This window comes from Apteryx mantelli, chromosome 7 (genome assembly GCF_036417845.1).
Source record: "Apteryx mantelli isolate bAptMan1 chromosome 7, bAptMan1.hap1, whole genome shotgun sequence".
Classification (NCBI taxonomy): domain Eukaryota; kingdom Metazoa; phylum Chordata; class Aves; order Apterygiformes; family Apterygidae; genus Apteryx; species Apteryx mantelli.
Window position 1 is genome coordinate 34269075 of NC_089984.1, and position 71716 is coordinate 34340790.

Sequence of the window (71716 nt, forward strand, 5' to 3'; positions counted from 1 at the left end):
ACAGCTACAGCCTCAAAGGACGGCTAGCTGGTATATGCTCACAGATCCTGCAATCACCCCTCCAGATACATCCCGGGACAACAAGCTGCGTGTTGTGTGCAACTCAAATTGCACACAACCAGGAAAATCTCCTTATCAGCCACTCATCCTACAAATGGGTTTACTGTAGCCTTTCAGAATGACAGTAAGTGTTCTTCCATCTCAGATGCCTTCCCATCACTTCACATTTCCTTTACAGACATGGCATACAGCAGGACTGCATCACACAGGTAAGGCAGAGTAAAAACTAACCTTAAAAAAAATGACAAACACAAACTGATGTGAAACAGAAATGCAGCAGTCCAGAGATTAAGAACTTAGGCAGAAAGGCTGGCTGCCTGGTATTGGCATTTGTCAAATCATTTTCAGTTAAAAGTGCATTTCATTTTCAACAAAATCATTCTAATTTTGTCCAAAAATACAACTGTCATTCCAGGCCACTACCATTAACTGACATTGATATGTTGAAACAACCAGTATCATTAAGTAAGAGGGAACAAAATCATGCCCAGAAACATCCTGCATCACTCTTATATTGAGGTTGGGATTCCCTACTACTCCCTGGGGACTAAAAACCACACATAGCTGCCTCAGACACACTTTGGTTGGAGACAACCTTGTTCAGGTATGTAAATCTGAGGAAATGACAAACCGGAAAAAGAATTAGAGTATTACATTAGGCAAGAGCTGTGAGCAGAAGTACGGTGTCAAATCTCCTCCTCTGAAGAGAGGGAGCTGTGAAAGGGCTGTCCCTTCAGCCTTTCCCAGGCCTCTTTCATAAAGTCTGAATACCAAGTGGATTTCCCTTGAGAGCTGATGGTGACCGGGAACACGTGCTCATAGGCTTCGAGCACACTGCTGTTCTTTTCATTTCCCAGTGCATCTCAACAGAAAATGAAATGATGCCCCTCTTTGCCATGCAATTAGTAAGTCCAGCATTTAGCCCAATCCCCTGGAGAAAACTAGAAATTAGGGTCTGTTGTTCACTGGTGGACTGTGGAATTTTCAAGCATTATTTTATATGTTGATTCTCTCCTACCGATCAACAAGTATGCAGTAAAAAAATTTACTTAGGGTTAGCACATTACTACTGACCTTGAACTGTTGGAGAACAAAGACAAAGTTTCCCATTTAGCTGTTTAACTTCTAGCATAATAGACCTGACACCCAAAGAACTACAGATTAAAGCAATGACTGCAAGGAAGAGGAAAAGAAAAGAAGTGAGTATAATGATTTCCCCTCCAATTTATCATAGAATAAACGGAGAACTGCTGATCATTACTAATATTACTGGAGCTGAATTAAATGGTTCGTCACCACAGACCAAGCATATTTATGGAAAGACTAACCATGGACATGTCCCTGGAAAGCCCTCTGGCTTGTAACTGAGTAGATAAACATGTATTGCTTGCTGAATATCAGCTGTCTGATATTCAGTTAATGATCTTGTGTTGATGGAAAATTAAGGGCTTTAGTGGCAGCTGGAAACTATGGAGAAAAGATCCTAATTTTTCATTCATTATTTACTCATGAAACTTAACCACCTGAAGGCAATGTGAGAAAGGACTTTTACACAGGAGGACTGCCAGGTGCAGGCTTCTCTTTGCTGTAGAGCAGAAAAATATTTTCTTCCATAAAACCAAACCAAAAATCCCTATGAAAAGCATTTCCTTGAATGATAGTGGGCAGTCACCTAAAACAACACAAACTTCTGCAAATAAGACATCAATGACAACTAAAGACAGCCAGGGACAACTTCCTTCATCCTCTCCTCTTGTGGAGCAAAACTCCTTTACAGAAATAAACAGTTTACTAAAGCATTGTAAAATATTTATTAAAAGCCTTTTCTTTCTGACAATGTTTTGTTAAAAGGCCGAAGTTCCACCCATTTCTTAGGATTAAGAAACTTGCAGTTTTGCAGGAGAGCACTTTCCAATTTAAAGTTCTAATTGCAGAAATAGTGTTTTTAAAAATGAAAAGCTCCTCCCTTTTTCAAAACTGTGGGACTTTTCAAGAAAGCGGAAAGAAAATCAATTCCCCATTTTCCTCAAGTTTCTGAAAAAAATCGGAATTTACTAATGGAGGAAAAACAATAGTAACAAGGACTGAATTTTTTTTGCCCCACTGCTCATTGGGAAAAATCCTGTTTTTCATGCCCAGCATTAGTGAGAGCATCTATCAAAGCTCAGCACCTGAGGTTCCAGGAGTGACTGCTTTCCCAAGGAAGGGATGCATCCTTCACAGGTACAGGTTTTGTTTCTATCACTCCAGCACCTGAAGATTCCAGGGAGGTGGAGAGGAGACCTCATTAAAGTGGCCATTAACTAACACTGATAAGCAGAGATAGTTTGAGTCCTACACAAACATGTGAGTCACAGTTGACAGCAGAAAAACGTGTCCCAGAAAAGCCCAGGAGAACCAGTGCAGAAGGACTCCTTTCCTGCTCCACTCTGGAAATCCAACAACTGGATCACATATTCATTTAGATTCAGAGCTCTGCTCTCTGAGTGAATTGCCTTTTCAAGCTATTGGATATTCTGCATGGAGATGCCTTTTGCCTCTGTGTCATACAGTGTTTGGCACCAAGTAATCTTTGCTGAGCCTCTGGAGTGTTCTAACTTGCCCTACAGTATTGAAACAAGTAACATAATGAGGTACATAACACAAATTGCAAAGAGGATGGTTGCAACACTAGCCACAATAGCAGTTTTCAGTATTCATTAATAGTACTACAATACCTCAGCTGCATTCTAGCTCAGAGACGAACATTCCTGTTTATAAAGATTCACACACTTTCTTCACAAGCTAGTGAGAAAATATAAATTTTCCTTTAGACAGCTAACAATAAGGGCCGAACCTGCATAGTTTTAGAAACTCTATAATCTTTGAGAGCTGTATATATCCTGAAATACCTATAGTCTTTGACAAAGGGATTGAATATTAACAATAATAAACTAGGAAGCATCTCTTTACTGATTAAAAAAATATGCACTAGGGGAATAATCACCAATTGCAACACTTTCATTTCTGTATCCCAGAGTATGAGAGAGAAGTGCTGTGCATTACATTCATTCTTTACTTTCCCAGCTAAGAAAGACTAAGGAGCAAAATTCTGATAAAGCCAAGCTAACTTGTCCTTACTTTGCTCTTTTAATTCATTCCTGCTGACACTTTGTAAGAATACCACTATGTAGAATATTTTCCAGCTTTGCTATCTGGTCAACAAACCCAAACATAGGGATATTCCAGTCAGAAGCCAATAAACCAGGAACCTAGAAATGGTGATTTGTGTCAGAAAATAGAGGGCAAAAGTTATTCTGTAGTGCAGCACTGAATTGTTCTACAGTCTTCACTAACCACAACTGTAATTGGCTTCTGCTTTTCATCTCACAGATAGGTTGGCTTTGTTGGTCCCCTGCAGGTTTCAGTTGTTTTTGCATTTTATATTATGATAAGCAAGTCCCGAGAGAAATGCTAGGCTATTATCTAACACAGTTGCTGTACAGTTGAAAGATTTAAAAATCTGGCATAAATCACAAAATCCATGATTTAGTGTTTTACAGGGCAGATTCACACCTAGAGTAATTCCATTGACCTAAATATTTCCCCAGCTCTCCTGTTAAGTTCCTAAAGAGTTTAGAGCAACCCAAAACATGAAGATTGGACCCAGAGAGAGACTTCTATACCTGGGATACTACTGGATTTGGTCCATAAAGATTAGAATAGTCCTCAAAACGTAATTCTAGAGACTGGTTTTGAATTTCAGACAAAAAGCAGGAATATTCAGATTAAATTCTGCCCCATCTCTAATCTCATTTTACATGCAAACAAACTATGTCTGGATTTCACTGAAATAAGACAAGAAATATGTATTCATTCTGGAAGATTCACAACGCCAGTTACATGAATCATGTGGTGTGTTTTCCATACTTAACTCGATGGTTTATGTTACAAATATTTAGAAAATATAATTTGAAAATAATGAATAGTCAGGCACTGATTAAATTAAGATATTTCTGCCTTAAGGTTTTTTTTTTCTTTTTGCCAAGATGAATATACAAACAGAAGCCAGTTAGGCTTTTGAGAGTTGAATAAATATTTTCATTGTCTTCTAGAACAGTTTTTAGACCTTGAGGCTAAAATGAGGTCAGCTTATAAGTGAAAAGCCACATAGTTTAAAAAGGAAGCAATGGTGATGTTTTGGCACTAAAAGTCCATAGAAAACATCAGTGAAGCCAGACTTTTTTTCCAAGTTACTTGTAAGGTTGATTTTAACAGCCTTTTGACACTGATGATATCATAACTGAAGTTCAATGTTAACTAACAGAATAAGGTCTATTGAGTATATAGGGAAGTACCCAGCCAATGAATGCATTTTAGAAGCATGTAAATTATAAGTTTCTATGGATATGGGGTAAAAGTGCAAGGTAAGAAAGGGGGAGGACTTCCTGATTTATCCCCATTTTTTATCTGAAACTAGATGGTTCAAAACCTACTTTTCTCAGGAACATGTGATGCTGGATGTTAGCAATGATCAGATGTCTGCAGCTGCTGACATAAAACACCCAAAGCGCACTGTATCTATTCTTGCAATGGCCAAACTCTCCTTCTCCCTCCTCTCTAGCCTAAAAGCTGCCTTTATACTTCAGTGTGCAGTTCTGGCACATCATCTCCAAAACATGCTGGCAATTTGCAGGTTAGTATTGGCCTACTGAAGTGTCCGTTTCATAGGAGATGCTATTACATGCTGAAATAGTGTTGCCAAATCATTGATAGCTTCAAAGTATAAGTGAGCACACATACAACTATTACACACGATGGGTTCTATTTTCAGGGAAGACTTAGCGGAAGAAAGCATTTCACTGCTATCAGTCTGGGCATTTCATAACAAATCCCAGAGATCCAATAAAATGTTATAAGTATCTCAATATCCTTCTCTATTGGGCAAACAATCCTTACTCTCCATAACTCCACCTACAATACAGTGGGATGGCACTTTGTCCAAGAGCAATTCTGTCGGTAAAAGCTGTCCCATAGACTCTCCTCCTCTTCTCTACTCACAAAAGTAAAAGTGCCAGTCAACCACATAGACAGATAGACCAATAAAGTTTAAAAGGAAACTCGGTGACTCACTTCTCCGGCAGCATTCTCATGCCTTCAGAATACTGAGCAACAAACGTCAGCAATATTTTTAGTTGCTGGGCAAGTGAAATTGTTCACACCACCTCATCCCCTCTGGCAGGGCTGAGGTTCACTGCTGTTATCCTTGGATAGGATACAGCAAGAGGAGTTCACTCCAAAGCAGAAAAAGATGAGAAAAAGGCTTGGGGGCTTCTCAAGCCTAAAGGCACAGACTTTCTCTTTGCTGATTTACACAGACTGATTGTAAACACCCTGCAATTGTATTTAGTGGTTTAGGCAGTCAGATCTACTGAGCAGCTTTATTTCCTATGCAATATGCTGTCTTTTTCATAACAGCTTCACTTTTTCCTCTCCTTTTGATAATAGGGAATACAAGCACTTTCATGTTTTGAAATCAAGTACAAGTGGATGTCCTCCCCCCTGCCATGGTTCCAGGAGGATTTCCACATAGCACCTGTAGAGCTCTAGGAAAAGCTATAGTTACAGCTTTTCCCAGATTTTTAACCTATTTGTAATTGTCTTAATTTCTTCCTATCAAAACATTGCTGTTCTTTATATTACTGGAACACCTAGATCAAAGACCAAAATTCCAATGATTTTGGCCTGATGTTCACACTGGAAGGGACCATTTTGAAACTGAAGAGCTTGCAGGATAGGTAGAGGATGCAACAGATGAGTATGATAAAGAAACAGAGGATAAACAAAAGGTAACAATATAGGATCACGTGTTACCTTGGCAACTTTTCCACAATCGGCAATAGATTTTTATTTTTTTTTCCATAACGCATCTCAGGATATTCTTTTATTCAGCAGTTCAAAGAAGCAGAACAAGTTTTGCCCATACATAGCCTCTGATTAAAAAAAATTTGCCTTGGGAAAAGAACGTCATTGAGAAATTAAACCCAAAAAAGTAATTGGGCAAACAAAAAATGTTGCAAGATCACAGCTAAGCATGCTTCCATAGACACCTGTTGTGCTGTTTGCACTGACCTTGCGACTGTTTAGCAAGACCTGCATATTACTCCCTGCAGCCTGACTGGAAGCCCAAGGCAGACACGAACAAGAACGGCTGCAGCACATCACCTGCTCTTAGATATTCTTTACACAAGTCTAGAAAGGCTCGTTAAAACACTCCAGAAAGATCTCCCAGAATGTGGAGCCAAAGCCTACATTTAGTTGAAGAATAACAATCTCAAACTACAGACAACTGTTCAAGGTTCAGACCATGCAAACTGGGAAAGAGTCAAGAGAGGGACTGTTCTTCTCCCCAAGTAGAAATCCATATAACTGGCAGTCACTTAACTGCATTGTCCTAAGATGACTGGCCCCAGCAATCACAAGGTACCCTTCTTATGAACAAGTTATTTACTTTTGACGCTCAATTTTAAATTTTATTTTAACTTTGGGCACTAGACCTTTATTAGAAGAGTTTCAACTGCTGAGAAGCACATGTAAAACTCTTTAATCTAAAGGTGGCTTCATTCAGGAAACCTTTCCAAATCAGTCATTTAACGGGAAAAATCCATCTCAGACTGAAATTCTGCAGTTTGCTATAGATATTACAAGCCATACTTGAGGTGATCTTGTAATCTCATAAAACACACACAACCAACAGACTAGCTGGTAGGCAGTGTCCCATTAAAGCAGTGTTTTCTTGTTGGTAAGCTTGTGAGTAGGCTGGGTAAATCACTAAGTTGAATGCACTGCATAAGAACAAGTTATTATTATGAGAGGGTGTAGCTGTCACAGTATAAGAGATAGGTGAGTAAGCAAATTGAGCAGCAAAGAGAAAGACAGAAGCTAACGACAATGCTAAGGAGATTACAGAAACAACCACGGATACTCTACTGAAAGAGGTGAGTGACTGAAGAGAAAAAAACTAAATCAAAAGATTGTTGCTTGCTTTGTCCGCTTCCTGGGCAAAGATGCTAAGCTGTTAACAAATCCCTGCTACCACAGAGAACTAGGATTTTCATGGTATCATTGATCTCTTCTGCTCTCTCCTGAGACACAGTTCATGGTTTTTGGTCTTTTATAGTAAGCTCATTAAAAGGTGCTTAGAGAATTTTATGTTTTTAAGTGCAGAATATCTCCTCTAGAATATCTAGTTCCAGGTGCCATTCTTGACTAACAGCTACAGTATGATCACTTGCTTTGTGTATTTGGAATCTTTGGGGCTAAGGAGAATAAAAGGTAGGAATCCTATGTTCCTAACTCTGGTTAGAACTCTATTTTATACCTGGAAATCTCTGTGTTGGGGAGAGCAGGAGTAAACACTAGGTGAATGGCCGCTAGGAAGTGTGAAAAAATTTGAAGTATGTGGACTAGATAAGTTGGCATATAGAAGGTTAAGGAAGATAAAGAATGAATTTATACTGGCATGTATTTTTGAAGAGCATACGGACTAACTGCAAGACTGGTGGAAAGCAAATAGCACTGCAGCCTACAAGAGGGGGATCACAACAACACTGATGCTATTTTTTTCTAAATAATGAAGAAGTATTACAGAATATAAACCACACCACTGACTACATAGAACTAAGTGAAGTCATGGACTATATTGCCCAGATACACCTCCCAAGACAAATGTCATAGCTTTTTTTTTTAATAAACATGGATTGCAAAACTAAGAGATAAAGGGAATGCAAATGAGATGAAATCTAGCTGGGTGTTACAGAAGTGTTTCCTAACGTGTCTTCTTGCAAGAACCCAATCTGAAAAAAAAAAATCATTTAAAAGCATTTGTGCACCAGTTTGGGATAAAATGCAATAGAAAGAAGGTAAAGAAAGATTCACTGTTTCCAGCACAGGGTAGAATCTCAGGAGTCCTGGGTTCTCTTGGGAGGCTGAGACCAAATACCTTCTGTGTTAGCTCCTGCTCTTACCATTGAACATGGAACTACCTCTCCATACATTTCTGCAGCAAGCTGGAATCTGGATGTATTACCTTAGTATGAAATAATTAGTGATATTACCTACACCAAAGGTATTACAATATGTGGGTGTTTGCAATGAAGCATGGTATGTGACTGGGTATCAGGAGGAAGTCTGATAATCACCTGCACTCCACACCATGGGCTGAACCTAAATAAGCCTGGGATCTCAGCATCCAGAAAAAGACAGCAAAGGGCGTTACCACAGTCCACATCTCTTTTGTATAGCACACACAGAGTATGGAGCAGATACTCTTTACTACAGTCAAGCCTCTTTTAGTCTTTACAGACTGACTGAACAGATTAACACTGTCACATGTTCCTCTTATTAGAATTATCTGCTAAAATACTCAGCAGTGTAATTAATGATCTGTTTCTCACTGGTGATGCTGATCTGAAATTCACAGCATGAAATTCATGCTCTTGCAATCAGAGGTGCAGATTACATTGTATGGTGCAGCTGTGAGCCCTGCTTGGATGCCATGACTGTCACAAGGAAGGTTTCATGTTGGCTGTTAGCAGTTATGAACAGAGATGTGCTGCTGCAGTAATATTTTCTAGCATTTGCCTTCCTATTTAATACTTCTGCTACCAGGAGGCATCTTTCTTGGACTGCTGCAGAGTGAGTCAAAGTGCTGTGATTACAGTCATAGCAAACCCATTTAAAGCTACACAGACTGTCAGAGAAGCAAAGCTCAAGGTACAGTCAGTCTTGGGACAAATCATACTACGGCAGGCATTATGTTTAAGAGGTTAAGAAAGCAGCAGGCTGTGTCCCAAACAAGAGGCAACACACCAGGAGCTCCAAGGGCTTTCAAGTTACCTTTGCCCCATGGAGAGTGCTGCTCTTCTAGTGACCTTGAAGACAGTAATACCCCATGGTACAGAGCTGAATTTTGGCTGTGTAGACCGCAGCCTAGATGAAATAGCTGCCTGAGACTAACGGACAGTTTAGGCAATGTGAACTAGTGCCTGAAGTGCCACTCCAGGATGCACAAGGCTGTGTCTGCTATTGACCAACTAAAGTACTTCTCAGATTTGCATCAGCTGTGGCAAATCATTTTACAAAAAAATTCAAACCCAGCTGGGAAGTGCCAAGACATTATGCTTCAGCATTTCAGAGATGAAATAATGCAATTCCATTCAAGAATGGAATGAAAATTGTCCTCTTGCTTATTGAGGTTTAGAAGTTCCTCAAAGCAAAATACAGAGCTCAGTCAGCTTTCTGAAACTGCTACAGACAAAGAAGAAAACCCCTTCTCGGCCAGCTCTAACACTGACCTCTTCTAGAAAGCACTTTGGAGGAAATAATACTCTAAACAGGACTCAGCTCCTTTTAAGAGGAAATGATAGAGCTGACTGCAAAGAGCTGTTAGCAGCAAGTGCTGAGGACTGAAGAGCTCTGTACAGCTGAAGACCACTATTTGCCTGGATTTGCTGTTAAGTGCTTTCCCTACTGTCACTTATTGTAATTAACAAATGAGCCCCCTTCTCTCCCACTTCCTAACAGAAAATACCAACTTCCCAGCGCAAGCCATATGCTTCCAGATTTGCCACAGGCACATAGCAATTCACAAAGGCAGGCCCCACCACAAGCGAATGAGAAGTCACAGGAGCACTGTGTTAACCCTACGTTAACTAGCACTAACAACTTACAGAGAAGCAGCAATTCCCCTCTGCATCTCCCAGCTTGTTGGCACAAAGTTCTACCTCATTTTAGGAACTACTGGCAAGAGCACTGGGGTGTAACTAGCAAAGATGGACAGTGGAACTTTGTGGTGAATTTAGAGCTAGTGAAGCTGTTTCCAGTGGAAATTTCCTCTTCCCTTCCCTTCTCCCAGGTTCACAAACTGCAGTCCCAGTTAAAATCTCAGCCTACACCAAAAGAATATGCACTGTGAAGAAAACAGATTTACTCCAAGAAGATTTTACTTCGTTGCACTGAAATATGACAGTAATTAACATTTGGAGGTGGAATATCCACAGACCAGAGCATTTCACCTGAACTTCTAACACATTCAAATAAAACTGAAAAGCTTCTGAGAGGAAAGATTGCTCCCCTTCTGTCTCATATTTTTAAATACAATTCAGTCTCCCTACTATTCTTATTAAAGAGTCTTTTCTTATCAGTCCGGAAACAAGGTAAGGAACTTAGCTCACAACACCTTGTTTAATTTCATTTCTTTTCTATGTGTAAAGTTTACTATAAAATCAGAAAGCCTGACATAAAAAAGCAATCTTAATTTGGCCCATGATGTTTTAAGCATTTAAATACAGCTGGAATTTTAATGTCCACCTATGGAAATTGGACATAATTTCTTTTGGCAACTCTAAAAAATTTTGCAGTTGGTAATATTACCACAATATATTACCACAATTAGCATAACCAAAAGCCAGGATAAAGTTACCTAAGGATGATGGGTCCAAATTGACTTTACCGACAGCAATCTGCGTAGCGGAGCCCAGCCTTTGGGAACTATGCTCGTGGGAAGCATTCCAAGGCGCTTGAAATGGCACAGCAAGCTCAAAGGTGTCTAGCCCATTAACCAGGCATTAGCAATAAAAACAGCGTGAAGAGCTATTGCAGCACTGTAATGGATGGGACAATCCTTCCTCAGTATTGAAGTGTGTATTGAGACCCACACTGCTGTCAGCAGGTGGTACACCTGCACCTGAGACATTGCACTTTCCTCTTATTCCTCTTTTCATTCTGCTGGCTCCAGCTTTCTTGCCTGTCACCAGATTTTAATTAAATAACACTATTAACCAAAGCCTCATTCTCCAGAGCATGTCACAGTTTAATTGTTTCACTGACAACTTCAGTTTGGAGTTAATATTGCACGTCAAGTCAGGTCAGATTTTTGTGTACTGTTTATCATACTTCAGTTGGAAAGAGAACAAATAGATATATGGGATGCAGCATAACACCGTAATTGAGAGAAGAGGCAAGTACCACTGACAGTGAAGTGTGGGATTACCTCAGTGTTACTGTTCTTCATTCCTCTCCATCTAAGCCAGAAGTTGCATCAGGTATAATAAAGACAGGGTAGAAATTCTCCTCTAGAACATAAAATCCTGGCAGGTGATGGGGAAAAATGGAAAGAATACTAATGGGGGGGGGCTTTCCCCTCAAAAACCCTTGTGCTTTGGGTTCTCCAGTCAGAACTGAATGAACACATGCAGTCTGGGGAAGCAAGGAACATGTTCCCCTGCTGAGCTCTCTCCATCAGGCACAACATGCACTCACATTTCATGCAAGATGATGGGTGGTTTATCTGCTATGAAACCAAAAGCAACCAGAGCAGGTGAAGAAGTGCCAGATCCTCCATCCCAGCAACCTCCGTAATCATCTTCAGACATCATCAGAAGGCCTAGGCAAAGCAGTAGATGGCACTCAGTGCCCTCCATGGTACATTCTGCTTATTTGGTACTCTCACCACCTCCTTTTTTTTAAGCTAAATTTGCAGCACCGCCTATCCTTTATCGGACTTCAAGAGCAAATCCAGCATTATTTACTAGTTCAGTGACTGAGTCTCAGTTTATCTTGTTCCACATGAAACACCCCACATGCTTTGAAACAGAAGATGTAAGCCAAATAATACGTCTGTGTGCTTGCCCTGAGTAGGCAGCTGAAAACAAAATATGGGCACCTGCTCTAAATATGGTCTGAAATCTTCTAAGATAAGATTGTAGCATAAGCAGTAGGTCCCCTCCAAACTGATTGGGGCTGGGACACAGAACTTGAAGTGACTCAGCAGTAGGTCAATAGTCATCCCAGTGGACTGCTTTGTAAGACTGGGAGTGTTATTAATCAAAGGTAAGGAGTTGATTGACAAGCACCATAGAAGGTGTAGAATTTTTTGTAATGCATTTTTTTTAAATTACTTTATCAGAATCATAGCAAAATGAGCTGAAAGTTTAGGTCCTCTAATTCACCCTCCTGCCAAGCCAGAAACAACTATACCCCAAATCAATATTCACTTCTGCCACCATCCTACCCCACCACAAGAAATCTGTTCTTGTAATATATTTGTTGCAGAGTCCTCTCTGTCCCTAGAAACTTAATTCTAAAAAACATGTTAGCTTAAAACACAGGAGAAGCCCCATTGAATAGAATTGAAATAATTCAAGTAAAGGGCCTGTACTTAAGTGGTCACCATAAGTCTGTTTAGACATTTTTCAAGCCTTTCTCCAGGTTCAAGTGCCTTATGGGAATTATACTTGCTGTATATAAACAACCAAAAAGCATCATATTTATCCTTTCTGCAAGTCTACTGCAATGACTGCAGTGTAAATGTCACAGACATCCATTAAAGCCTGGAGAGGTCTCATACATCATACAATGATTAATCAGGTAGACAAAGTCATTTACTCACCTCATTCCAAACCTTTACTAAATATGACCCAGAGGTTATAACTTAGTCAGCCACAGGAAGCATTAATTCCCTGAATTTGAATATCACTCCCTTTTTCTTGATGTATTTCCCTGGGCTGTAACGTATGACTACCTATTTTTATTCAAGCAAATCGTTTTTTTTTTTAAGATGAGTAGCTTCAGTTGGCACAAAACTGAATTTGACTACTCTTCATCTGCACAACTCCATTACAACAGCAAAGTCTGAAAAGCTGCACTGAAACTTTCTAAATCACAGTTGCTAAATTTCTGAACCTACGTTTATGCACCAAAATAGAAGTGTCTTCATCAGTAATAAGCACCTACAACAAGAAAGGCTTAAAATTTAAATCCACATTTTAAAGTAACTTTATCTTTTGTGATCTTGCACTAGAAAGATCTCACAGGCTTTTTGAAAATTAGCCCCAGTGATTAGTTTCCACAGATTCCTAAGGAAATGCATACAATGACTTTGGAAATTAAAGGCCATCCCAGTACTCCTCAAATAGCAGGATTCCTTTTCCACAATCTCTTGAAATTCTTGTGTCTAACAAAGTCCACAGAATTAAATCACAGAAGTATCAGACATCGCATCTCATAACAGGCTGAATTTTGAACTTCTTATATGCAGTCTGGTCTTTAACTGGGACAAAACTGACTTTGTCAAGATTTGAGCTTAAGAACAGATGGAAAGAAAGATTTTAGAGTATCAGAAGCATTTTGTATTGTTCCAATAACAATGCATAAGCAGAATATCTGCTGTATATCAAGGCTGGTTGTTACAGCCCAGCTCTGTATTGTTTTATGTCATCTCATCAACATCAATGATATTATCTCCAGCTTAAAATGGAAAAAGCTCCTGTAATATAGAGTTCCTAAAATAGAGATGGACACCAAATCAAATCAAAGCTCCCCAGAATTCTAAAAAAAAGAGCTGAACTCCAAGGCTTATCCTTTGCATTAAGCTACAGAGAACAGAAAAGGTCCAAGATACAACACGAAGGACTGTAATATATCCTAGCTAACATAATTGTATTTGCTCCTCTGCTATTAAAAACAAAGTATCTTCCCCAAAAAATCACTGCTGGCTCTCTTGTTTGGCTAAATTACTCACAGGTGACATTGATAGATCAAATCTTCATGATTATCTATATTATAGATGGAATTTGGTTGTTTCTATGAAAGTTTAACCAGCTAAACAAATTACAGCACTGATAACACTTAAAAGCATTCTGAATGGTCTTTAAACTTTCCTCATCTAAATATTACACATCAGATACTGCTCCTTTGGAACATCAGCTCTTTCTCTTTTATTAGTCATAGATCCAAAGTCTAAAGGTACTAAGAAAGTTGTGTTGTTTTTTTTTTCCTCCACTTCCAGTTTGAATGATCAATAGTCAAAGTCTCTGTTCGTGAACTGCTATGCCTGCTTCTCTTGCCCATATTTTGTTCTGGCAATAGGGAAGGTTAAATACTACAGATTGTTCAGGTAAACACTTTTCAGTAGACAGAATAAGAAAACCAAACTATAAAAGCTACTGAACATATGAAACAGAAGTTTCAGTTCTTGGATCTTGTGTCAGAATTGGATTTGATAGTCTGGAGAAGCTGATGCAGAAGCCAAGCCCTGCATAAACAAAGCAAAACACAGTGTTAAGCTTCAAAATATCAGCACACCCTCAGCTCTGGTAGGCAGTTCTTATTTTCATTAGGATTTAAATACCATGAAATCTTCACTAACTGCTACAAGCTGGATCTGAGCTCATCTGTATCCACGGCATCTGCCCACTTCAGGTTTCAGCAGCCTCCACTACATCGTTAACCTTTAGAAGACAACCTCCTCATAATTATTCTGTCCACAGACTTTCAACACAAACTCACTGTCACAGAAACGTACCAAGGCAGAATGTGTGCTGGATGACCATCTTCAGAGCTAACATGAAATACGCATTCAGTGCTTTTGAGATAGGAATTACTTTACTTTGTTGGACATTATGCAGAGATAGCTTCATTCATTTTGCTTCTATGACTCTTATCAGGTAGAATAAAATCATCAATACCAAATATTTCTTCATGTCAGAGCTCTGAAGAATTAGTCTTTTGGGGACAAAATCTGATCCCAAATAGACCAGAGTAAATCCATAGTATTATACAATTTCCAATCTAAATCAATAGAATTATCTGCTGGTTAGGTTCAGAGTCTGCAAGTCAAGGTATATAAGTCAGTATTTTCAGTTCCTGCATAAGGATTTGTGCCAATTCACACTTGTACAGATTTAATTAACATCTACAGTTATCCAAAAGGTCTGTTTGGTCTGGTTTTAAAACCATTGACACTTATTGGGACACACCATTAAAATTCTGCATGAGAAGAGTAAAATGCAGGATTGTCAGCAGTAACACAGGAACAGTAAATTGAGTCAGACATTTCATATAGTCATCACAACTACACAAACACATCATAATTTAATAAAAACAAGTGTGCAGCTGCTCTTGGGCACATAGAGCAATTTTAAATATTCAGACATGTGCAGTCTCATTCATTGATCCAAGCAGTTTAACTAAACATGCATCCCTTTTTTTTTTTCCTCTCCTCAAAAGCTTTAACACAGTTAAAATGATTTATAAAATACTATCGCCAAATATCACTACTATCAGGGCAGCTATTTGAGGTGACGGGTTAGAGTTTGTTTTATGCTTATCATTCAATAGCCTATTGCATTTTAGTAGATTTCACAAGACCAATAAAGAAAAAGCTTCTTACAGGTTACCTAGAAGAGTGATTAAACTCCAGCTCTGTGTGGTAATGAACTTTAGATCCACTCTTCACAGCTTGGACTAGTTCCACAACCTCAGCAAGAATCACTTTTAGTCAGCATTCAGGGATTATAGCCCCATGGTTGTATGTTCACTGGCGGGCATCTAAACCATGCCTATGAATCCCACTGTTGGTAATGGAGCTGGACAAAAGCTGGAGGGTGTACAAACTCCTTTCAATTTCTCCCACTCCCTTACGGCTGATGTTCATCATTCAAGTGTTGAGTGAATTTCAGAAAGGGCAAATGTTAAAATTGCTTGTGTGATATTTAAAAGAAATGTTAATCTGACTAGTCACACTTTAGATAAGCACAGAAATTGATTTCAAAGAAACCAAACTATGACTTTCTATCAACCATCAAAACTAGCAAAATAAAATTTTAATTATTATATGCTTAAAAAAACCACTGTATGCAAACAGTTCTATCTGTCAAAAGCTAATAATTTTGAATAAATATTTTGAGTCATAACCTGCTCAGAGATTTCAAAATGACTAACTTGATACTAACCTGCTAATCTACAGAGAATGGAAGAAAAGGTCTTTGATTAACTTTGACTAGCTCTGCCTCAAGCTCCTCCTTTTCAGAACTGGGACATGGGTGATATTGTCCACAGGTGATCTAGTCTCTCTTATGTCATTCGTTGTGTGTTTTAGTCACTGAGATCACAAACACCAGCCCTGTGGCATCATTCTTTCAGAGGCAACCAGGAACACAGATAGTACACACGTGCAAGCCTGCATTATAGAACATAAGCAGATGTTTCCTGGGGTTTGTGAACCTGTTTTCCTATTCCTGCTTTCAAAACAAATTGAAAAAAGGCTAACCGCCATAGCACTTCAGCCAAACTTGTGATCAGGAATGCCGCCTGCCTAACTCACACATGACACACTGCTCAGAGCTGCTCAAGGCTCCTGGCTCTGCTTCCTGCAGTGAGCTAATAAGGTCTTCATTCATCAGGAAGCAACTATACAGGTGAAAGGTGACAAAACAGTACAACTTCCATTAATTTGGTGTTCAAAAGAGGTAAAAAGCCATGTACTTTATGTACTAGGGGAAAGACTGGAGAAGGAAAAGCAGTAACAGCTTTACCCATACAGCTGGCTTGGGCAACTCGCTTTGTTTTGTTCTCTCCTCAAGTCTCTCTGCTACACTTCCTCCACCACACACACGTCTGTGCATTAAGATAAGACGTATCTAGAAGCAAAACCTACAGATGGTGTCAGTCATTCTAGCTCTTTTGAGGCTGTGAGGCAATATCCACTTACACTAAATGGGGACCTGCCCAGCTCCTAATTATTTGTATCCATTGCACACCTCAGAACAGCATAAAATCAACTGCTTTGTTTCCCACAAATAAGTTACACCACCGACTGCAGCCAAGAAACTTGTATACCGATAGCATCTTTTTACACCAAGTTTAGAACTGTCCCACTTGTTTTCTTTTCCACCCTCCCCAAACTGATATTTTCTAAAAACTTTCACCTTAGAGGAGATACAATCCAGACTTCTTCATAAGAAGGTCTAGGATAATAATAAGTATCTGCACAATTGCTTTCACTTCCATTAATGTCTTCTGATAAAAACAGGTTCCCCCACCCCCAGCAAAGAATACTCAAGACCGTAAGTGAAAAGAGTTAACACCGACTTACTTCTCAAAGATTATATAGGAGTCACATTCCAGCACTGGTCAAAGCAGGCCTGAATCAACAAAAGCTATAGGATCTTAACTGGTCCTGACAGTATTAAGTGAGTGCTGAAAGGACTTTGGTATTTAGCTTTGTGTCTTGGATCATGAGGAGCAAAATTTCTTCCAAAGATCACATCCACAATCCTTGAAAGCAAAGCCAAAAAACACCATTTGGCAGTCCCGTGTGAGTACCTCACCTCACAGTTGTGTTTGATCTCTTCTCAACCAGCATCAAGTGCAGCAGCTCTGTTACTCCCATTCTATAGACAGAGGGGACAAAGCAACCACTTAAGATATTGATGACGAAGCCAGCTTAGCCTAGTGTCCTAAGCACCAGACTGCTCTTGCCAGTCCAGTGAATGAAACATCCTTTGCACACCTTCAAAGGAGAAGGTGCACAGTGGTAAGAGAACCAGTGTCTCTCCATCTCCACCACACTAAGAACTCCTACCCATAAAGAAATGTGCTATTTCATGGACCACTTGAACTGCAAAGGAACCATGCCTCGGCAAAATCATACACATTTAAGGAGAGGCCCCTCCACAAAGCAGTAAGGGAAAAATAGAAGAATATATTTGCTTGCTGTAAGTGCATTCTAAGAGGCACCCAGTCTCAGCAAAAACACGCTTATTCAGTGCCCCATATATACTCAGAAGAAATGAGAGCCCTGTTAAAAACCCAAGGGTGCTGCTTTCACAGGGCTGGGGTTAGCTTTCACAGCACACTGCTCTCTTCCAAAACTGTTGCGCAAGAGTTGTGTGTTTAACATTCTAACCAGCCAAAATTGCTCTTTATATTTGATCAGGAATAATTTTTACCTTTGAACCTGTTGCAATGCAGGTTCAAAGGTTACCTGGGTGCAGTGTTGCCTGTTTATTAAAGCCACACGCTGATGATTCAGGGCTCAGTCCAGCCACAGGAGCTGGGGAAGCACCAGCCCTTGAACACCCACTTGGAGTTGTAGAGCAGCGAGGAAAGAAAGCTGTGTCAGCCCCTCCACCCAGAGCTGAAGGAAGGTAAGCAAATCTCTCCTGATCAGAGCCAGTCGTTTCAGTACTGGGCTCCCTGCTCCTGCAGGGAAGCTAAAAGTGGGATAATAGCCTTAATTTGCTGCAATGCCTTGATCTAAAAGCACAGTTCTCATCACACTGTGTGCTGTTAAAGGCAACAGCTGACTAATTGGCTGCACATTATGAAAGGGGCAAGTCTGGGTTCACAGGAGGCATACAAAGAAATCACAGCCATAGCGAGTACCTGAGGGAGAGCAACCGCCTGAACACTCCCTGTTGCTATAGACTGGCTGGAATTGGAAACCTGCCTACAGTGCAGGCTCAAGCCATTTTCTTATCAGTTTGCTAGTTTTGTCTATTTAAAGATACAGTGCACAGAGTACCAATGCCAGGCTCCCATTCAGATTCATGTTTAAAACTAAGTTCCAGGAAAAAAAAAAAAAAAAACAACAATTGGTACCACAGCATTGGAAGCAGGTTTTGAAATGCTGTAAGTAAAAGCTTGCTATGCACTAGATCATTTACATGCACTAACTACTGCCAATAAGCTTGTGTGTAACAGGACTGTTATCCCCAAAATTGTTATTACAAGAATACAGAAGCTGGCTATAATGCACTTTTTAATCTTCTAAAAGCATGTTTTTTAAAGTATGGCACAACAGACTGTTGCCATCACCTTGGTACAACCGTTTGGTGTAGCTATAGAGATTGAGCCTTCTCTAAGCTCTTGCATACAGTCACAACTGTAACAAAGGAGAGGAAATTAGAGACAAAGATTAACCAAAATCAAATTTCAAGTAACATGGCTAGCAAAAAGCGTGCTGCTCTTCCAAGTCCTAACCTGTTGTCCTGTCCACATTGCCTTTGCTGAGGAACCTGCTTATGCTCCAAGATGATTTATGTCCCTGTGCAATCACTCTGTTACAAAAGCCAGAAGACTGCCCTTGAAAAATGTAGCAGAGCAATAAAGAATAATTATTTTCATGGCATTAAGAAAGCATATTGGAATTCAAAAATCCTTCAAAAAATAGTGATCCCACAATTCCCACAGACTCCCAAAATTCAGATCCAAGTCTTGAAGTGGCAACAGAGAGAACTGTACGCTGAGCTTATGCTTCTCCTTTATTTACTTATATCCTCTGCTGTTTGCTATAGGTAGATGGGTTATTTTGGCATCTTTGGATAGCTAATGCTTGCATTGTGCTACGTCCTTAAGACTCCTTATAACAAGCTTGCCTTATCCATCCTTTATGCAAACCCTTTGCCACATGACAGTAGAAGGAAAACAGCTTAAACTCTCTATCCACACACTCTACCAACTGCTGATTTTAACAATTTGCTAATGGGTATGAAAGATGCACACGAACATTTTACATGCACATACAAGAAGCAGAGGTTGAATTATTCAAGACTCTGCTTTGCCCTACCTTTTGGCAGGGATTTACTGACAACAAATGGATTTGTGCCTCCTTAGAAAAGCTAGATTTTATTCAGATCATTTGTATCAAAAATACAAAGCCTCAGAATTCTCATGTCACTTCTTACACATATCTGGGAAACAGCATCAGATATATTTCAATTTCTGAGTATTAAACAGGACAAATCCCTTAAGGAGAAGCTATTTGCCACATGGCTTTTCTGTCTGCATCTCTTAATCCAATTCACGTCGGAGCTGCGAGACTCAGTGTGTCCAGACAGCGCAGTGTAATCCTCGCAGCTCTGGAAGCCCTGCCTCACACCCTGGGCTTACAGCAGGCCAGGCGGGATGGCACTGCGGGCACAACCTCCTGTGCCCCTAACCAAAGTCGATGCTGCTGAGATACACAGCATTGCTGCCCAACTGCCGATCAGAGATGGGGCAAATTCACTGCTTTTTCTCTTCCTCCCTGGCCTCACACCTGAAGGGGGAAAAATTCTCAGACACACCCAAAGAAGTTGGAAACGCAGCTGGACCCTGAGCCTGGCTTTCTTTCCCTTCTCTGTAAGGGGCATTGCCTTCCTCTAAGCACAAATGCATACTGACTGGCACAATTAGGGCCTGTGCTTCAAGGGCTAAACTTCACGGCTTCACCTGAGTACTACAGGAGAAGCTCTGGGTAAGCAAAACGGAAGATAGAGGACTTCCCTACAGAACAAGCTATTTCTTTTTCATCTTCACCAAAAGCCCATAGCAAAATCAGTGAATTAAGCCTCAGCTCCATCCTGAAGGTATGTCTGCATTGCTAAACAATGCCACAATTACCATATAAGCTAGCTTTACCTAAATAGCACAAAGTTTACTGCAGCAATGAAAACATAACAGCAATTAGTACAGGCTCTATGTTTTAGCCAGCAGAATGCATGGCCAAGGTCCAGGACAGATTGTATTCTGGATGCAAGCACATGCTATGTTACTGCAGCCTTGCTGCAGCTTAATCTAGCTAGGTAAATCATTCTGAAATCATACAGCAGAGATAACCTTCAGGAGGGCAAGCTGGTAGGTGAGAAACATGGATTCTAAGACCTGAGGTCAAGGTACTAAAGAGGAAAGGTAGGTGAAGCTGCTGCCTTCCCCCCCCCCCCCCCCAAAACCTGCTGCAACATTCAGGTTATATTAATCAAGTGTATTAGAGAGAAAGGCAGAGGGCAGCAGCTATAAACTTTTAAACAAAGAAACACACCTCCAGGTGTAAAGAGAATCCCTGTCATAGCAGGAAACAAAACTGAAGAAGACATCTGAAGCCTGATTCACTGTCACACTGTGCAAACAGTTGCACATATATAAGACTACAGCACACCAGAAAGTTAATACAAGGACTAAGTAGCTTTTGGGGAAAAAAAAAAAAAAAACCCTTCAGCAGAAGGGCAGAAACAAAGATACAGCCCACCAGCAAGCATATTACAAGAGTAATACTGTAATCCAAGTATTTTGTTAGCACTACAGGCTACAAAGTTCTGCTCAGCCTTATGTACAACAAAGCCATAGTGAGAGAATTACTAGCGCGCAGCCTTACATATGGAGGAAAAAATAACAACTAGAGTATAAACATGCAGTCAATATCAATTCAGAAAGTCTTAGTACGCTTTTCAGCTAGCTCTTCGGAAATGTGCAAACTCAACCACCTCTCCTCAACAGAAAACCCCCACAACTTCCTCTGTCATTTCTCTCTAACCACTTAAACCACCCTACGCCGTTTCCTCCCTTTTATAAGAGCCCTTCCCAGCATGCTTTCTGCTTGCTGATTTATTTAAGCGCGGGAGAGGGAACTAGCTGTAGCTTTAACATGACTATTTTTTTAATGGCTGTTGTTTTGCTACTGTGCTGGTAAGGGTTTTGTCTTACTTAAGGAAAAAAGGCTGGCTTGCTTTCTCCCTGTTGTTCCCCCCCCCCCCCCCCAAATCCTATGTGTGGGTTTTTTGCTGGCTTTCTTTGCTGTATCTGCTCTGTTCTGTGTAAGTAAAGAAGAACTAATTTTTTTTTCTTACTGGTAATGGGCTTGCCTGTGGTTACATACAAGAGCTTCAGTACAACCTCTGTGCATATATAGTGGTCAGCTGTGAGGTTCAAGATAATGCATTGATCCTGCTAGGAGAGCCTGCTCTGAAACTGTGCTATCAGCTAGATGTTAACCTTAGGCTTAGTTAAGTTCAGATATATATTTGTTCTCTGTTCTTTGTAATAGAATTGCTGTAATAACACATAAAGATAAAAGATGTGTACCTATGAGTGATTAATGCTGCCTGCTTTCTGTATGGCTTTATAGTGTGTTTAATGATCACATTATAGTTTTCTCAGAGATTCTACGTGGATTTTCAAGTTGAGCTTTAACTCTAGCTCTTTAAACCATGCTTGTTGTGTGCCTAGAGATATCTTCCAATTAGTATAATGCTGATACATGCATATCTTGCAGGGATATGATGCTGTATTATCTAGTAGGGTAAACAGTAACAGAACCTTTTACATGATTTTTAAGATATTTCAAAACTTTATAGTGCAAGTTAAGCATAAGCATTCTGTAAAGAATCTTGCTATGTAGAAATCTTTTAAACAGGTAGATTTTCAAGGAGAAAACCTGATGTAAAAGCTAATATTTCAAAACTTGATTCTTGAAGTTTTCTGACAAAACAGCTTTTAGAACTTATCAGTATCCCGGTATCACTGTGTTCCTGATGGAGGGACAGCAATATTAGACACAGTCAAATCCTCTATAGAAATGGGCTTTCTAATCTAGTATACTGAATGCTTGGGTTCAATAGGCAGTTCTGCCTAGGTCTGAGCAGGGCCCAGAAATAGCCTGTAACGCAGTCTGAAACCACAGAGCACTAGACTTCCTGAAAGTAAGTTACGGAGGCGTCGTTTTTTCTCATCCACTGTTAGAGCAATTCTCAGGCAAGATCAAAGTATACTTGAACTGTTTGGCTGTAACTCTCATAGGCTTTGCTTTCAGAGTACCTCTTATCTCAAGTGTGTCTCAGGCCTAATGTGGGTTGCATTAAAGCTTTTGCTTTAAATGTATTTCTGCCTGCCTCTAAACAAGGTCCTGAGAAAAGCAATAAAAGTTAAATCTGTGATTTTATTCTTCACATAACTTACTCAATAACATCATTTGTCTTCAAAGTCTCAGATCTCCCAGGGCATTAAATTAATAGGTGATACAATTTGTACATGGCTGTGTTCAGCAATCACTGCTGAGCTCTTGTGCTTTATCTAACTCTGTAGATGCTAAAAGCCAGGTATGCCTAAATCCTGCAGAACACAACTTTTCCTTGCTGCCACTGGAGAAAGGATGGGATGTAATCATGCCAAGAAATAAGAACTGGCACAGTGGCTCACATCTGCAGAAGACTAGGCAAGATCTGCACTACGAGCAAGCAAATGTAAAGAGTGAACTAATGGTGGCTAATAAACTACTGTAAGTGGTGGCCCCAGTGTAGTTAGTTCTGCTCTACTCTTACTACTCAGAAAAAGTCAATATGTTACCTTACTAATGCTGATCAACCAGTTCTCATGATCTCCTCAAAAGTATATGCATACTGTCTCTTATCCCCTTGACCTTGGAGCAAAGAGAATATAATTTTACAAAAGTATCTCCCAGGCAGTGCATGACCCTTGCCTCTGAACCGGTGGGAGTATCAAACACTGCTGTGCTGTCTGTAAAGAACTACTGTGAGATAGATTACACTTTTTTTTTTTTTTTTTAACTTCAGACATGTGCTTGAAGGCACAAAGCTCAGTCACTTTCCAATGATTCCTGCCTTGGAGATAATAGCTCTGTTTAATTCCTTCTAGCTATCTTCTAGCTAGCAAAGGAATTGTCCTAAAGGTTACTGAGGGTACAGTAGAAACATGAACATGCATTGCTGAATTCAAGGGCATAACTGGTACCACTGTAATCTCTTCTGATAAAATCTAAGCCTTTGCACTCCTGAGTGTAGTGCACCTTACCCCTGACCATTGATCAGGCCAAACATCTAAATGTACTTTAACTGTCTAGCACCTTATTGCACAAGACAGCTAAAAGAACTGGCTTGAGACATCCTGTGCATTTTGTAGCTCTCTGGTCAGTGGGAGTTAGGGGCCTCAATACTCAGAGGTTTCAAGCACTCCAACTCCCCTGCATGCTAATGAAAGCAGTTAGCGCTCGGACTTGCCCTACAATGGACTCTGGTATCTGTCAGAGATGCCCTGACATCTTCAGTTGCTTCATTCCCTGCTTGAATTTGCAGTCAGTCAGTATAGATCAGGTATTGTGTATTCACAGGCTGTCTGGATCTGTGGGTTAAACTCTGCTTGTTGTTGCTCCATAGCACAGACCTTGGGTAAAGCTAATCTCTTTCCATGGACAGATGACTGTCAAGAGAATAGACTCCTGTCCTCTGTGCTGCCCTCAGCTTTGAGGGAAGGAGTTTTAAGTGCCTTTTGGAGGACAGCAGGGGTGGATGAACTAGCAGTACCTTGAATTTGACAAGTAGCTACAGAAGAAACTCTAGCCATAGTAGACAACTGTCCTAGTTCTGGGAATCTTGAGACAAAGTTGCTAACTGTCTCTTGCCACAGCCTATGTACTTTGATAGGAGTGGCTGAAGCTAATCTGAGGAAACCTGACTGGAAAGTAAGCTAAAATGCTGTTGTCACTATCACCCTTCATAAAGTAGAGGAATTGTCTTTCAGATATTTTTGTGTAATGCAAACAAGATCTAGGTATTTGTGCTTTTTTTGACACAACACTAACATTTTTGTAGCTTTAAAGCATATTATGTCTTGACTTCTGCATGTACAGTCTTATTCAATATTGTAAATGAGCTAATGAAGAGGATTATGAAAAAGCTAATTAGGAGCAAATGAGCACATAATGCTTCCCAGGCTGTGGAGATAAACTTGTCAGAAGGTTTTTCTTTAAATTAAAAATCATTTTGGTTTGTGCTTGTAACTGAAACTTATCCCTGACTAGTTACAGGGTTTCTCTTCTCTGTGTAAGAGACTTGTGGAATCAATTCAGAATCTGAGGGCAAAAGCTTTGCTACATTAGTCATCTGCAAGCTTCTCTTGCTTGCTCCTGATCAGGTATTCTCCCGGGATTTCAGGGAATTCTCTGCTCCAAGCATCCTTATCCTTCACAGTTTGATCTTCAGTTTTCCTAGATGCCTTGGCACAAATAGCCTTGCATGTGATTCAATGAGATTACGGCAATACCCTGAAGCTTTTTAGTGACTTATCTATGGCAAAATGGAGCCTTTGGGGTTGGTGGGTTCTCTGATCCTTTCCACAATGTCAGACAAGTATCTTCTATCATCTATTAATTTTCAATCAAAATAATCCATGTAACGGATACTAGCTATTTGACAACTGCACTTATCTGTCTAAGCAGTTTTAATTCTGTATCAGTTAAAGGACTCACTGCTATAGATGTGACCCCCAGTTCTGATGATTACCTCTAATATGACACTTTATAGGCAACCAACCCTTCCTGGTTACAAAGAAAAATTTGTCTTAAAAGTACTTTTTAGAAGAACACTTGAGAGCACATTTCAAACATTAAAATTAGCATAACCATGCAGGCATGTGATCTATTTAGTAGCCTGCATACATCTCTATTCTATTACTGCTTGTTGAAAGGACTTAAAATATCCAGGGAAGACTCACCTGAAGTATGCTGAGTGCAAATTCCTCTCAGTCTATCTGGGGATGGAAAAAGACAGGAAAATAGCACAGGCTGATTGCTATTAATCAAAATTCCAAAGAGTTGGACAGGAATATTCTGGTACGCCTGTAAAAAGATGGTAGGATAGGTGTGCCCCAGTCTAGTTTTGCTAACTTGCAACAAACCAAGCTTACAGCATACAAATGGTTCAAATGTGGTTTGCTCTGTCACTTGGCTCTAGTGCTGGGCTCTGAGTTAAAGGGATAAGGTTCTTGTATACAACTCCTCTTCGTATTGGAGAGTGGAGATGCCTCTACCAAGCTGCCTCAATTCTCAGATGCTATAAAAAGTGTCCTGTTCATGATAACAAAGGAGCAAGTGGTTGAACTGATCCAGCTTTGGCAGGAGGAGCTCATTGTCTAGTTCAGTGAACCACACCATGAACCAGATACTGTTTAATCACCTATAGAAAGCTGTTTACAAATTGCTGCAGTAATATATTACAAGGCCAAATATATAAATTGTGAAAGGCAGGTGATTGCCAAATTCACCTTACTTATGTCTTAGTCTTCCAAATAGTCATGCTAGAACAGACTGTTAGGAGGCTTTGTCCTGAGTACAAACTTGATCAACAGGTCTGGGTTCTGGAGATTTTTCCCCAAGCTGAGCTGGTAAAGGATGAGGAAGGATGTGGAAACAAGAAATATTCTGTGCTGTAGAAATAACAGGCTCATGCTTCTAGGTGTGATATACCCAGTGACTGGAAGTGCCAGTCAATGCAGAGCCACAATGCAGCAGTTCCTGCGTTTCTTGCTGTAGCACTATTTTTCTGGGGGGACTCTCAAAATATGAGACCAGAGTTTGGGGTTTGAAGGGTGCATTGACTGGGACTTGGAGTGGGAAAGAGGTCTAGGGAATTCATACTGATCAGATGCACAGATGATGTTTTTGGCATCTTGGACTTGATGATGAACTTCCTTTCTTATCCAGCTGCTCAGCAGGCAAAGCATGCCTTGCTCTCCTCTCTCTATAGGAGACACATTAAGATTGTTGATTGGCACAGCCATTGTGAATTGAGAACTAAAATTATAAACCTGATATGGGTGATCTAACTCTGGTCAGTCTGGGCTCAGAGGCCCACATTCTGACTTAGGCACCTGGCTGAATTTACTAACTGTTTGGAAAGCACCTTTAAGTTTCTTGGAGTTATAGTTAAAGGGTGACTGGAGTTCATTGCTCCAGAATGCCTGGTATTCTTCCTGTAAAGGGATTTAGTTAGGTGCTGGCTGAAGTATTATCTATTGATTGGGTTCCCTTGATTCTGCATATAGGAATTTGAAAGAGCATGATTATTCACCTTGCGAAGTGTGTCATGCCCTGCATACCTATTTAGATAATTGGCAGATAAGTTGGTGATATCTGAGTTCATCTAGAACAAATGCAGTTGATTGCTAGATCTGCCTTGACCATAAACATAGCAGCACATCTTGGAAGTTAAAATACTTCTTGCTAAGGGAAGAGACAGAAATAGTGCTTGTCTGCACCTCTTATAGGAAAACCTGCATTCTCAGTTTTTGCTTCCCTGCCCTTCAAGGAGGAGGTTCTGGATGGTGGAAGCAGCAGAATTACTTCAGTATTTTCCCAGCTAGACTTCTGTTGCACACATTGACTTCCAGGTCACCACTTCCTAGTGCAAATTATCTCCTAGAGTTTTGACTTGTGATGTATCTCAAACTGAGCACACTGTCAGTGCCTAACTGGAAGGCTTGTCCAGCATAGACCTTCCTTCCAGTAAGGACAGCTGATCATGAAGATACTACTTATCCTGCAGACTTTTACATGTTTGTTACACCTACATATATTCCAGGAATACCCCTCCCACTGGACAGCTATAATCTTGAGGGCTTTCTTACTTTCACTGTTCACTTCACTGAACTGTAGGTGTCTTTTGGTTATACTTAACTTGGGAAATTGTATACTAGTTTTCCCAAGGCAGACTTAAGAACTAAAGCTATAAACCTGATATGGGTGATAGACTCTTGAACAGAAAGATTTTACATCTTCTGTTCCTGGCCTAACTTGGCAGGCTTCAGCTTTTTGTGGAGGTGGATACAGAATGGATTAAGACTTATGGGGACAGGTGACTTGAGATCTCTTAAGAGGCTTAAAGTATTGCATAAGCTTGCTTCATTATTGCACTGTGAGTGTCTAGAAGCAAACTGCTGAAATGATTTGTAGTTTTGCTTAACAAACTACTTAAGTAACCATGACTTACAGGTAGTGAGTGCTTCTAACCATCTGCTAAACCTCCTGTTTGTCTCAGGTTCAACTCTGGCTGCGCTGACCCGGCACAATGATCTGGATACTTCAAGTCTTGTTCTCACCGCTCCCAACACCAGCATTGTTTAGCCTTGTTGCATTTGGAGCTGCCATCTTCCTGTGGGTGATAAGCAGGCCGAAACCTGTTTTGCCTCCTGTTGACTTAAACAAGCAGTCAGTAGGAGTTGAGGTAATGCTTATTCTGCTTGTAGGGATGGAACATTTTAGAGAAACTTGCTCTGAACACTGATCTATTCTTGACTCTGAGTATCAGTTGGAACTCTCCTGTCTGATATACACAGCTTTCTTTCCCAGTTATACAACTCCCCTGTATAGGGAGAGAAGGGAAGTCTTAAGATATTAACAGAATAAGATGCATTGGCTCTTGACAGAGTTAGATGTGCTTTTTACCAGATGGTCTCAGCTGCCACTCTTTTTTTTTTTCCCCTGTACTTTAAATGGTTTATATGTTTTGAGTGGTCAGCTTTGAGACTGATGCTGGACTAAGATGCTAGACTTAATGAAACTAGGCAAGTGATAACACTTGGTCTTAGTCAAGGTTTCTAACCTGTAATTGAATACTAATCTAGTCCAGCTATAAAGTTCCTCTGCATGTGACTGAGCAGATTGAAATTGGGAAGGAAAATGAGACTTCCCTAACAATCCAGTGCTACTAAAATGTTTTAAAGGGGATTGCTGGGAGAGTGGTTGAATAACAAGTAGCACTGCATTTGTGCACTAGTACAGAACTATGCTCTGTCTCTAGGGAGGAGCCAGAAGAGGTGCACTCTTGGCAGATAACAACTTGCTTTCTTATTACTTTGAAGATGCTAAAACCATGTATGAAGTCTTCCAAAGAGGACTGCATGTTTCTGGTAAGCTTTGCAACTGCTAGTTAGTTCTTACTCATCACAAGTAAATCAAATGGTTCCAAGCTTTTTCATCTGCCTCTTGTCTGTAGTTGATCAGGCTAGCAAAAGCTTTCCTAGACCTCAGTGGGTTTGAGTGACAAATGACCCCATTCTTTCCACAGATTTGGAAGTAGTATCAGTTGGCAGACTGGGCAGGAACAAGCATTAGAAGCTTAAGATGGTAGAGTTCAGTGAAGAGTCAGCAGATACTGAGCATCACAGGAAAAAAAATGGAGCTTTATGATGTGAGTTTTCAGTGTAAAATTACTGCCTGCTCACAACAGGTATGAGCTGCTGTCCATGTGACTTCATAGGCCCAAGCCCTATGCATGGAAATATATATTGGAAACTTGGAAACTATTTCAAGCTCAGCTGGGTTGTGAAATGAGAAGATATCACCAGGTCTTGAAATATTGCTCATAAGGATGAAGCCAACATTCTTGCTATCCTGATTTGGGCAGAGTACCTAGTTATGGACACTTCACTTCCATGCTCCATGAAGTTAGCTAGACATCTGACTGAAAATATTGCCCACTCATCAGTATCATGTTGAAGTGCCATGCAACTTCAGTATTGAGCTTTACGGCTACTTTTCTGAACTCTTCCATTAGGAAATGGTTCCTGTTTGGGCTACAGAAAACCCAATCAACCTTATCAGTGGCTAACATATAAACAGGTGAGTGTTGCACATAACAGACGACTTCATTTAGGATACTGTCTTGTAACACTAAAAGGGGAAAACTTTCTTACAGGTTTTGGATAGAGCTGAATACCTGGGATCAGGGCTTCTGCAGAAAGGATGTAAACAATCATCAAACCAGTTCATTGGTATTTTTGCTCAGAATAGGCCTGAGGTAAGCAACAAGTAGAATATTCTGTCCCAGAGTATTCTGAGATCTGGTGGGGAGAGGACGGTCTAGTCACTTGGTCTGTTCAACTTGCTATTTAAATAGCTTGAGGCCACCTTAGGAACAATCACAAGTGGCTTTTCCCCTCTCAGTTATTAATGACCGAGCATACATCATGCCAGGTACCTAATAAAACAATGATTGTCTTGAGTTCTGGCTACTGTAGAAGTCCTAGGGACATGTTCCTTACACAGACTCAACTACTGATGTGTGCATGGCTAGTTTAGCTACACAAAGTCTCTAGGTAATCCTGTCTTGGGAGCTGCTAGTTTTCCTTAGCATTACTGTTTTCTCTCTTCAGTGGATCATTTCAGAGTATGCCTGCTACACTTACTCATTGGTTGCTGTTCCACTCTATGACACTCTGGGGCCAGATGCCATTGTACATATTGTTAACAAAGGTAAATGTTGACTTTAACTGTTTCATAGTGATGATTTATCTAAGACGCTCTGTTCTGAGAAGGCTGAAGTTCAAAGAAATTTGATCCAACTTAGAGTAGCTTTGCCCTTGCTGCTCTTCTAGTTTTATGGACACTTCAATTCTGTAAAGCTGTTCTGCAGAGGCCATTGTTCAATTTCTGGAAGAAGGCAATGAGCTTCCTATGTCTCCTGGTGTCTTGAGTACAAGTTTAATAAAGACCTGCTGGGTTATGTGGGCCATGCTGCAATTGGAGGGCCCAACCATTTGCTATTTGAGGCTTGGCAATCTTGAACTCTCACACTGCTTGCAAAGCAGACAATCAGACAACACAGATAAGCTTGCAGGCAAATTAAGATTAGATATTTGTCTCTGAATCTACAAATTGTAGGATGCAAACAGTGGAAGGGAGAGGGATGTGGGGTGGAAGGAGTTTGGCGGGGAGGTGTATGTCTAAATCTATCTGGTTAGGGTCTTTGGTCCTACAAAACTAACAGCTTGCATGCCATCATGGAAGAAGCTGGTAAGGGAGCTTGAATACATCTTCAGACTTCCTCTCCCAGTACTAGGGGAGATTAAGAGAAAAAAATCCACTACTATCACAACTACGTACGATCCAACCTATAAATAAGATTTGCCAAGCAGAATCACTTCAACAGTTATGCGGGTAAATCTTGACAACAGGTCTTGCCCTGGGACTACACAGCTGTAATTAGATTAATGGGGAACCAGCATGGTCAGACAAATCCAGGTCCTCTGTTGTCTTACTGGGGAATGCTTTTGTAATTCTGTGCAAGTCTTTTGAAAATGCAGGGAAACTGAGGTATTAACTCCTAAATTTTAACTACCTCCTTCAAGCAGCTCTAGATTTCCTCAAATTTAAGGAAGATGGTTAAAACTAAACACTTATTGTGGACAATTCTGGGCTTTTATGGCAATACTGAAAGATCGAATACCTATTCTGACTGTGACTTAAGATATTTGTCTTTAGTTCTTCAGCACAAAGACCTGGCTTCAGAGAAAAAATGAGATTGTAGCTATAAACTCAGCTGACCCTGGCAGGAATCTTCTTAGCACTATCAAGCCAGCCATTGAATCCATATGAACAAATGCAGAGGCTGAAGCTCATGCTATAAGAAGCCAATGCTGTGTTCTAAATGTATGTGCTACTGAACTGTCACTCACTAGAGTCCTATGTTCTCAGAACAGACTTCTGAAATATAAATTCTCTTCTGTAGCTGACATGAGCACAGTGATCTGTGACAAGCCTGAGAAGGCACAGGTCTTGCTTGACAACTGTGAGCAAGGAAAGACCCCATGTTTGAAGACTGTCATTCTCATGGATCTCTTTGATAAAGAGCTCAAGGACAGAGGAGCTAAAGTGGGAGTTGAAATTCTAGCACTGCAGGAAGTTGAGGTAGGTGACTAAAGGATTCTGCTTGATATTGCAGGGGAATGCTTTGCCAGCTAGACATCTGGATTTTGTCTGGTGACAATGACACTTTACGCGTTATCCAGTAGTTATACCTGAATCTGAGATCTTGAACAGTCATTTTGAAACTTGATATATTTAGCTGAGTGGACTTGCAGAGATCCAGCTATTGACTGCTGTTGTGTATCATGCATTGTGGACACTCAGTATGCAGCAACCTGAAGAATTCCCTAGCCTAACTCTTGGTTTAGTTGTAACAGGATAAACAGAATTTAATTAAAACTTTAAGTACAAATGGCTGGCTGCTTTGAAATCCCAATACTAGTTTTAATCTGCCAGATTGGATGTGTAAATGAGTAAGGGATGTGGCCTACATTAAATAAAACAAAATATCTCTAATCAGAACTTCCAAACTCCTTAAGTAGCCCTGATCACTTTCTGCACACCCAAATTCCTGCTTTTCACAACCCCAAGCAGAGTCAGTTCTTCCAAGCTATGTGTGCGCTAAATGCACAAAGACCAACTTCTCTCACTGAAGGAGATAAGAGCATAAAGTAAGAGTCAAAGTAAAAACAAATGCTGCCTTTGAAGCCTAATTACCTATTTATCTACTTTTGCTGCATTTCTTTTTGTTACATTTATTAAGCTGTGTTTTCTCTAACACAGGAGCTGGGAAGAAACAACATAATAGAACCAATTGTGAGTATCCCTATGGAACAGTTCTAAACTTGCAAAACTAATCTCTGAAAAGACCTTGTGCCACACGGCTAGCAGAGGAGGTTGGCAGGATTTTTGAATCTTGTCTTTCTCTTCCCAAAAAGATCTCCTGGTTGGTGTACCAGATTCACCCCCCTTTATGAAGTGTACATAAATAGTGATAGACAACATAACAATCCGTAGATTGCTGACTTTATGCTGCTTCTGTCTTCTAGCCTCCTAAGCCTGAAGATCTTTGCATTGTGTGTTTCACCAGTGGAACCACAGGTAAGAGAATGCATGTTGGTGCTTCCCCATTAAAACAGTCTCCCTGAGCTGGAAGAATTTTCTTTCCAGTGGAGAAGAGGAAACACTAACAACAAAATGTAAAAAAGTAAATTGGAACTTTCTACTGTGTCAAGTTATCACTGTGCTTCTGTTTGGGACATTGTCACTACAAGACAAGTGCACTAAAGACAAAGCTTCTTGGGCAGAAAAATTGACAAATTCTATTCTATTCTTGCTCTATCTTACCTTCTGAAAAATACAGGGTCTTTGCATTAAAGAGTTTGGCTGTTTATCTATCTGTGTGCTGATCTTCCCTACACAAAGACCTTGTTTCAGCATTCTCTATGCTACTACTAATTACTCTGCAATTTCACTAGACAGTCTGTTTAGATAATATCTGTAGCTGAAAGTGCCCAAGATGAGGGGTATTTCTGATCTCTTGAGACAATGCATGCAGTGACTGAACCTAATACTAAGATGGTTCTCATCAAACTGACTGAACCAAGCAAAACATGAGAAACTTGATAGCACATGCAGTCACAGCCACAGCTGACTTTCCTCAATCTCTCCAAAGGTAACCCTAAAGGAGCCATGCTGACACATGAAAATGTTGTTGCAAATGCTGCTGCCTTCCTTAAATGCACAGAGGTAAGCTACTGCTGCAAATGATCTCTAGGCTGTCATTCAGAGTCACTAAAATGGCTTTAATACAGGCATCTTCTGCAAACCATTCACTTCCAGTAAACTCATGCGTTCCTAAGTTTCCATATTTCCATGAGACAAGTGTACTGCAAGTAACTTGTTTTGACCTTGAAGAAGGACTCCTACTCAGAAGGAGAAGTTATTCTAGAATGAGTCAGAACTAATGCCAAGCATGTTAAACTACCCTGTTTCAAGTCTTTCCAAAATATGAAACTAATGCTGATCTAGTATTCTGTCTCAAGTTTCACTGACTCAGTTTCAGTTGCAAGTTTTGAAGAGGTGATGGAAGGGAAGAGTCTGAGTTGCTTCAGTCATTTAAAAGCAGATATTTCAAAGTACTCAAACTGATCCAAACTCAAGAAGGCATATGGACTGCTGACAAACATCTGTTTCTTTCCCATGTAGAACACATTTGAGTGTACAAGTTCAGATATCTCCATGTCCTATCTTCCTTTGGCTCACATGTTTGAGAGAGTTGTACAGGTAAGTAGACTGTGTGCATGCTACTAAGTCTCTGTAGAAGATTTTATATGTACAGACTAGTTGATAGTAACACATGAGAATTAATACCTAGCAACCAATACCACCTACCTAAAATAAAACCTCTAAACTGACCAATTAATATCTAGTTACTGCTCCAAGATACAGCTACTGAGTTGCTATGATGGAACTTAGTTCTTCAGTCCAGTCTCATTGAGCCTGTGATGCCCTGAGAAGTCTGCAAGCCAAATCAACAGCATCAAGCACTTAATCTAAAGTACAGAGAAAGCTAGCACATGAAATGGCAGCAGTTTAAGAGCCATGGATTTAGCTCTCAGAGGAAGTGAATATTGGTATGTTTTCCACTGTCCACATGCTGCCAATTTGTTTCCTAAGCTACAGTTCTAGTCTTTCAATTAATGTACTTCTAGCATGTTCTAAGAGTGCTGAAGATGCACTTACTAAAGTGCAGAGCAGAAGAGCAGAAGGAAAAACCCCATGTTTTTTCAGCTTTCAGAGCTCCTTCCTATGGGAAGTATTAGCAACTTTGTAGCTGGGTCTAACTCTTCTACATGTAATGGTCCCCAAAAATAGTCCTTTAACCTCAATTCCTGACCTGGTAGTTAAAACAGAATGTGTCATGTCTTATCCTTTGTCAAGCTGTTAAATTCTTCTGTTGTCTTGTACTTACTGAGATTTCCAGGGATCTGAAGAGATATCAAAATAGAATAGCTCTTACACAAATGTGTAAAAATCCATATTAACTCTCTTCAAATATAACATGAAATGTGTTTTGTGGCACTCACGTAGTACATACCAAGGTTGCATGTCAGTACTTACTCAGTCAATGCCTCTGAACATCTGTAAATCAAATTATAGTAAAAACCATGATAAGTTTATTTCTGCAAACCTATTTAAGCAAGAACTTTCCCATTAAGGGGCACTGGAAATCATGCTGCCTTCCATAGACAAATCATTAGTGCTAATGTGAAGCTAGAAATTGTTCTTGACTAAGGTCTGTTCAATTTTTAGACTGTAGTCTACAGCTGTGGAGGGAAAGTAGGCTTCTTCCAAGGAGACATCAAGTTGCTAACAGATGACATGAAAACCTTGAAGCCAACACTATTTCCAGTTGTACCAAGACTGCTCAATAGAATATATGACAAGGTATGTGAGCAATTTTTAGCTAAACTATCTTCAGATGCATGCATTTAAACAAGCATGCAACTTCAAATTGCAATTGAATGCATAACAACCCTGCTAGGTTAATTACCCCTTAGCAGAGAGAAGTCTTTAAAATCCTTTCTCAGTAGCTGAAAAGAGCCGTCAGACCACTAGTACAAGAACAGCCTATCTAGTCATGACTGAATTAGATCTGTTGCTGTTCAGAGACAAAAAGCTTGTTTACTTTCAGAACGAAAATGAAGCAGGTGCAAAGCTAGAGATCATTGTCCGTCAGAGCTGTGGCTGAAGTATGACAGCAGCAACACAAATTAGTATTGCCCCTTTGTTCATCTCCTAGAACATGGCAGTAGTGAAGACAGATTCTAGTTTATCAAAGTAGGAGATGGTGCCTTCAGAAACTGGAGGTACAGATTTGAGTTAAACCCAAGGCTCAATGATACTTTTTCTTGCAGATACAAAGTGGTGCAAAGAGCCCAGTGAAAAAATTCCTGTTAAATTTTGCTGCGACTGTGAAGATGGCTGAAGTGAAACAGGGCATAATTCGAAATGACAGCATTTGGGATCAGCTAATCTTCAAAAAAGTTCAGGTATGTCTGCCCAAGTGCAAGTAACCTGACCAATGTAATACTGGAGGATCTGATGGCTTCTAATTCTCTTGTAGGAAACAATGGGTGGACAAGTGCGTATAATGGTAACGGGTGCAGCCCCTATATCTCCCTCTGTCCTGACATTTCTCAGAGCAGCATTGGGCTGTCAGGTAAGCTGATTTTTTCTAAAGTAAGACTTGTTTAATGGTCACTTATTTGGGTATAGTCAATAATACAGCTATAGTCTAGCCAGGCTTGTTGCTGGAGAGGTTGCAGTCAGGGTCTTCAGTGTTTTCAGGCTGCTTGATCTAAGTTAATTGTATCGCAGGAACAAGCTCTGCAGGGCTAACTGACTTCAAACTACACCACTGGAAAGTATCCAGTAGGCTCTAGGAAGGGGAATTGAGCAGCAGAAATGGGAACATGCAACTCCAGCAGTAAGTCAGGTGGCTGCCTCTTGAGCTTTGTGGCTTACCCTGGCAGTCAACAAACCCCACCATAGTACATATGAGAACAGAATTCATAGAACAAGGTGACCCACTAGTCCAGGGCTTGGGCATTTGAACTTGAAGGATATCTGATCACACCAATAAGACCAAGAAGTCTGAAATAGGCTATGATTGTCTTGGTTTCATTCCTAAAAAGACGACTTGTGTATGGGTATAGTTGACTGAGCTCTTACATACCAAGGACTCAGTGTTCACAGGATACTCATCCTTTTTCATGCAGATCTTTGAAGCTTATGGCCAGACTGAATGCTCAGCTGGATGTACTTTCTCAATGCCTGGAGACTGGACAACAGGTATGGAAGCTTGAGACTCAAGCTCTCCCACAACTGCCAATAGAAAGTGGCACTCAAGTTTAGGTGCTCTACTTCTTTTAGTTCAATGAAAAATAAATCCTGGTATTTAACCTCCCTCAGAGTGATCCTTAGTAGCAACAGTCACACCTGTATGCATAACGGTACCAAAATACCTGCCTCAAGTAGATGAGCTCTTGTGTAAAGTGGTCTAGGTTAACCTAGAACTTTTCTAGTACTATTGCACAAGAAAGGTGCATCTGCAGGGCTGCAGATGAGCAAGTCTGAGCAAACTAGACAAAGGCTTTTTTCAAAGGGCTTTGAGACTAGTTTTAGCGCTCAAATCTCAAAAAGGAATTAGGACTAAAAAACCAAACATGTATGTTACTTGAATATTTTCAGGAAGAGCTAGCCTTACTTGAAGATACTTTCATCTTAGTAAGGATGTTTTGAATATTGGGTATTTTAAACTCAAACTCAAGTCACCCCCTGTCCTCAAGGACATAACTACAGATCATGAGTATGAAATAGAAATGAAGACCAGGGGACAATGAGGAAATTTTGTGAGGGCAAGTGTGGCACATGACCAGTATGCCTGGTTAGACCAATAAATAGTTCAAAGCATCAAGGCTTAGCTGCTACTTAACCTGCACAAAGTGTCTGAAAACGGCACTACAGTAATGGTCTTGAGCATTTGGTGTCTGACCCCTTTAAACAGTACCAGTTCTTACTAAAGCAGTGAACAGAGCCATGAAGTATCTCCTATTGCTCAAGTCTTTCATATGAAGAGGACACCTGGGTTCTCCCATCCCACTTCAAGACCAACTCTTTCTAGTTTTATATCAAATAGGGCTAATTGGCAGCAGAAGCCACCAAAAATAACTGTTTTCTTTTTTTCCTCAGGCCATGTTGGAGCCCCTATAGCTTGTAATATCATAAAGCTAGAAGATGTGGAGGAAATGAACTACTTCTCTTCTAATAATGAAGGCGAGGTAGGTACCAGCTCCTGTGTGTATCAGGAAATACTGAAACATAAGACTGGGTAACTAACAATGTTCTGTGCTTGCTGTAGGTCTGCATTAAAGGACCAAATGTGTTCAAGGGTTATCTGAAAGACCCTGAGAAAACAGCAGAAGCAATTGATAAAGATGGCTGGCTCCACACAGGAGACATAGGGAAATGGATGCCAGTGAGTAATAACTTAATACATACCATCCCTTGGATTTGAATCCTGGACGATTTACAGTAGTCTGAAAAGCTGAAGTGGATTCTAGGATAAGTCTTACAAGGTATTTTGTTAAATTACCTACCATATAACCCGAGGCAAAGCTCCAAAGACCAATCGGCTTGCAAGATCTTAAATAACACCTGCTTGGCCAGTAATTAAGAATGTCACTTCCACAATGATCAGGCAGAATATGGTCTCTCATCCTTTGTCAGAGGAGAATAAAGGAGCTGTCTAGTTATGCTTCTTACAGAAGTAAGACGGGGACTTTAAACTAACGGTGTTTATCTTCTAGAATGGAACACTGAAGATCATTGATAGGAAGAAGAATATATTTAAACTTGCACAAGGAGAATATATTGCTCCAGAGAAGATAGAAAACATCTATATCCGAAGTGCTCCTGTAGCCCAAGTCTTTGTACACGGGGAGAGCCTGAGGGTAAGCAGCGTCAAGTGTAAGCACCATGCAAGATTCCTCCCAAACCGAGTTCTGGATCAGGGTACAAGTATATGCATATACAAGTGTCCTTGAATGAGATCTATTTCCATGGAACCCATGTTTATGGAAGCTTCCTTTCAGACCTTTTGGGCTGTCTTCAGCCTTTGCTCTTGATACCTTAGAACAGGAGATCTTGGCATCAAATTGAAAGTTACGTTAAGGCTAGTTACATACTTGAATGGGATCAGTATGTCAGGTCAGGTCTATATAGTTTTTTCACTCCTTTGCCACAGACTTGTCACCTACAATTGTAGATTTCAGTCTGTAAACCAGCCAAAAGTAATTGCTGGACTAAGTGTTCAGCACAAATAACAGACACAAACTACTACTTCAATTTCTGATTTCAGAAGTTAAGTCTTAAGTCAAGAAAGTCCTTGTAGCCACCTTCCAAACCCTGGAAATGGATGGGGAAGTAGACATGGACTTAGTATATAAATATTGTCCCTTATCAAGTTCTCCCACACACTATCAGAATAATTTTAGATGCCTAGTCTTTGTCTAACCATGACTACTTCCGCTTGTTTTCAGTCTTCTCTAGTAGGCATAGTGGTTCCTGATCCTGAGATGCTTCCAGAATTTGCAGCAAAACTGGGAATAAAAGGTTCTTATGAAGATATCTGCAAAAATCCAGTGAGTGGTCTTACCTTTTAAGTGGGTTATAGGAGGATCTTAATTCTGAAGTCCAATCTTGTATTGCTTCAACTTCATTTTTACCCAGTTTGTTTTGTAAATTAAACTGGCTTAAAGCTGGGTAAAAGTCATGCAAGCAGCCTTAAAGTAGAAGCTGGGAAAGTACAGGTGTCCCTTGAGGTTTCAAGGGCTATTACTGCTTCTTTTCCATTGAGAAGATAGTGGTGACCTAGTAGTGGCTTTAATGTGAGAAGCCTTGAATGCTGAAATAAGCACATGTTTTTGCCACCCTCAGTTTTCACTGACTGGGCAGTAGGTATGATCCTCAGCCACTGCTCCTGCTGAACTACATGTCTCTTCTAGGCAGTGAAGAAAGCTATTTTAGAAGATATAGTCAAACTGGGGAAAGAGGCTGGCCTTAAGTCCTTTGAACAAGTGAGTACTTCCAAACCCTGTTTGTCACAAGTACTTGCATTGCTAATACAATGGCTGGGAAGTCTGCATTACTATCACTATTGACTGTGCCAGGCTTGGACCCAAGGAAGTTGCCCAGGACAATCAACTGCAGTAGGCAGTGGAGCACTGACTAAGCCATGGTTGTAGGGCAACAGTAGCAATTGCCATGGGATGGAGTGGAGGTTCCCCATTGGCCACAGGAGCTGTGCTGTAGTTCCAGCCTATCATTAGTTACTGGATTAAGTAACTAAGGGAACTCCTTAGTTACTGGAGTTCCTGAGAATGAGTGAGTTCTTGCATTGAGCTCAAGGGACCTGGGAAGAACCATTATGTTTTTCCTCTAAGCAATTCTGTAGGTGTCACATGCTAATTTTTTTTTTCTACACAGGTTAAAGACCTGTACATCCACACAGAGATGTTCTCTGTAGAAAATGGACTCTTGACACCAACACTGAAGGCAAAGCGAGCAGAGCTTGCTAAATTCTTCCAGAGCCAGATTGAGGCCCTCTACTCAAGTGTGCAGGAATAAGTGTTTTGTTTTAAATTAAATTCCATGGAGTATCCAAAAAATCTCTTTGCCAATACATCACTTACAGTGAGCACAAGCATGAAGGGAGGGGAGCAAGAAGAATTCAAGTGTATTGCTTCTGGTATCCTGGGAAAATGACCTTCAGACAAGATGATTATGGCGTAACTGACTACTGGCCATGTCCACATCTTGCAGGACTAAGCATCAGATGTCTAGGCAAAGCCTGAACTTCAGTGTTTCTTGGACTGTGACTGAAGCACACAAATGCTGAAGAGCCTCAGCCTTTACAAGGCAGCTGTATGCACTTCTTACTGTTGTCAAAAGTAAAACTTATTTTCCTACTCCAACTATAAACTCCAGTCTGACCAAAAGACTGATCTGCAATCACAGACTAACCTCTTTCATGCAGTTGTATGTTTGGGGAGGGGAAGGGATGGTCATGCAAAAACAAAGAAGTGAAGGAAGATAACACTAAGACTTCAGTTCCCACTCAGGATGGCATAGCCTTCTCACTGTGCCTGTCTCAACTTGGGCTGTTACAATAGGAACAGGGGGGTTAACATCTATTCAGCAAATATAAAAGTGAACTTTCTGCTCCTAGCCCTGGACTGCACAGTAGAGGTTTGTTTAACTAAAGTGTGCGTAGTCTGGCACCAACTGCTTTATAAAATGTATGCATCTTAAGCAAACATCATACTTCATGTATAAGATGCACTGGATCACATTTTGTATATGTTCTCAAATGCAATGGCAGCCATAAATTCATAACAGGGTATTGGCTTTGAGTCAGAGCACTGGAAAACTTCAGTTGTCATTCCTAAGGACAGAGGATGCAATAAATTTTAACTGCAAATTAAACAAAAACCTGCATAAGTGACTTGTTTCTCTGCTGCAACCAGAGTTTATCAGCTGTAGGCTTACTGCTACCTGCTTATGGATAGCCTTCTGCTTTAGCTGCACTTCTGCACTGTCATTGCTTGGCTGCAGCTCAAACTATGAGGCAGTAAAATGGAGTAACATCTTGTCTGGCAACTGTAGTCAGCTTTCCTGTTCGTGTAGTAGGGCAGTATGTATCAAAGCCTTCAGCATAGATTCCAATCCTCCAGCTCAGCCTGCCACATAAAATAAGGTACCAGGATTAATTTAAGGCTAAAAAAGTTCAGTTTCTTTAGAAAACTACTTAGGCATGCTGAGTGATGTCTTTATCTTTGGAAAAGATCAATCAGCATATATGCCATAGCTTGAAGGATGCTTATCTGCAAGGTGAAATACTGTTGAGTAGCTTAGCATCCTTATTTGGTGCTACATTACTCACTAAGCAAATTTATGGCAAATTAGGATTATAACTTAAATTTAAGGTTATAGTCTGCAATCTTGATTTCATCCTTCCTTGATGTTCCTGCTATCTTGAAATTGCAGTTTGTCTCAGTGCAGGTCCAGAATGCAGAGTTCCAGGACGAGATGTTATGTCCTGTTGCACAGTTGTGTCCTGGTATGCAAACTGAGGAAACTGCATTGACAGACACTTCTTCCTGGTGAGGGGATGGGATTTTGCAGAGCAAAAGCAAAATCAGCTGAGAATTTCTCCCTGCCCCTGTAGCAGTCTACTTTAGCAGTCTGCAGTGTTTTTGGGGTTCCCCCCCCCAAAAAAAAGAAGTGATGCAGCGCTGTTTAACAAGGAGGTAGCACAGAGAGGAGGGACATGCAGCTTTCATATGTCAACTCCCCTTGTCTGTACCAGGTTCTTACAGCTGGTGGCTCTGTTCCTCTCTCATGTTCTCAGTCAGTTTTCTCAAACTGAAAGCAACCAATAGATTTGCTCAGGAAATGTCCACTCCTTGCTGTGAGGCATCTCTAGTTTCAAAAACCACAAACTACTGGCTTTTGCTTCAGACATTTAAATCCAATTCTATTTCTAGACTAGGCACAAAAACCTTGACATGTGCCTGAACACATTTTGTGTCATGACTTCAGGGTATAAAATGTGCTTCTTGTCTTCCCCCTGCTACCACCTCCTTAAAGCAACAGTGACTTAAAGTTACTGATGGTTTAATCTTCCCCCATTTGAGATTAGGGAGAATGGGACAGGAGGAGGACATGTGTACTTAAACTGGCTGCAGGTTTTGATGAGCAATTTGGGGATTGAGGCAGTAAATCTAATGCAATTGAGACTGGTATAATTTTGAGGCTGAATGTTGTTATGCTGCATGGTGGCCTAGAGAGTGGTGGTGTTTTATCAACAAGTGTAAATTCCCTACTGAGATCTGTTTGAATGCTGAAGTCCAACACTGCTGTGGAGCCTCCAATTAGCAGTTTTCAGACACCAGTCATAGTGCTTCCTTCAGACAAAATTCCTTTTTTTTCCCCCCGCCTTTGAAGAGTTCTTTTCTGTGTAGCAAATGGGGAATTCAGACTTTTCTGTGCTGTGTCTCAAAAAGTAATAACTTTGTACAGGTCACTTTCTAATACAGTAGATATGCTTTCTCCTTTGGGAGAGGAAATGCCTGAATCTCAGAACATGGTTTGCTTTTAATGAGAATTAAGCTGCTTCTCATGGCAGGTAACTATGGTGCTTTAAATTTTTCACATCTGTGGAATCTGCTAGCAGGTGTTACAAAGATCTGGTTGTAGGGGTAATCGCTGAACAATAAGCCAAATATAGCAATACAGGTGTGAGATGGTCTGAAGCTTGTCTCTTGGGTGATGCTTCTACCATGTGAACTGCTACCAGAGTATAGCTCTAAAGTGAAAACAGAAATGCTTTAGGCATGTTCACATTGAAATGATGGAAAAATGATCTCTGGATACTGCCTGAGAACTGGAGAAAGCTACAGCAGGCTTGAAGCACTGTTATACCCAGTGAACAAAGATCTGAGGCAAGGATGACTATAACGGCTATGAAGTTCAGATCTCTGCAACTCTTTTCCCATGATACAGAGGTTGGAGCTAAAATCAAATCCAGTCTTCTCTACTTTAGAAAACTCTAATCTAGCAGTTGTCCATTATGAATTGATCCATTTGGGCTTTAGTACAGATGTGTAAACATGCTGATTAACTAGTGATACTATGACTAATCAAGATGTGATTCATCTAAGACAGATACATTTAATGTGAATGGTGATAATATAACCTCCTTTTACTTAACAAATTGGAAATAGCTCCCTTATGTACTGCATCAAAAATTAGACTGCCTGAATTAGACTCTCCAAAGCATAAAAGAATTGTATCCCAAGATACAATTTGTTAACTAGATTTTCTTTCCATCTACATGCCACAACCCTTATGCCTGCAACTTAATAATTTCTGGTTAGTCTCTTGTGCTCTCTATCCAGAGAGGATGTGCTTGGAAGGAAGTACTGACTCTTAATTCATCATTTGGCTTTAATGAAGTTGTTATTTAAATCAATGCTCTCAAGGAAGCTCTAGAAACATTCTCTAATGCAGTAGTTAAAAAACTCAATTGCAAAAACTAAATAACCTGCACGTCTAGGCTTCCTAGCTTGAGAGTTGTAATGTTTTCTCCTGATTAATGCTTTGCAATGTGCCTCCCTTAACTGTATGGGAGACTCTAGCAGGAGCTTACAACTTGCTTAACCCTTAACAGATTCAGATTAAAATCAAGCCTTTTGGATAAGACTAGTAGGAAGGACAGAAATCTTTCTTTCATCACCAATTTCTTCTACTAACAGTAACCACCTCAGAGTTACCAGGCATGAGAATACCAAGGCTACCCTTTTGGACAGCCTTGTATGGTAATCTAGCTACTTCCTCAGGAAGAACTGAGGCAGCCAGCACTGTCAATGGCTTCAGTTGGCCAAGCAGCCGCTGCTTAGGTTTTCGAGGCCAAAGCTAGGGCGGATGAGTAGAAAGTGAAATTCTCATTGATTTGGTGGTTGGACAGAAAGACAGAGGTGTCCATTTACAATAATAGTGTTTTGATTCCCCCCCCCCTTACCTACAACAGATTCTGTTTTTCTTGGTGCAAACACTGCCTGTACTAAAGCAAAAGGCTAATTCTTATTAGCCTTTCTCATTGCTTTAAATAGGAGAGGAAGTTCCATTTCAGAACACAGCTACCCTTGCTTTTATTGTACTGGAGCCTGAGCCAGGCCTCTGTTGCACTGCAAGTCTAGACTTGCTGTTAGAAGATGGAAAAGACGGAGTTTCAAGTACAAAAAGCAATTCTTCCCTCAGGGAAAGGCAAAAGATGCAATTTAATAGAGTTATTACTATGTGACAATGACATATGCTTTTTGCTTCTTTGTGACCTGGCTTCTCGGGTGATTTGAACAACCTAAAAGAAAATAAACTGAATTCCCTGATGAATCACTGTGCAACAAAGAACAGCTATGTCAAATAGACTTGCTCCCTTCCTTAATGAGCTGAGCTCTTCCTCCAGCAAAAAGCAGGGAGTGGGGATGGGAGAAGAGAAAAACATAGAATGGGATGGTAGAGAAGGAAAGGACTACTAGTATTGAGAATCAGTTCTGTAGATATGGTCTGTCTTTTAACTTCATGGTCTGGTACAGTTGGTTTCAGCACTGAAAAGACAGCTTGACCTTCCTTCTCAAGGCATTTAGAGGCTCTGCAGCCAAGAGGATGCATTTTGTTTTGGCTGATTCTTCATAGGCAAGCACTGCTGATTGAAGGTGTCGCAATAAACACCAGTTACATATGCTACAAAAGAGAAGTGGGACTGAAGTTATAGCTACAGGAAAGCTGGAGTGATTAAACTGAAAGCATGAAAAAAAAATAGTGCATATACTTCAGAGTTCACTTCAGATTCTGAGGCAAATCTTTTGGGCATGTTTCTGAGCAGTGTGGTGCACAGTTGTGCATGCACAGTTTTTCTCAGATGAAAGCTGATATCCTTCAGGTTTAACACTAAGAGGCACTCAGTCCCTATGAGCAGACCAAACCTTAAGTAAATTCCCCCCAGTATAGCTAATGACCAGCTGTGGGCATTAATGCCACTGATCAGCTTCTATTACACTGCTAATTGCTACCTGTTAATGTATACAGCTGCTATTAAATCATTCCACAGTCAAGAAGAGCAAGTTCTCACAGGCTCATTTCCTCAGCTGGAAGACAAGCTTATTCCTGTCACCTTAGCTTGGCTCTGGACTCTATAGCTACTGTACAGAAACCACTACAGTAAAGACTAAGAGTATTCCCTGCAGTTTGGAGACCTCCATACTAATTTCCTCTCACATATTCCAAAATAGCATGGAATTTACCCTCCTGCTATATCCTGTTGTGCTTTGGCTCTTCAGCTCCTGCTAGCAGGAAAACTAGGACTAAGACATACTCCTACACTACTAAAGAAGCCCGATTCTAGAAAAATAAAAGTGCTTTAATATCAAGGAGCAAAGCAACCTGTTTGTGAACTCCTGAAACTGAATGCTAACCTCCCATTTCCACAGCTTGGAGAGGCAGCCTAAGACTAGGGCTCACCCTCAGCACTGGTGCACAGCAGGCTGAAAGTAATGAAAACCTGGCTAGTGCTGGAGGTTAGTCTCAACAGCAGCGTACAGTAGTAACACTGGCTTGTCTGTTATGTAGTTATTTCTGTATACATGTACTATTGTCTAAGAAATGCCTATCCATCTGGGACAACTCATGCAGGAAAGGAAGTAAACGAAAGATGCTAAGGCATTTTTAAAACAAATCATTGGCAAGAACTCTTAACATATGATATGCAACTAGTCTAACTGTGAGAGACCAAAAGCATCTGCAGCATTTAAAAGGATAATTTTAGAAAGTTTTCAGTTAATACACATAACTCTGTTTTAAGGAATTCCTCCTAATGATCCATGGCAGATGTTAAATAAAAATAATTTAGGAAAGATGTTAATCATTTACTGGGGCATAGTCTAACAAAAGTTTTCAGTCTTGGAACTATTGCTTCTTTTCACTCCAAGACAGATCATAGCAAGATCTCTAGTCTCTCAGGTACATGACCAGATTTCAAAGGGAGCAGAGATGTAGCTGGCTACAACTCTTAGACGTTAAAAGCACTATTTCTATAGCAAGAGCTGAAATCTCTCTGCCTTTGGAAAAACTTACGATGGTGAATTCTTTACTTCCCAATCAGTTCACAATTCCATGCCTATAAACAAGTTCTTGTAGCTCTATGAACAATTAAATCCACAAGTGAATATGAATACGTATCATTTATTAGAGGTGGACAATTCACATCATTAAAAGTCACAGGTAACAAATCTTATTCTGAATTTGAATTAGAGGTTTACTTTATAGTTTTCAGGGGGCAGCTTCAGAGAAAGTAAAATACAAAAGATAAACAGCACGCATCACAGTCTGATGCTGTTGTGGAAAACCTAAAATATGATTCCTTGGTATGCAATAAAATGCAATTTAAGCAGCAAAAAGAAAAGAAACCTGACTTGGGATGAAAAAGTTGCATCTTGAAGGCAATCCACTGAATGGCTTCTTCAATTATTTATTGTTAAAAAAGTATGCAAATCATGGCACAGACATATCCAACCCTTTCAGCTGTGAGGAAAAGAAAACCCTGTCTTAACATATTCATTGCATAAGTGTAAAGTAATATACAGAAAATTTCAAGTAAAGGATTGTGGTCTGAAAGTAAAATTTCCATTTCTTAATTAAAAAAAAAAAAAAGAGAAGGCTATCTGCTTTTCTTCTCTCCATCCATTGGTTGATCCATTTCAGAGTCATACTGGCATTTTTCCACACATTTCCTAGGGAACCAGCCTCGTTCTCTTATTCCACCTTAAGACATGAAAAGTTGCATTAACTTGGAGCAGAACATGACCCACTATAGAGGAAAAACACAGGACTGGAAGAGACATCAAGAGATCACCTAATTTATTTTCTTCTCCAAGGAAAAATATCCTAACACATTTGCCTGGGGATGCATGGAGTCTTTCCCATTGCCTAGCTTGTTTTCAGAGATCTCCATTTTTTTTTTTTTTTTTTTTTTAAGTGCTCTGCATTCCTTATTAGAAAGTCTTTCCTAATATCTAATCTGAACCTTTCTTTCTATAATTTAAGTTCACAACTCCTCTTCTACATACCAAGGACACAGGAAGCAAATAAAACCTTCTCTACAGCAGACTTTCATGCAGCTGATGAATATTTGCACATATACCTGCTTTCTCCTATCTCTTTGTCCTGTCCAGCTAAGACATCCCAATTCTTTCAACTTTTCCTTATAGGTTGTATTTTCTAGTACTCTGATCATTCTCAGTGTTTTCCTCTCAACCTTCTTCAGCTAATCCTCCTCCTTCTTGAAATGTAGTAACCACTATTACTTTGGCAATATTTCAGCTGCGTCTTTGTCAATGCTGAGTAGGATGGAAGGATTGCTTCATGCATCTGGAAGCTAGATACTTGTTCCTTTTTTGCAAGAGTGTTGACTCATGTTCAGATCGTGATCCAATATTTCTTCCCTCTGAAGAATTGCTACTTAATCATTACATTTTCCATCTTGTTTTACTGCAACTAATTATTCCTATTTATAGCATTTATATTTATAGCAGTTTTCTATAAATATCAAATCTCATCCTGTTTTTCAAGTCCATTTCTCCAAAATGTCCATGTTATTTTGAACTCTAATCCAGTCTTTCAGTTTACACCCAGTTCCCCACCCACCCAATTTACCTGCATATTTAAAAAACATACTATATAGCACAGATATCTCCTGATAATCATCACGATAAACAACATAACCTTTGAATACAAACTATTAACATTCTCATTTCAATTACTTGTTTAGGTTTGGTATTTAAAAAAGATCCCCGGGAAAGAACTGTTGAAGTATTCCCAAGCAATGGAGGTCACAGCCCTCCCATGAAAAGCATGCACATATCATAGCGACCGCTATCTACCCCTTCCTTGTTAACAAGGTACATATAGACAATGAATTCCCAATTGTTTGGTAGAGACAGTGGAACCCAATGCATCCTCAACGGAAAGTCTGGCGGCTAAATTTTTAGCTAAGACCTGAGCAGGAGGGCGGCTCAGGTAAAAATGTCGAACTTTCAATGGAGGTGGGTATGATAGTGTCTCTCTGCAGACCACCAGGAGTCTTTAATGCCTTTGACAGCCATAGTTGTTAGCTATGTAAGTGAATGTCAAAATCCCAGGAATCAATCCCAAACCAAAGACATAATATCTCTTAGTTTTCAAGGCATACATACATACATACATACAAAGTAATCCCAAATCTTCTATGTATATGGGTTGTTTAGTTAGGAAAACTGAAAGTGTTTATGAATCACCACTATTTAAGTATCAATGAGAAAAAAAATAAAAAGAGTCAGCATTAACCTCTTTAGAGTTACTTTTTCTTAGAATATCAGGAAGTCTCCCCCAGCTCCCATTTAACAGAAGACTACTACCAGTTCTTCCAGTTTAACAGAATCATTTCATGTGTATCATTTATCGAAACTAGCAGGTCTAGTGAGATAAATAGTAAAAATTGTGAGTTTGGTTTAAGAGAGGAGAGGGGCTAGTGCCAATAAAGCCATTCTACATTTTGAGAATTAAACATGTAATGTTGTCCACATTTCTATCAAAAGTTAGGCAGCTATAAAATTAATTTGTAATTTTCAACAGAATAAGTGAAAGTAACTGCTTCATACCATCAGCAGCTGAGTCGAGAATCTTCTCACCATACATCCAGTGTCTGGAGAAGAAAGCGTAATAGGTAATTAGATGCCAGAACTGATCTCAGTATTTCTTTTAACCAAACATAAAGGTGTGGAGCCACTAACTTTAAGCCTCTTGTGGCTAAAATCAGATCCCCTTTACTCAGGGCAATTCTAGGTTCTTCAGTGCACGGTGTTGTGAAGAATGTTTTAACACCTTTAGTCACAGGGCAGCAGACACCACTATAGTCTTCTACTGCTCGATACCGCACCTGCCAATTTGAACAGAACATGGCAATATATTACTGCATTGAGTTATGGACCTGCTGGCAGTTTCATACCAAAATCAGTTCAAGTGTACCATTATATCTGACTGTAATGGCAATTTGCTGTCTAAGGGACTCTAAATTCTAAATTAGCTGTTTAAAAATGAAGCACAGTCATCTTTATTCCTCTCCTATTGCCAGTATTTTCCATTATTACCACATTTCTTATCATCCGGAAACTAAGGAGCAAATGCAAAGAAAGCTAAATATTAAGTTTAATTAAAGAGGTTGCAGCACACTGTTTCTGTGGAAACACAGAGTCTTAATTTAATTGGTAAGTTTAAAATCACGACAAGAAATAATATATCAGTAATTATATTTATTTATATAGAAATTTCAAAGTAATGTTTTAGAGCACAAGCATCAAATACTTACACTTCTTACTCGCTTGTCTGCTTTCTGTTTCAGTTGTTCTATCTACAAATGATGATAAATAGAAATTTAGTCAGTGTTTAGCTTAAGAGCACTGTGCACTCAACACAAAATGAAGGCAGGTATTGAAACCATTAAGCAAACACAGGGAAAAATATTCAGCATTTAAAAGCACACACAGAAGCGTACATATGTAGGCTATCAAAAAATCAGAGAAAATTTGACAGAATTCCTGTTTCTGAAGTATATGTGCTACTAGTCAGACTTTATTTCAGTTATTTAAAAATTTGGCATATTACTGCAAAGGAAGACAGACAGCTGGATAGTGGGAAGGAATAACTTGAGATATCACTGAAGGACATTTACCGTCAGACTGTACTGATGACAGCCATCTCTTACTGGCCAGTCCAGGCCATCTCCCTCAGGAATCCCAGACCATGTAAACACTTGCTTGAAGTTTTTCCATTTACTTCCCATGTCATAAGGAAAAATAAAGGTCTCACCCGTTTGGTAGTATTGGATTCTGTCTTTGGCCTAGGAATAGTAAAGAAATACAGTACACCAAACATATCCTACAAATTATGACTGAACAGCAAATGTTTAGAACACCAAGGGTCATAGGTGCTGTATGAGTCCCTGAGCCCCGGCAGCAAGCATTTTTGTGCAAGAGCAGTAACTTCTTTCATACTAACCCAGGCTTTTAAAACTACTTAGCATTAAAGGCAACAACCATGGCATTCAGAAGCATGTCTGGTTTTGTCCACCCTTCCCCCCTACACTTTTGTTTTTTTCTTTTTTAAACAACAGCCAACTGGGTATACTACTGATTAGTTTGCTCTTTGCTCTAACTTTATTTTATTTCACGGCTTTTAGAAAGACTGACGTCTGACTATTTCTCAAGATTATGTACAAGGACTTCCACAACTCAGGATTCTTTCATTAATGATCCTGAACACTTATCATCAGTAGTGTCTATTCCCCTTCAAGGTTTGTGCACATCGAACACTCTGAATCTTCTACTTTCTGCAGCCACAAACTTTTCATCCTTTCAGTAACAGTGACATCTAGTGGAGCAGTCACAGAAGAATGTTTCATTTGTTCCAATAATGTAGTTTTTTAGTAAACATTGATGTATTGCAGTGTGTTCAGTCTTCAAAAGGGACATACTAATAATCTGTTTTACAACAAAAAATTCTACACATTATTCTACATCTTTTGCTTCCTCTAAACTTAGCTTCTGCTGCTTTGTTATATTGCTTGTGAAACCTCCGAAAAGATACAGATTTTAAGGAGAAATTTAAAGGAGAAAAGACTACATATCCCATTGTTTTATAAGCCTTCTTGATCAACATGGAAAATCCTTCCAAGTTTAATCAGACAGAAAAACAGGAAACATGGAAACCTGTGAGCGAAAACATGGTATCTATAACCAGTAGAGGAGTTGGAAAATTAAAGATACAGACACGCATAATTAGAAGCAAGGACAACTTAAGTTTCAGAGAGAAAAAATGCCACATATATTCCAAGCAGATAAGCAAATACTCTTAAAAGCAAATATTTATGTAGGATCATCTTGAATGCTGCAACCAAAACAAACAAACAAAAAAGAAAACTTTATCCATTTAAAGAATTTCTCTTCTATTTCAGTGAATTTCAGAGACCATAACAGAAAAGCTGGTTGTAGGCCCTAAGTCAGTGGTGAACTGAAATAACACATTTGGTTTAAATCCAGACAGGCAAAATAAGCACTTCATAAATTTAGAGACTAGCTTTGAAACAATATAGTACAAAAACACTGTAATGAAAGCTTACCTTTTCTTCAATCCAGGATTCGATTGAAGTTTTATTTGTCAAGATGACTTTCATCTAAAATAAGTGTCAGATGAAAATAGTATTAACTTTCTGCAGAAACCCATCAGCTAGGCAAACAACACTTCATTTAACAAAGTATATTTCTTTGAAACAACAAAGCAACTGTTATATGCTTTAATTAAAACATAAAATATTCAAAATTAAGACAGCACAGATATATGCTGACATCACTGTTTAGAATTGTACACTTATAAGGTATCACACAATATTTCAGTTTAGGCTTAAAACGTATATTTTTCTTTCCTTGCAAAGATCTCAAACATTTGAAATGTGAGGACATTTCTACATTTCAAACATCTGAAATCAGGCACAATTACTCCTATTCCCAGGGACAAGGATATTGAAGTCCAGAGATATTGAGTGATTTGTCTTTCTCCAAACAGAATTTATAGAGTCTATCTCATGGTTTCTCTGTCCATTAGATTTTCAGCTCCAAGATCTCCCATGAAAAAATGATTATGGTAACACTAGATGAAGCAGGAGAAAGCACTAACAACTGCTCCCATCTCAATTCTGAATTCTGTTTCTGCTCTGCAATTGTTATCAGCAACAAATTAAACACAACTTACAGCTTTTATCTTCTTCGTAACAGAAGCCGTAAACTTACCTGGATAATAAACAACATACCAACAGCAATAGTTGTTCCTAATGCCAGTCCTAAGGCAAATAAAGATGCAGCAAATGCAGACAGTCCAAAGGGAATAATAGGTCTAGGGTCTCTTTTGGCTGCACTCATGTCAATCTTTACAGAGCTCCACCCAAAAGATATCTGTGAAGGGAAAATATCATCATTCAGCTCTGGAACATTCCAACTACTGAAACAAAGTAAGTTACCAATAAGAAATCAGACTCTGAAGGTAAATGTCCAACCTCGGACAGGTTTATATTACAAGAGGAACAATTACAAAAATGATACACTCAGAAGAGCATTCCTCTTCAGAAATACATTCTTTGTTAGATGTAGGCCTTTTCTAGATGAAAAGCTTAATCAAAATCATTATCTTGCATGCTGCACAACAAGCTAGGCCTAAAATCTGCAGCAAAACCTAGACACTGTGACACATTAACAAAAAGCCTTCAGTAGTTTCATATGGAAAAATGTATGCACAGCACAGTATCAATTTTCAATGGAAATACTACGGGTTTTCCTCTGAAAGCTTTTGCAGGTAGCAGTTCTCAGCCGTATTGCTCTGCAAATACAGCACACACCCTTCACCTGTCAAATTCAATTAATGTTTTCCAAACTTTTCGAAAAGCTGAAATCAAAGCTCAAAATCTTAACCACAAATCTGTGCAGGGATGTATTCCAGAACAAGTTTTGCTCACAGTTGCTTCAGTTAAAATTTCCAATTTTAAAATAAACTCAGCATAAATTATTTTCAGTTCCAGAAATAATTGACATTTTTTCTTTAAAAAAAGGAACTCAATTCTAACAAAGTGGCAAGGAAAAGGAAATGAATAGCATCCAACTTGTGTTGGCCAGATCGTGTGCCAGCCAAAACACAGCCTGTCTCTGTAAAAGTGCTACCCAAAAACTGTCTTCAGTTAATGCAAAGCTCTAGTAAAACTCCCAGCGATTATGACAAGCAACAGGGAAAAAAAAAGAAAATGAAAAAAATACAAACATCTTTCTCTGAATCCTTCTCCAATTAATGAACATACTTCTCAAACTGTGGAGAGCAGAACTGAGAGTACATGTTGAAACAATAGCAAGTAATTCCACGTGCTTCTTTACAGGGAACCAAATCACCCTCTACTTCCAAAGAGAAATTCTCATCTGGCTTAAGTAGTATTTTAAGCATTTGACCATGTTTCCTTACTCTGTTATAAAGCTGAGTGTACATAGTCATAACAAATATGAAAGAAGCATGAATGCATCCCAGCGGAGCTAACAGGAGGAACAGAGTGAAAGATGCATGATTCTGGTATCCACAACAGTTGTTGATCCAAGGACAGTGGTGATCCATCTTCATGACACACCTGTGAATAATAAACATTGATTCATATAAAGGACATGGATGATTTTTTTCAAAAAGCTCAAAGGAAAGGACACCTATTTACAACTCTACCTTCATTCATTTATTTAAACCTAACTGAACTGTCTTTAAAGAGCCTAGAATCATTAAAGAAGGAGATCTCCGTATTATAATCCAATTTCATAGCAAGAAACAGCCATGATGAAAATCTCCATCCTTCTGACTCCCTGCTTCCCATTAGATAGCTACAATATTTGGTTATGTCAAAAGCTGCATCAGAAGAACACAAAAGTGTAACTGGTATTATGTTGCTGCAGATCTCCTTATTCATCTCCCAGGTTAATGATGTTTGGTTCTCCTATACATTCTTTATCTCCTGAGTTTTAATTGCATCTAATTTACCTAGATAACTGAAAGTGAAACAGCTAAAGGACACAAGCATTTGTTCTTGCTTACATCTTCCATTTTAAGGTGATACAGTCAGCTTTTATTATTTGACAATGACTATTACAAAAATGTTAAGTTCTGACAGACCAACCTTGTAGTGTCTTTTTTGTTGTTATTCAAAATGATATTTCATGTTATAGAATGAAAGCAAAACAAAACAAAAAATGTACTTGCAGGTCCTACTCTCCCAAATTATCCTTCCTCCTCTTTACTCAAATTTGCTCATTGCTGATGAACACCATATTCCAGAGCCAGGAGACAAAGGTGAAGTGTGGAAAAGGCAAGAACTATCAACACAGTAATTAACCACTAAAGTTATTGCCAAATTTTTAAAATAAACAAACCAAGAAACTAATGGAAATATCAAATCCATTGTGGACTACTTGCAGAAAGAACATATAAAGATTTACAGACAAAAATGTGATTTTCCATTTACTGTCTTTCATTTTAGGAGCAGATCCTCTGAAAGCATCAGTTGCTAGGTACTGACCTCACCCTACTGTAAGTCCTTTCCAAAATCTATTTAATTTAACAGATGTAAACACCCTAGAGACACACTTTTATTCAGTACTAGCGTTTCTGAAGAAGTTGCTGGAACTCCGCTAGAAGTCACAATTCATTCATGCGGACCACAAAAACTGACTCCATTTGCACACTGAAACTTGCCATAGCATAAAAGGTTTTCAGTGGTAGTTTAAGTTACCTACTTTACTGAACTGCAACAGGCTAGAAATGCATACATAGTGAGTTATTTTGGCTACAGCTGAGGGGGCAGAAACTCCCTAAAACAGATTAGTAAAATAATTTGGAGATTGTCCTACAATTTCCTGTTTTATTTTACAAAAAGTAAATTATTAAAAGAACTTGCTATTACAAAGAGAATCAATAGGATCTGCTATCATTTTCTAATAACTCCTTAGAAGAAAAAAAAAGTAAATAGATTGTCCATCAAAGGAAGGAGTCTAATTTTAAATCTCAGGATGATGCAGCTAAATTACAGCACCGATCTACAGTTTCAGTCTCTACTTCCTGAAAGCACACAACTATGGATCTCCTGTTTAGAGAGACAACAAATGAATGTTTATGTTGCAACATCCTTTTGATGCTGCATAATTCTTCAGATGAGGACCTGTCCAGTCAACCCAAGTTAAATGCAACTACAGCCTGGACGGCAGATTGCTAAAGTGGCTTGCTTCTTTTCAAGCTGCGCTAGATTCAAGCGCAGCTTTTCATAATAAAAGCATCCTTTAGCTCAAAACAAGTCTGTTGGAAGACAAACGCATAACATGGAACAAACTTTCTAAGTTGACCCAAAAGGCATATCAGTTCACTTAACATCCTCCCCCTCCCCTCCGGCCAAAAACCCAGCAAGTGGTAAAGAACAGTTAAAATTTCCACTCAAGTCAACATTTTTCTCCCCTTATGGAAGATGAAAAAAAATAAGGTTTTCTACCAAACTGGTTCTCCCTAAACAAGTGGATGTTTGGGCTTAGAGTTCAGGAAGGGCTGAGAGGTTGTTAGGTATTTACACGTGCTCACCTCCCTGAACCAGCACTGCAATATTTGTTCAAACTGCCAAGAAATTCTGAAGAGGAACTGTTTTCAACTACAAAGTCAATGACCGATTTTAAAAAAAAAGAAATAAGCAAAATTATTTTAAAAAGCTAAGCAAACGTTCATCAACACAGTAGAACATACTGTGTTCTGACATACAGAAACCACACAACTGAAAAGTGGAAAATATTTGAAACAAGCATAGTGTTTGTATGGAAGTTTTTTGACAAGAAATGATATTAATAGCTCATCACTAAGAACAAAAGCTGCTTTAAATATGGATATAAAGTAATTTCAAAGAGAGACACTACCTGTTACATTTTCGACAGTGGTGTGAACGTGGTGCCTTGTAAGACTGGCACACTTTACAGTATTGGAGATACATGCAATCCTGAGATTTTTCCTTTAAACACAAAAACAGGCACGTTAGAAATACATCATTCTACTAGCAGTATACATCTCAGCACTTCTATAACCAATGGAGTGTGATTCATACCCCCACCCTATTTAATTGTAGGTGGCAAGAAAACAAAAAACAAAAAAACCCCCTCAGCACTCTTGGCTATCAACACAGCCATTTCTCACTGTTAAAAGTGCTTCTTGCTAAAAGAAATAAACAGTTCTTCCATCAGGAAGAGCGACTCCGCACAAACAAGGTTCCATTGTCAACCTCGGAAAGTAAACAGCATGGGGCCTTTTGTCATTAAGAAAAAAAAAAAAATTTGTATGCCTTTTACTACCTGCCAATCTGGGCCTACTACTAACTAACTTATGGTACTGTGAAGCAGTAGTGTTTAACCAGCTCTCATTACACTCTTGTTTGTCTCCCTTTCTCTCTTCCACACACACTCACGTATGTTAACTACAGCAAGGAGAGAGAGAAACTCATTATCCGACACCAAGCAGTAACAGTGGCCCAATGGCCCTGCCGCCCATCGAGCGGAACGCCCGGTATCCTGCTGGGACTCCATTCGGATCCTGTTCTCCCTGCGCTCTGCCCTGAGAAAAATGCTCCGTAAGCGGAGATGTGATTACTGCTTCCTTTCTGTCACATCAGTGGAACACAACTCCGGTCAGCTGCCTTGAGGTACTGAACCTACATCATTCTGGTGCTTGTAAGCACTAGGCTTTCAGGAGGTTATTGAAGCAAAAGAAAAGTAGGTTTGTAAGTCGACTTATAACACTCTGTCAAACATAAACTAAACACACAATTTACCAGCTCGCATACCAGATTTAGCTTTGCTAAATGACGTAACCTTCGTTTCTAATCCCTATGGCTAGCAGTAAAGTCTTCAGTACAATAACGTCCGCATGGCTGCGCAGATAGCTTTGAAGCCCTTGTTCCTGGCTAACTGCACTTGTTTCCTGCTATTTTGTTGTGAGAACCATCTACAAAACACGGTGAGCAATGGCCATAAAGCAGCGCCGGGGACGAGACAGGGAGGAGCAGGCCGGGAGCGCCCTGGAGGCGCCGGGAAAAGCGGCGAGGGGGGAAAGCAGCAGCAGGCGCAGGCGTTAAGCCGCGAGGAGCCCCGGCGGCTCCCAACCGTCCCCCGGCGACTCCCAACCGCCCCCCGGCCCCGCTCACCGGCGCCCAGCCCAGCGGGACGTATCCGGGCCCCACGAACATGGCGTTGAAGTAGTTGTAGAGGATCATGACGGTCCAGTTGAGGAGCACGATGAAGTTGACGCTGCCGCCGGCGGTGTCCAGCGGCCAGTACCAGAGCGCGGCGTCCGCCAGCGCGGTGGCGGAGCACACGGCCACCACGGCCAGGGCCACCAGCGGCCCCCAGTGGCAGAGCCGCCGCGCCCCGCGCAGCGCCGCCGCCGCCCGCCGCCCGCGCCGCGCCCCCATCGCCGCCGCCGCCACCGCTACCGCCGCGCCCGCGCCGCGCCGCCGCTGCCTCCGCCGCCGCGCATGGCTCCCGCGCCGCCCTGCTCAGCCCCGCGCCGCCGCGCCGGCTCCGCGCCTGCCGACACACGGAGACGCCTCAGGGGGCGGCGGGGCCGCCGGGCCTCGGCCGCCGCCCCCGGCCCGCGGGAGCGGGGTCGCCCCGCTCCCCCCCCCTTTCCTCTCCCGCCGCCCGCCAGCCCGCGGCAGCGGCCGCTCACCTCCGCCCGCGGCCGGGCGCCGCCATGCCGCGCACCTCTGGGGCCGCCCAGCACCTCCGCCGCGCCCGCCCCGCCCCGGCCGGCGGTCCGCCGCCAATAGCGGCCCTCCGGGAAACAGCTCCCCGCCGGAGCCGCCCGGAAGGGAAAACGGCCCCGCGCTCCGGTTAAGGGGCGAGAGTGAAAGCTGGGGGGGGGAGGGGGGGAAGGCTGCGGCGTTGCAGGGCGCCCACGGGGCTCCTCTTCCCGCTCGAGGCGCCTGCGAGGGCAACGCGAAGGGCGAGCGGAGCCGGGTCGCGCAGGCCGAAGCACCGGAGCGGGGCGGGGAGCTGCGGCGGAACCCGTGCTGAGGCGTGCGGGGGCGGGGGGACGCCTTTGCGCGCGGCAGCACGCGGAAGCGGGTCGGCGCGGAGCGGCCGTGGGCGGCCAGCTGAGCGCGGCGCCGCCGGGGCCGGGGCCGGGGCGTCCCTCGGCGCCGCCGCCGCCGCCATGTCCTCCGACTTCGAGAGCTACGAGCAGGACTTCGCGGTGCTGACGGCCGAGGTGACGGGCAGGATCGGGAAGGTGCCGAAGCTGGTCGGAGGTGAGCGGCGGGGCCCGCGCGGGGCGGCAGGCGGCCGCCGCTGCCCGCAGGCTCGCGGAGGCGCCGCGGGCATCGCCGCCCGCCCTGCCCGGCTCCCGCGGCGCCGCGCGGCCCAGCCGCTCTCGCACACGGTCCCCGCGGGCCCGGCGCGCTGCCGCCCGGCCGAGAGCTCCCCCGGCTCTGCGCGGCCGCCGGCTCCCCGCAGCGGGCGGCTGGGGGCTGCGTCGGGTTTTTGCTGTGCTCTCTGCCTGCGTCCCCTCTCCAGGCTGTGGTTTTTTGCTCCTGCACAGCGAAGCCGGGTTCCCCCTCTTAGCTCTCCCCCGTGTGCTGACACACGTGTTTATGCAGCAAGCTGGTTCATGAAACGTATTAAAAGTAACCTGAGAGGGGGTTGTTTGCTGGCTGGCTCCCAGGATCGCTCCCCTTGCCGCCCCAGTAACTGAAGGGCCGAGCAGTGCAGGGGCTGGACCTGAGTGGATGTTCCCTGAGCAAGCGTTGCTGTCAACACTCTTTATTATGATCTTGCCACAACACAACTAATACTAATTAAACTTTTTTTTATTCTTTAACACTTGTGGCATAGAGAGAATTTGTGCATGATTTCACCCAAGTCATTATTTTTGCTGTCTACTATTAAAGTAATTGATTTGGATAATTGTCTGTGGTGACTCATATGTAGGAAGAGATTCAAAGAAATCAGTGTTCATTTACTTTAATGTGTTTGTCAGTAGCCTGCAGCATCCTTGATCTGATTCATAACCTATCTTTGCAGCAGGGACAACAATGTCTACTTGACTGTTCGGATAGACAGCTGGGGATATTAATCTCTTCAACCAGTCTAGCAGAAATTTCCAGTGCATATGAAGCAGTACCCTAGTGCGGGACTCCCAGTATGGGGCAGAGGGAAGCTGAGAATAGCTGGATTTCTCATCCGTTCCTCTTATAACTCAGCTTAATGCTTCTTCTGTACTCAAGTCATTAAGTATTTCTGTCTGTACTTTCTAAACACGTTTCCTGAAGCTTGGGGATACCTTGGGGATACCTCAACTATGAGTATCTTTTGAAGAGAGAATAAAAAAACACACACTAACAGTATACTTGTCTATATGACCAAAGCAAAAAACCAACCAACCAACCAAGCAAAAAAACTTAAACCATACATCTGGGACCAAGGAATAACCTCTTACTTTTAGAGTGAGGAAACGCATCATGAGAAGTAATGACTTTAAATAGGCTTTGAGGTAGGCAATCAGCACGAAAGAAGCCTTCCCTAAAATATCAGATCCCAGGGCAACACTAATTCAGAGGTCCGAAATACATCTGAAATGAATAAATAGGGGAATTTGGAGTAAAAATGTACTCAGTTTTGGAATATTATGTCTAGTTCTGATGTTAGTTAAGTTAGAAAGTCCATTGATAAAGCAAGGTTCAGTGACCAATTGCAAGAATGATTAAAGGGCAGAAAACTGTGCCTTCTCATAGGCTTAACAAAGCTATTTTGCTGTTAGGCTTAACAAAAAGGGCATTAGGCGATAATTCAATTACAGTCTGTAGATACTTAGGACGGCAAAAGCTTTTTTTATCTTGTAATATTTCTGTTGCCCAGAGAGGTTGTGGAGTCTCCATCCTTGCAGATATTCTAAAGCCATCTGGGTGAGGTCAGAGATTGGAATTTAGAGCTGGCATAATTCAGGCTACATAGGCGCAATAGTTAACCTTTACGTAGCCACTAGAGCAGTTTAATGAGGGGTTGCAGTAAACCTGCTGTTTCAGAAGGAGTTGCTCGCTCTTCAGTAGTGAATTTAAGGATCTCTTGTACGAACAGGAAGACACATTATAAATGCAGTAGTGCCTCATGTTCTAAAAATCTGAAATGCTGCACAGTGAGTTCATTGAAAAAAAAAATAGAGATTTAATTTGCTAGTTGTATGCAGTTTGTAAGCTATCAGTGTCTGTTCTTCAGCAGGAAAAATATTTTGCTTAACAGTAGTGGATTTCCATAATCCTCTCCTTAAAGGCAGTCTCCTTTTTCACTTAGCGAGTCTTTCAAGCTTAGATATGAGTGAATGAAGAGTATTGTGTTAGGCAGTGACATAATGTGTGAGTACCAGGCTTTGAAATCATGATTCTTTTCTGGGATCATTAGAAGGGATTTTTAGCACTTGCTGTCCTCTCAGAGGAGGAAGAATGCTTTTTCCCTGTGGGATCAATAGTGTGGCATTGGGGTAAATGGCCTTGAGTTATGACAACAGCTAAATTTCTGGGGTTCCATGTCAGGATTTGAGGCTGGTGGTTTGTGGTTTGGACTGGCTTGTGTTAAGACTACTTGTTGCACTGTATACTTATGAATGAAAGAAATGTTTCAGTTTTCAGGGCTATTCTCTTACTTTAAACCAGAAAGCAGTCCTAGCTAACAGAGGCATTTTACTGCTTGGTGGGGAGAGAGGAAGAAAACCCCAAAACTCTGAATATGCTAAACACTTTAAACAGAAATATTTTAAATACACATTTTTCCCTTGTTTCTTAATAGGAATATTTGCAAGATCTTTGCTTCTTCATCACCAGAAGTTCCAGTTAGTTCTTGTGGAGATGGCTGGGAGTTCCTCAAAAGGAGGATATGATTCAAAGTGGGAGGGGGACATGAGGAGACATGCACATGAGGTGGCATTTTTCAGCAGCAGTGATTTGAGAGAGATTGCTGATGGCCTTCTTCCCCCACCCTGGAAGAAGCAGGATGAAAGGTGTAAGAACTGGTGCTACTTCTGCATAAGACAAAGAGATCTTCTGAAGTCTAGTGACTGATTTAATTCCTTCTGCTACCCAAGATGGACCTGCTGTAAGCTTCATGTTCAGTTCAATTGGAGAAGTACTGGCTAATTGTTTTTCCAGCATTCCTGTGTTTGGTGTTGTCAGGACTTGATGCTATCGTGTGTTCTAGGAGGATGGTGGCTCAACAAACAATCCTATTGTCACAGTACATAAATAGTTCAGCAAGAAACATAACAAAGGCGCTCTGATGCTACAGAAACAATAAGCAGTAGGGGCAATAGACCGTCTTGGGAAGAAATATCTTCTGTAAAGGCAAACGTCATCTGGAGATTTAAAGAAAGTGTTCTCAGTTGAGAAATGGCTTTTAAATAGATATTCTGTGCTGCTGCTGCAGGTCTCTGGAAAGTGAAGATCACTGGCTGTGTGTTTTTTATTAATATTCCTTGGTGTTGTAGAGAAATATCTTCATCTTGTGATATGACCAAAAATACATATAAAATTTGATTGCTTGAGCTGAAAGAGCATGTTCCCAGCACAGATCGGGATGTTTAGCCTTTTCCCAGTACTGCAGCCTCTGGGCGCTGAGGTTTTTAGATTACAGCACTGTCTTTCTTCTGATGCTTGATGCTTACATCTTCTGTTGGGCAATCAAAGCACTCTATTGCACTGTATCCAACAGATTTAGCTGAGGAAAGTCCCACCTTTAATTGTCCATTGTACTTCTGTACAGAAGTTTACAGTTCACATATTACAGCTGACTTATTGTGGTATGGCTCTGCTACCTGATTTTACAGCCCCATAAATTACTCAAAAATCAAGTTGTCTGGGCTTTTCTTTATATATATTAGGCTCTAAACTGCTGTGGCCAAAGGGAAAAAAAACCTTCCATTTGTCTTTGCTGTTGGACAGTAACTTCTCGCAAAGTGGTGTTAGGTGAACATGTAAACCCTCCCGTCTAGTGCAGCAAAATTTGCCAGTGGCCTGTGTACTGAAGCCCTCTGTCACTCAGTCTCTTTCTTAGCACATGCTAATAAAAAGAAGTAATTCCACAAGCAGTGAGACTAATTGATCTTGGTCCGTTTCTTTTTTTTGTTTGTTTCTTGGCTGATGGTGAGCTCAGACCAGTGCTGTGTTACCTTCCTACAATTGTGGGCAGACAGGTGCCTTTCTGTAGCTCCACTGTATTTGGGGGGGTTAAAACAGTGATGAATGCAAGGGCAAAGCTGAAAGAACTGAGGAAAATATAGTAAAAGCTTGTTACATTTAAGCAAGTGAAACCCTGAATGCAAACAGGGAATGGGTTTCTTTGTAATCCTCATTCAGAAGAAAAAATCACTTTTCTTCCCTGTCTTTAGATTTATCCATATTCTGTCAATTTGACCAGTTAATATTATATTGGCTAAATGTAGTATTTTCTTCAGGATATGCTGTCTGGCAGTGTGGAGAGAAAAATCCTCTTCTGAATTTAGATAGTTTTGATGGAGCTTTTTTTTTTTTTTTGAATTTAGATCTGATAACTGTTTACCATTTAGAGAAAAGTAGTTATAAAAAAAACTTTTCAGTCATCCATATGGTAGAAGTGTTTCTAGAAAATGATCAGGTAGACAGACTGAAAACTACCGAGTAAGACGCAGTGGATGAAATTACTTAGTAATATGATGATCTTTAGCTGGATCATAACTTGTTTGTCCTGATCTGCTAGATTAGTGACAAGCTTCACTTAGACTAACTCCCTCTGCCCTCATCTGCAGGCTCTGAGCAAGTTGTCCGGTGCCGTCCTGATCCCTGAGGGGATTCTGACTGCGAGGGAGAGATGGTTGTTTCTGTAGCATAACCGGGGCAGAAAGGCAACGGTATCTTGCTGATGCTAAACAATGTGAAAACCATTCCAGCAAGTGCTTTCTTGGCTCTGACTGACGACATTGTAGCATTTTATGCTTCTGTTGCTGATACCAACAGCATGCCTGGATGTATTGGCAGCCCTGCAGGCAAGTGGCTCCAGACAGCATATTTCCATCAGGAGTTATATGGATTCAGCCGGAGGGGGAGAAGAAAGGGAAACCAAATGGGTACTTTTTATGATACTGTTGTGAGCTTGCTTTACTCACCGAAGTGACCCTTCTCAGTTGTGCTGCCCCTTGTTGCCCTGGGGATTGTACGGTGTTGCATCCCCAAGAAGATAAGTAGTTGCAACCTAACTTCAGCTGCTTTCCTGGAAATCCACGAAGATCTTGTCCCCAAAGTGTGGTGCCAAGCTGTGGCCATGTGCCAACCCACACATCCGTATTTGAAGGAACAGCATAGCCATTGCTTTCAGAAGGCCTCACTCCCTCAATTGCTCTGGTCAGCAGTTACGTGATTATGCATTGATAAATCTGTCAGGATACTAAAATTTTAGTCTGAAGTTAGGTTAAAGTGTGATACTAACCAAACTACTGAAAATAATTTGAATGTCTCCTTAATTGTATGGGAGCAGTTTTAATAGGACCTCCTTGTGCACTACTGAGCGTTTCCTACCGAGGTCCATAGTTTGTTAACATCTCTGTGGGTATGCGTGGTCTTATTGATCATCACAGCTCGTTTGTACCTGTATTGTACAGTGAGGAAGGAAGGTTCAGCACGACAAGGTCTTTGAAGACTTTGCCTCTTTTATGCAGGGAATGGGACTTTTCTCAGAAACGTCATACACAATAATGATGTAACTGCAAAAGGTAAACTGAGTTTTCCCAGAATAATTTCTATATTTGTGGCAGAACAGGAGAAAGGAGTTGTTTCAGTAGCCACAAAGCAGATGCAGATGACTGAATTATGCATTTGTAAGGCTGAAGAAAGAGTGGATGGATCTTGTTATAGGTCTGGAGTTCAAGGACTGATCAATATTGTATTATAGATTCCATGCAAAGTTTGTGTACAAGCAAAGGAAAACACCACTGTTGTCCAAACAGTGGAGAGAATCAGAAGCTTAATACTGGAAACGCACTGCCACTGATAGCAGTCCAGCTGGCATTTTTATCTTTCTTGAAACAAATAGGGTGGATGACTAGTGTAAAGAACTACTATGGAACAAATAATCTCGCAGGTGTAAAATGCAGTGATGAACTGTAATGGGCTGTAAAGAGTTCAACAGTAAGGTAACTCAGTATTCAATTAAATGCTAGGTAGCTCTTGTAATCACAAATGCACACAGAGTTTGAACAGCATGAAATAGCTTTTTAAAAAAACTTCACATCCCTAAATTTCAGGTTACTTCATTTAACTTAATGTGTATAGAAATTGTAATTCAGTAAAACTTGGGAGAATGTTGGAAATTACTATAGTACATTTATTTTCTGCTGCTATATTCTGGATCCTATTTCAATTGCAATAAAATGGCATTGTGTATTTCATCTCTTACATTGTTTTTCCTTTGGTGCATCATCATCATCATCTTGCCCACTTGCAAATGAAGGGAGGAACAGAGCTGTTCTGTGATGCTGGGTGGGGGAATTGGAATACACGGGCATGGGAGTGGCAGACTTCTTTTCTTTTCTTTTCTTTTCTTTTCTTTTCTTTTCTTTTCTTTTCGGTCAGGAGTAGGGAGGGTTAATTAATCTAATTTTAACCATTAGATTTTTCTGTCTTTAGTGCCATCCTGAGTACCTGGTGGGGAATAGAAGAAAGCAAAGTTAGTGGAAAACTAGAAGTGCTGCATGGGAAATGAGCAAATCCAGCTTCTGCTGTAGTAGCGTTCACCAGATGTGGCAGTGTGCATTCAGGATTTGCAAGAAAGGTGGTCACTTCCATGGCTTTGCCTCTGTATAAAGGATTACTTGATCAAATTCTGGGCCCCTTTCAAGGATATGAAGGGAATGGTGTTTGGGGAGGGTTCTGGGGTGAGCTCAAACTTTTTATTTGTGGGAGGATTCTAGTGGTTCCTCCCCACTTGTGTCATTGACGGAGTTGCTGTTACTCAGAGTATTTCAGTCTTTTCCAATATTTTATTCTAGCTATATTTGCCAGATACAGTCATTCAGTTTTTACTGCTGTCACCCAGAAACACTTTGATTTGCACATGTAGAATATGGTGGAGTCGGGGCCTGAGGCTGTCTCGGCACTAGGTGAGCCCCGTCAGCACTGGAGCACTGGCTTATCCAGTCTAACTGCTGAAGGAGTCTCTGCTGACTCTCTGGTTGGCTGTAATACATGCTTGAGAACTTGGGTTTCTCTGAGAGGAATTTTCCCTTAGTTAAGCACCTCAGCTAATAGTCTCATTTTTGGACTTTATGTGAATCGTCACAAATTCTGCAATACTATAGCAACTTCTTGGGTAATAATCCAGTGTAGACTTGTTCTTGTGAATCTGCTATGTGCAGCATGGTGTATCCTCAGAGGATGGTCTTTCTAGTCCTTGCGTTGCTGGTTGTTTGCAAAGATCTCTGTGTCTTGTTAGAGGTGGAAAGATGATCCTGAACCTGATCCTCTCTACAAGCAGAGCTCCAACGTGTGTAACTGAAGAAGAAGGAGAGATCATGATGTTAGCATGTCCTTAAATGAGTGTCAGGTCATGAGAGAATAACAATGGAGAAGCAGAAGACAGATGGATAAATGTCCAAATGTCATTCAGGATAGTGTGGAATAACAGTAGGAGGATTCAGCTGAAATGCAGCCTGCTTGTAGTGGGGATACTTCACCAAAAACTCTGTAGCAATATAATCTTTCTGAAGTAGTTTTGTTGCTTTTTAGGAAGGTTAGTTCTAGGGCACGTTTCACCTTATGTGGCAGGAGTTTCTAACTTTGGTTGCTATCTTGGCACCCCCCAATTTCTGCCTAAGGCACTCACTTTGCTTAAAACTAAAGCGCTTCAGCCCAGGAAAGACTATACATAAAGGGGTCCCTGGGTAAAATTCAGTGGTTTGTGGTGTGCAGAGGATCCGATGAGATCATTGGGTAGTCCCTTTTGGTCTTTAAACACTGAATACAAGGATACAAAGAGATCATATGGAAGAGAAACAAAGAAATTCAGGCTAAAAGATCCTAAAGCTTAAAGATATACAATAAAGTCTCTTGTGCCACTGTAGACTTGTCCCTTGTCATCTCTAGGGAGTAATGACTGGAGATACTCTAAAGCAATGCATTATTTATCTGCTTCATTAGGTGAACCAATAGTATAATGAGATATCTGTGCTGGTGGTTTCAAATGAGCATTGGCATAAAGGTTAGTATCTTAGAGTTTTGTTGTTAACTTCATTGAGGCTATGGGTGGATTTCCAATGCGAGGGATGGCTTTGGGGCCATGCAAGAGGCAAAAGCAGTGCAGATGGCAGTATTACAGCCCCTGAATGCCCCTAGTAATTCAGCACTTAGGGGACTTTTTCATTACCTGATGACTGAATATTCTCAGAAAGTCACCTTTCATGCTATAATAAACTAAATCGTTAAGCAGTTGGAATATTTGACAGATATAGCACTGAATCTCAGTTCTCATTTCATACTGGACTCCCTGCCTGAGAATGGATGGTTAGAGACAGGTCGAGAGTCAGACACGCTCTCTACTTGGACTCTTGTACGTGGGGAAGCTATAGAGCTATAGGAGCTATAGACTTTTTGGACAACCTGGCACATTCAACTCTGAAGATGATGCTTGGTGCATATAGCTCATAACTGACTTTAACTTTTTTTTTTCCTTTCACCTTTTAATACTAGTTTACATTTTTACTGTTATTAGGAGCAGATTTCCTGTGGCATTTCATTTTGTCTTTTTTTGAAGTAAGAGGCCCAGGGGTCTAGACCTAGCATAAAGGAGGGGAATAGAGACCTTGTTTTTCTTCACTGTCTGGATTCATTACAAGTAGGATGTTTGGTTTTATGCAAATAAATATAATAAATCTTTGTTTTTTAAACCATGAGTATTTTTTTCAATTTGTCATAACCTATGTTGTTGTACACATCCAGCCTCTTCCTGTTGAGGCCGAACTCTTACAGTTTGAGCAACCATAACTCTTTTCCTAATTAGAAAACTCCTGCATAACAAAGCAGAATATTTCAAGCATCTTCCAATCTCAATTAAAAAAAAATTGCTAATATGGGTGTCATAGTGCATGCTAATGTCACACAGAATAAATCCCTTGAGTCAGCTTTAACTGATACGTATAAGCTTATTTTGAAATGGTGTATTCTTCTTTCGTGGCAAGAGCACAATTATATTGGTGTCTTCATAATTCTATTTCAGATGAGAAGAAGCAGATGGTTGCAAATGTTGAGAAACAGCTAGAAGAAGCAAGGGAACTGGTATGTCATGGCTTTTCATATGTTAACTGCCAATTCCTGGCAAAAATAATAGTATCATTAATGGTAACATTTAGCATACATGATGGCCTAGAAATACCATGTTAATATTTTAGAATATGAAATACACAAGATTAAAATATTTGATGTATTCCCCTTGGGTTAAGCGATTTAAGGTTGGTATTATTATTGCAAGCTATTGCCGGCTGCTACAGGCTTTGAATTGTGGATTTGTTTTTCTGCTCCAGGATTTACGTTCAGTATTTACACACCTAGAGCTTTTTTTCCTCATAGGATCCACTTTGTACTTGATTTAATCTGTCTGATAGTCTTGTAGAGTAATAGGTCGTTTTTTCTCTTTTAGTAAATGAGTAAACTGAGGCATAAAGATGTTTAGCCATTTGAGGTCACGGTAGGCGATGGTAGTGTGGGATATTGATCTGAGAAAAATATATATGTTAACCAAGCATTAGTTAGTGGTCTGCGATGACAGAAGAAAGCAATACACATTAAGCATTTGTGGCTTTTTCTATTTTGTTCCCATTACAAACTGTCATATACTTCATCTGGAGTACAAAGTAAAGTTTTATAGATGTGGAGTGACTGAGCAAGGGTGTTTAGTCACAGTAAAAATTGACTTTTTTCCACATAGCCAATAGTTCTCTATCTGAAGTTCCTTTTGTTTATTACCTACAAAGGAGTTTGGTCTATATAGTGTCAGAAATGTTATCTAAAAGTTAGGACAGGGGAATGCAATTAGTCCTCCTACTCTGAAAGCTTTTAAAGTTTTTAAAACTAAGCAACTTGAATATTGACTAAACAATAATATTGAAACTTTTTTTAAGTTTGTGACATAGGAAGAAAAAGACTTCTAGTATGTTTGTGGACACACGTGGTGGTTTTGTTTTAAGAATTCAATTCAATTCAGTTTAGGCTTGCAGACAGAGCACTGGAGAGTTGGATCTCAGGATGACTCCACTGCAGGCTGCCTCAGCGACCTTGGCAAGGTGCCTAACCTCGCTGACTCAGTATTCTCAGTGAGAAACATGATAAAATTACTGTTCCACCTCATGAGGATGTTCTGAAGATACATTAAGGCTTTGAGGCACTTCCATTTGCAAATAGATGAAGGAAAAAAAAATATACAAAGACTTTTTTTTTTTACCCTCCTTTTTATGGCTACTTGGCAAAAAAAAAAAAGGATATGGCAGTACAGGGAAATTGCAGCATGGGTGTTCTGGTGAAAAAACATTCAGATTTGGTTTTCTGTTCTAAATAAGTTTGGAAGGAGCAGAAGTTGAGTTAGTGGCTCATTATCTTTTTCTGACATAAGAAGGGAAGTAATCTAAATTTGTATTTATTATAAGATTAAAAAGTAAATCCTGTTTCACCATTTTTCTTCTAATAATGAACTTAATTTAATGTACTGACTTTCTTCATGCTTTTGTTTTAGATCTTGTTGCTAACACTACTAGACAGGTGCTTCATGCAATTATTGGCTTTAAGCAATTACCTAACATGTTAATGATTAATGTCAAGGCTTGGGTTTAAAATCAATTTGAACAAACCTGCTAATAACAGAACTGATTAAAAAGATCCCTTTTTTAAACTAAGGGCTGCAGCAGAAAACCAAAGCAAACCTAATTCCTTGCCACTGATAGTTTTCATGCACTGGCTTGCTTCCTGAAGCACCATTGCTGGGATTAGCTGATTTTGTTTTATTTTCTACTTGGTTAGGAAATAACCATCTCATGTATTATAAATATTATTGTAGAGATATTGACTATTGATATTTACATTGGTTAATCATTGATTCTTTTTTTTTTTAAATACTGTCTGCTTTGGGTAAAATCACTACTCTAATTGAACTAATATATACAGAACTGACACCAAAATCTTTTCAGACTCCCAAGTTGTCTTTTCAAGCCATTGATGTTGAGTGAGAGATCTCCGGAGAGAAATCCTGTCATTCTTGCATTCCATGCAGTAGTATCTGAGTGTTTCTTTTCTTTTTTTCTTTTTAACTGTGATTTTAAGTAAGATGAATGCTGTGATAAGCTTAGAGAAATTCTTTGAAGCATAAAATCTACAATGTGCTAGAAGAGCTAGAACTAACATTTTTGAATAAAGTTCTGTTTTTAAGAAGAAAATCTGACCATGAACTACATGCCCCTATGTTTTATGAAGTGCACATCACAAAATTGTTGTATTAATTTAAATTTACAGCGTTGCAAATGCTAGGATTTTTCTTACTTAAGCACTTGCTTTTTTAAAATTTAGATCTCTCTTTTAGCCCAAGGACTTTAGGAATCTGCATAAGTTAGTGAAGCTCACGTTTCAGAAAATGCTATCAACTTTGCCCAAACTGCCACTAGCTGGGCAGTTGGCTACTGCTTATCCCCATTTTTTAATAGTCTTTCCACAGCTAAGAAAACCATCTCTTTTTGCAAAGAGAACAAAACTTTGCTATTGGGGAGGCTGGATGGGTTCTGGTAGAAAACTGGTTTTGGTCACAGAGTAAATGCCATAGTGGATTGGCCTGCTGTTCATGACAGCTTGAAGTGCAAGGATAGTGGGATACATAAGGAAGGCTTCATGCATTAATGAGAACAGACTGATGTCATTAAAAGAGAGATTTTAGTCTGCATAGTATAGGCGATCATAGGATAATTCAGGTTGGAAGGGGCCTCAGGAGGTCTCTAGTCCAACTTTCCACTCAAAGAGTAGGAGTGAGCTGTGAGGTCAGGCCAGGTGGCTCAGGGCTTTTTCCAGTCGGGTCTTGAAAACCTCCAAGGATGGAGAGTGCACAGCCTCTCTGGGCAGCCTATCCCATTGCTTGACTGTCCTCATCGTGAAAAAAGTTTCTCCTTAGATTCACAGAGGATGCAATGGGGGTTTCTTCTGAAGGAAGGTGGATCACAGTGGTCTTTGTCAGCCAAATCAGGACATTGGTAACTAGTCATCCGTATTCTCAATATTCAGCAATAGAGTTTGAAGGACCTTGAAATATTATGTAAGACATCCTTAATCCTCCAGAGGTAATTCAGTTGTAGTCCAGAGCAATTTACATGTGGAAATGTTTCTGTGGGAGAGGGAGAATTATTTTGGAGTCTCAATGGACAACATTGGCACTACCTTACCCTGTTATATTTTTGAATGAAAGTATCTGTGGCTGCCCTGCTTTTGCTGTACTCAGTGCTAGGAGTGAACTGGGTGTTGTCAGGAGCAATCCTACGAGGTTAAACCCCTGAGGAGACTTAAGGATGGGACATAGTTTATGAATTTGGGTAGGAGTTAGATGCCAACACACTCAGCTTCACCATAGTGGTGGCATGTTTGAATATAAGCAATAACAGAACTTAGAGCATTTAGGTTTTCTGAAGAAAACTTCAGCTTCTACAGATGTTTTGAGATTGAAGTGCCGGGGTTTTTCTAGTTTTTTTTGTAGAATCTAGCTATATTCTTCTTGCTTGTGTATGAAAAAAAATACAATTTTATGACCAATAATATGAGGTCTGAAAGTGAAGATGCATGAAATGAGGTTGCAGTTAGGTTGACATCTGCCTGAACCACTCTTTTCTGCATGACTTGACATGGGAATTTATCAGCCCAGGCACAAAATGTACCTGTGTAATCTCATGATGACAAAAAAGTGTTAAACTTTGTTCAGCCCAGACATGGGTTCTTCATCATTGCCTGTAATGTTTCTAAGTACATGAACATTTTCCTTTGACCGCACAGTCTCTGATACTGACTCTTTGGAATGAAGATTCTGGATTTCACAGACTGTGATCTGATCCTTGATACAAATTCTGGATTTGTATGGGAGATAATTTCATTTTTAGATAACTGAAAAGAATTGAGACTTCATTAAAATATTCTGACCTTGCACATATAATTCTGTGTATGTAAGAGAAATATTTTCTATGTTTATGGAAACATTTGAAATCAAATGTATTGAAATGAAGTAGATAAGAAATAAGCCATTAACTCCAGCTATCAGCTTCATTTATAAAAACCCCTTTGGAAAGTTAAGTCTGAGAAAAAGAACTGGGTAGAATTAGAATTAGTTTAGTGTATTTCAGTTCATTACTGACTATTTAATTAAACTCTGCTTTACAGTTAATAACATTAAATACCATTTTGTATATAATCAGAATAGATCAGGCTGAATGACTTTTATTTCAGTATCTGGCAATTTCATTGATTAAATTCGGATGCTTTTCTTCTGGCATGAGACTGAAATTTTATAGTGTAAGCAAGCAATTACATAGTAATAAACTGTAGCTGTCTATTGTGAAGACTTGTAACTGGTGGTTTGGGACCCTAATTAAAAGGTACTTCTGTTTCAATTTTTTATTTTATTTTATTTTATTTAGATATTTTTAAAGTCAAGTCAGAAAGATTTTAAAAAGCAGGTAAGAGATTCTTCTGCTGTGCAAAACAGAATCCCTGAACATAGAGCCCTGTGAGCAGGAGGCTCCATGACCTAGTGGGCAGATCATGAGCAGGCAGATTCGCCCTGGCTTTTAACTCCTTTTGACTTCCTGTGACTCTGTGCTATATTCGTAAGTTTAAGGCCCCTTAATGTTCTACATGGTAAAAGTAAATATAAGGGTTAAAGATAGAATATATCTCTGAAGTTTTAGATATATAACTGTACACCAATTTTTCAACAGTCTTTTTATTGCAGCCCTATAATTCTGTTATTTAATATACCTGAATATAGATTTGGGGTGTAGACTTAGGCAACCAGTTCAGAAAGTGCTTTCTACTGAATAAGTATTTTTCAGTAGAACAAGAATTATTTTATTAAACCTTGAGGCTGGTGATAAATACATTTTTTAATGTGAGATAGATATCTATATATATAAATCTATATAGATATCTATCTCACATTAAAAAATATATATGTATCTTTTTCACCTAGAGGTTTCCAAAAACACACACCTAGAAGGAGGTAGGCTATGTCCTGAATTATGCTTCCTTGCAGAAAGTTATTTAACCTAAGTTTCACTGGCTTCTTGTAATAAAATGTATTCATCAATGTCTGGAATTGAAATACAGAAAAGTGTGGTTAGAATCATTCATTCTGATTGTTAATATTACCAATTGTGTCATTTGTATATTTGATAGGATATCAATTTTATATATATATATATATATATATACACACACACACACATATATATACCCTAATACATTTTATTTGATAACCTTTGATAACATTTCTATACCACAGGTTAAACAGCAGTATTCTTAATAAATAGAATATTTTTTGGTATTTGCGAACAATTTAGGTAAATTGATCCTTACCTTAATTATCATTTTGATGTATGTGCATCTTCCTTATTTTTACTTGCTAGCTTGAGCAGATGGAGCTTGAAGTTCGAGAGATCCCACCTCAAAGCCGGGGAATGTACAGCAGTCGTATGAGAAGCTACAAACAAGAAATGGGAAAACTTGAAGCTGATTTTGTGAGTTTTTAACTTATCACATAAAGATGGCATCTGTGAGAATTTTTTAATTTAGTTTTTTATGCAGTTATTCAAGCAATTGAGAGGATATTTTTGACTAGTGTGAGACAGTTCTTTTGCATGTAC

At 40.2% G+C, this 71716-nt stretch overlaps 3 protein-coding genes across 8 annotated transcripts in view; 2 read left to right on the forward strand and 1 right to left on the reverse strand.

Annotated features, from left to right (window-relative positions):
* The first annotated feature begins 17975 nt into the window (after positions 1 to 17975).
* ACSL5 (acyl-CoA synthetase long chain family member 5) lies at positions 17976 to 40056 on the forward strand. Of its 2 annotated transcripts, none has more exons than XM_013941735.2 (21): positions 17976 to 18029; positions 27468 to 27653; positions 28230 to 28338; positions 28986 to 29050; positions 29127 to 29228; positions 29584 to 29683; positions 30939 to 31117; positions 31799 to 31831; positions 32065 to 32116; positions 32691 to 32764; positions 33224 to 33301; positions 34331 to 34465; positions 34936 to 35070; positions 35145 to 35240; positions 35800 to 35872; positions 36773 to 36861; positions 36942 to 37058; positions 37390 to 37533; positions 38122 to 38223; positions 38587 to 38658; positions 39068 to 40056. In XM_013941735.2, the coding sequence occupies exons 2-21, from the start codon at positions 27498 to 27500 to the stop codon at positions 39206 to 39208; spliced, it is 2052 nt and encodes a 683-aa protein (XP_013797189.1). In that variant the 5' UTR covers positions 17976 to 18029; positions 27468 to 27497; the 3' UTR covers positions 39209 to 40056. The 2 variants fall into 2 exon arrangements, with proteins under 2 accessions (XP_013797189.1, XP_013797190.1); XM_013941736.2 differs by lacking the exon at positions 17976 to 18029 and adding an exon at positions 21280 to 21327.
* Positions 40057 to 45366: 5310 nt separating this feature from the next.
* Positions 45367 to 56243, reverse strand: ZDHHC6 (zinc finger DHHC-type palmitoyltransferase 6). Its single transcript, XM_013941737.2, has 10 exons — positions 55977 to 56243; positions 54700 to 54791; positions 52232 to 52391; positions 51019 to 51180; positions 50352 to 50405; positions 48906 to 49073; positions 48543 to 48584; positions 47968 to 48113; positions 47836 to 47879; positions 45367 to 45961 (listed from the first exon to the last, which is right to left on the reverse strand). The coding sequence occupies exons 1-10, from the start codon at positions 56241 to 56243 to the stop codon at positions 45858 to 45860; spliced, it is 1239 nt and encodes a 412-aa protein (XP_013797191.2). The 3' UTR covers positions 45367 to 45857.
* Positions 56244 to 56901: 658 nt separating this feature from the next.
* Positions 56902 to 71716, forward strand: part of VTI1A (vesicle transport through interaction with t-SNAREs 1A) — a 280801-nt gene continuing 265986 nt past the window's right edge. For all 5 annotated transcript variants that reach the window (XM_067300244.1, XM_067300247.1, XM_067300246.1 and 2 more), the window contains exons 1-3: positions 56902 to 57080; positions 66058 to 66116; positions 71480 to 71590. In XM_067300244.1, coding sequence (XP_067156345.1) covers positions 56987 to 57080; positions 66058 to 66116; positions 71480 to 71590 — 264 coding nt within the window. In that variant the 5' untranslated portion in view covers positions 56902 to 56986. The remainder of the gene's footprint in view (positions 57081 to 66057; positions 66117 to 71479; positions 71591 to 71716) is intronic.

Coding starts and splice junctions, on each gene's coding strand:
- ZDHHC6 (XM_013941737.2), bottom strand. CDS start 56,243: ATGGGGGCGCGGCGCGGGCGGCGGGCGGCGGCGGCGCTGCGCGGGGCG. Junction 48,585..48,905: donor GTCATCAGTACAGTCTGACG/GTAAATGTCCTT, acceptor CATCATTTGTAG/ATAGAACAACTGAAACAGAA. Junction 45,962..47,835: donor TCTCGACTCAGCTGCTGATG/GTATGAAGCAGT, acceptor TCATGTCTTAAG/GTGGAATAAGAGAACGAGGC.
- ACSL5 (XM_013941735.2), top strand. CDS start 27,498: ATGATCTGGATACTTCAAGTCTTGTTCTCACCGCTCCCAACACCAGCA. Junction 34,466..34,935: donor TCAATAGAATATATGACAAG/GTATGTGAGCAA, acceptor TTTTTCTTGCAG/ATACAAAGTGGTGCAAAGAG. Junction 38,224..38,586: donor AAGATATCTGCAAAAATCCA/GTGAGTGGTCTT, acceptor TGTCTCTTCTAG/GCAGTGAAGAAAGCTATTTT.